This window comes from Lytechinus variegatus, chromosome 1, assembly GCF_018143015.1.
Source record: "Lytechinus variegatus isolate NC3 chromosome 1, Lvar_3.0, whole genome shotgun sequence".
NCBI lineage: Eukaryota > Metazoa > Echinodermata > Echinoidea > Temnopleuroida > Toxopneustidae > Lytechinus > Lytechinus variegatus.
In genome coordinates, this window is record NC_054740.1 from 13122101 (window position 1) to 13194189 (window position 72089).

General features: G+C 37.0%; 1 protein-coding gene across 2 annotated transcripts; it reads right to left on the reverse strand.

Annotated features, from left to right (window-relative positions):
• Positions 1–20348: 20348 nt before the first annotated feature.
• LOC121405665 (gamma-aminobutyric acid type B receptor subunit 2-like) lies at positions 20349–59351 on the reverse strand. 2 transcript variants are annotated; one of them, XM_041596597.1, is made up of 14 exons: positions 59217–59351; positions 57641–57811; positions 52398–52568; positions 45636–45827; positions 44370–44645; positions 42707–42767; positions 42508–42597; positions 33268–33418; positions 32604–32736; positions 30860–30976; positions 28663–28785; positions 23907–24245; positions 23339–23506; positions 20349–22878 (listed from the first exon to the last, which is right to left on the reverse strand). In XM_041596597.1, the coding sequence occupies exons 1-14, from the start codon at positions 59295–59297 to the stop codon at positions 22069–22071; spliced, it is 2883 nt and encodes a 960-aa protein (XP_041452531.1). In that variant the 5' UTR covers positions 59298–59351; the 3' UTR covers positions 20349–22068. The 2 variants fall into 2 exon arrangements, with proteins under 2 accessions (XP_041452531.1, XP_041452616.1); XM_041596682.1 differs by having other exon boundaries at positions 59213–59298.
• Between the last annotated feature and the right edge of the window lie 12738 nt (positions 59352–72089).

The window sequence follows — 72089 nt, forward strand, 5'->3', positions numbered from 1 at the left end:
GTTACATTGATAACGAATATTTAGTAGGAACTAAGCACGCATTTATATGTTTGAAGTGCAGTCGCTTAAATAACATCGTAGGTAAGAAATTTGTTTGAACTAAAATGTGGCTCCAAATAAGCATTCATAAAAACAAAACCCTAATTATAACAAGAACTAAAATAATGCCCCTATAGTGTGTTATGATATAGACATCATTTGCATCTTGAATGACGTTGAAAAAAACAAAACATCATTGACCTCACTTATGGAAAAAAATTGGAAAAAATTTGCATTATTATGAGAGAAATAAAACCTTCATATTCTTCTTGAATGATAATTTCTGTTACGAATTTGTATATATAAAAGTAATGAGTTCCAAATGTTAGGTCCAACATGCATTATGGCTGAGGCACTCCTCGGAGTGGACTAAAGGCCAGGGGAAGCAAATACATTCTTCAGAAGTGCATACACATCTTCACCTTCAGTTTGATCAACACCATAAAAAAGGAGATTTGATTATCTGTTTTGGATTTCGAGAGAGAAAATTTTGATTGCTAAGGACTTCACCATTTCCTGAGTAGAATCTATCACTACTGGTAGCTTCTTATGCTCTATTTCTCTTATTTTCCCAGCACTGAAGAGGTCACCCTTTCTATGTCAGAGAACCTTTGATTGAATGCAGCCAACTCGCAAGAGATTCTATTAAGCTTAGAAGAAACAAATGACTTAAACTCAGAGATGTTGTGATAGATGTCAGCGAGTGTGATCTGCTGAGGTGGATCACTTTTGATCTGTGGCACACTCATAAGCAAGCTTTCTGATTTCCTGTGGTGAGAGTCCAAAAATATTTGCTGCTGCTTCTTGTAGGTAGTTCACAAGCTCCTCCTATGAATCAGTGAAAACCTGATGGTGTTTAACATATCCTGATGAACTTAAAGGGGAAGTTCACCCTGACAAAAAGTCAATTGTAAAAATAGCAGAAAAAATAATAAAAAATATTGCCGAAGTTGAGAAAATTCATCAAATAATCAAAAAGTTATTAGAATTTCTATTATTTGATTTGTGACGTCATATGCGAGCAGCATTCCTACATAGCGAATGGTAAAAAATCAATGAAATGTCATTTTCTCAGAAAATTGAAAATGGTTTTCACTGTACCTTTTGTATATCAACAGACAAATCATTTCACACCCGATCATGAATAGAAAACAAAATTAAGTCATCAGGAACCATCCAAAATTTGAAATTTATGCATTTTATATTACATAACACATGGGGCAGCTGCTCGTTTATGACGTCACAAATCCAAAACTTTGAACTCTAATAACTTTCTTACTCTTTAACAGATTTTCCTCAAACCTTCACCAATATTTTTGACTATTTTTTCTGCTATTTTTACAACAAAGTTCTCTTCAGGGTGAACTTCCCCTTTAAGGCCTTCCTTGAAGGAAGGGCACGTCATCTAGTGGTTCTGACTCTTGCCTTTCAAACTGTCGTGGGTTTGAATCCTAGCCATGGCGTGTTTTCCTTCAGCTAGAAATTTATCCACACTGTGCTACACTCAACCCAGGTAAGGTGAATGGGTACCCGGCAGGATTAATTCCTTGAAAGCTTGAGCGCCTAGGCAGCCTAGCTAAAGTCGGGGTAATAATAGCAGGGCCTGCTGGGAGAACAGATTTCGGAACCTTGATATTCAAATGGGAACCTGGTTGCTTGTCTTGCAGAGCCATCATCCTCTTGACGAGTCGCTGTAGTCTCACATGGCAGAGTTCATACTCTTTTGCCACAGATATCACCGACCGTTCAGTAAGAACTGTCTCTGCTGCATGTCTGAGAAGTTCATTCTTTGATCCACGATCAGTTTTTCTCTGATAAGTTCTCATCTTGTATCTAAAAGTAATCAGAAAATAAATAATTTGATGTGTTTTTCTACATCTACTGTGGAAGAACCGAAATAGATGATAAATTACTATAAAGGATCACAATAATAGTTTATAGTTTTAAGTTCATTTTTCATATAAACTATATAACAAATATAATATGGCATATTTTATTGATTGCGATGTCAGGCGAGAGATGTGGTTCTTGAACCAGCTTATTATACTTGTCCAAAAAAGATTTTGACATCATGATATTACCTGTTTTGCATAGGCAATATATGTAGGGGAGATCTAATGCTTCTTTGGTTGTCCCCCTCTTGTGGAAGTTGTCTTTTGCTGATGTTACGCTGTTGACTTCTGTGGGGTCGTTTATAGACCACACATGTCCAATGATTTGATGAGTCAGGTTCTTCAGGAATTTTTATTTCTGTTCCATTCTTCGGGAAATTTTCGGGAGTGTCATCAATCTGTTGTATGAGGAGAAATTATCGCATGAAAAATATTCTTGTTGTGTTAATTTCTATAAATTAAAGGGATGATCCGGGCTGAGATCTAATGCTTCTTTGGTTGTCCCCCTCTTGTGGAAGTTGTCTTTTGCTGATGTTACGCTGTTGACTTCTGTGGGGTCGTTTATAGACCACACATATCCAATGATTTGATGAGTCAGGTTCTTCAGGAATTTTTGTTTCTGTTCCATTCTTCGGGAAATTTTCGGGAGTGTCATCTGTTGTATGAGGAGAAATTATCGCATGAAAAATATTATTCTTGTTGTGTTAATTTCTATAAATTAAAGGGATGATCCGGGCTGAGATCTAATGCTTCTTTGGTTGTCCCCCTCTTGTGGAAGTTGTCTTTTGCTGATGTTACGCTGTTGACTTCTGTGGGGTCGTTTATAGACCACACATATCCAATGATTTGATGAGTCAGGTTCTTCAGCAATTTTTGTTTCTGTTCCAATTTTCGGGAAATTTTCAGGAGTGTCATCAATCTGTTGTATGAGGAGAAATTATCGCATGAAAAATATTATTCTTGTTGTGTTGATTAATTTCTATAAATTAAAGGGATGATCCGGGCTGAGATCTAATGCTTCTTTGGTTGTCCCCCTCTTGTGGAAGTTGTCTTTTGCTGATGTTACGCTGTTGACTTCTGTGGGGTCGTTTATAGACCACACATATCCAATGATTTGATGAGTCAGGTTCTTCAGGAATTTTTGTTACTGTTCCATTCTTCGGGAAATTTTCGGGAGTGTCATCAATCTGTTGTATGAGGAGAAATTATCGCATGAAAAATATTATTCTTGTTGTGTTGATTAATTTCTATAAATTAAAGGGATGATCCGGGCTGAGATCTAATGCTTCTTTGGTTGTCCCCCTCTTGTGGAAGTTGTCTTTTGCTGATGTTACGCTGTTGACTTCTGTGGGGTCGTTTATAGACCACACATATCCAATGATTTGATGAGTCAGGTTCTTCAGGAATTTTTGTTTCTGTTCCATTCTTCGGGAAATTTTCGGGAGTGTCATCAATCTGTTGTATGAGGAGAAATTATCGCATGAAAAATATTATTCTTGTTGTGTTGATTAATTTCTATAAATTAAAGGGATGATCCGGGCTGAGATCTAATGCTTCTTTGGTTGTCCCCCTCTTGTGGAAGTTGTCTTTTGCTGATGTTACGCTGTTGACTTCTGTGGGGTCGTTTATAGACCACACATGTCCAATGATTTGATGAGTCAGGTTCTTCAGGAATTTTTATTTCTGTTCCATTCTTCGGGAAATTTTCGGGAGTGTCATCAATCTGTTGTATGAGGAGAAATTATCGCATGAAAAATATTATTCTTGTTGTGTTGATTAATTTCTATAAATTAAAGGGATGATCCGGGCTGAGATCTAATGCTTCTTTGGTTGTCCCCCTCTTGTGGAAGTTGTCTTTTGCTGATGTTACGCTGTTGACTTCTGTGGGGTCGTTTATAGACCACACATATCCAATGATTTGATGAGTCAGGTTCTTCAGGAATTTTTGTTTCTGTTCCATTCTTCGGGAAATTTTCGGGAGTGTCATCAATCTGTTGTATGAGGAGAAATTATCGCATGAAAAATATTATTCTTGTTGTGTTAATTTCTATAAATTAAAGGGATGATCCGGGCTGAGATCTAATGCTTCTTTGGTTGTCCCCCTCTTGTGGAAGTTGTCTTTTGCTGATGTTACGCTGTTGACTTCTGTGGGGTCGTTTATAGACCACACATATCCAATTATTTGATGAGTCAGGTTCTTCAGGAATTTTTGTTTCTGTTCCATTCTTCGGGAAATTTTCGGGAGTGTCATCAATCTGTTGTATGAGGAGAAATTATCGCATGAAAAATATTATTCTTGTTGTGTTAATTTCTATAAATTAAAGGGATGATCCGGGCTGAGATCTAATGCTTCTTTGGTTGTCCCCCTCTTGTGGAAGTTGTCTTTTGCTGATGTTACGCTGTTGACTTCTGTGGGGTCGTTTATAGACCACACATATCCAATGATTTGATGAGTCAGGTTCTTCAGGAATTTTTGTTTCTGTTCCATTCTTCGGGAAATTTTCGGGAGTGTCATCAATCTGTTGTATGAGGAGAAATTATCGCATGAAAAATATTATTCTTGTGTTGATTAATTTCTATAAATTGAAGGGATGATCCGGGCTGAGATCTAATGCTTCTTTGGTTGTCCCCCTCTTGTGGAAGTTGTCTTTTGCTGATGTTACGCTGTTGACTTCTGTGGGGTCGTTTATAGACCACACATATCCAATGATTTGATGAGTCAGGTTCTTCAGGAATTTTTGTTTCTGTTCCAATTTTCGGGAAATTTTCGGGAGTGTCATCAATCTGTTGTATGAGGAGAAATTATCGCATGAAAAATATTATTCTTGTTGTGTTGATTAATTTCTATAAATTAAAGGGATGATCCGGGCTGAGATCTAATGCTTCTTTGGTTGTCCCCCTCTTGTGGAAGTTGTCTTTTGCTGATGTTACGCTGTTGACTTCTGTGGGGTCGTGAAACAGATTGAGAAAAATCCGACAAACAAAACAATGAAAATTTTATCAAAAGCGGACAAGGAATAACAAAGTGATGGCATTTTATACATATAAATTATTTCGGTTCAACAGTTCTAGGCATGTCTTTATGAATATTCAATAATAATAATAATATAGGGTATTTATATTGCGTATATTACATATCCACCTTGGTAGATGCTCATAGCGCTCCTATATTACCCTGCTAAGCTAGGCGTTCATAGCGCACACAGCTTTTTAAGGAATTACTTCCTACTGGTACCCATTTACCTCACCTGGGTTGAGTGCAGCACACTGTCGATCAGTTTCTTGCTGAAGGAAATTACGCCATGACTGGAATTTGAACCCACGACCCTCTGTTTCAAAGTCTGAAGACTAATCCACTGGGCCACAATGCTCCACTCATGAGCAACTTGATGATATCACGTCCCCACTTTTACATGAAATTCCCTTTATTCAATTTTTTTGTCTACCAAGAATTGAAAAAAAATTGATTAATGACTGATTTAGTGCATAAGATATTCATTGCTGCAACTTATTTCATTATAAAGTAGACACATTGACGGGTTGTGTGGTCCAGTGCTGGTTAGAGCATTGCACTCATAATTGCAAGGTTGTGAGTTCGAATCCCAAGTCTGCCATTGTCTCCACTTTGATAAAAAGGCCCAAGAGTGATATCTGTCGTCTATTACATCAGCCACTATGACTGATTTTCACATGACAACCCATTATTACTTTATCATTGAAAAAAAAATTATTGCTCAAGCATTCAGCTAAGAGACATTTTTTTGCCGAAATGTCCTGTACGGCACATATGGAATCGCCTCATTATGACTGGCTGCCCTTTTTATTTTTACTTGTAGACTGGCAACCCTCTTACATGATTATGACTAGCGACCCTCATGTACTATGACAAGCCACCCTTATGAATAGTGACCCGTTTGAATATAACAACTAGTGATCTTTATGATTAGTGGTTTTACTGTTATTTTCTCGCAGTTACATCCTTTCAAAATGGATATTGTCAACTTTGAAATATGCAGCTTTAAGATGTGAAATGCTTTAATAAATAAGTGAAGGAACTTTGCTTTAATCTTGATGATTAATCATTTCTTGTCAGTGATTCATGAAGAAGATGTTGATATTTCAATTAAAAACAGTATATTGCCAAGCAATTATTTGAGCCTTCCTGTCTTTTAAAGTGTTTAATTTGCATTTTTCGTGTTATGATTAATCCACAAAATTTTGTGAAATTATAAAAGCTGAAGTCTCGATGTAGATAAGGAAGCAGAAAAATACAGAGTAATTTGTCAGTGAAGATTATTTTTTTAAACATTGAGGCAAGAAAGTTGTGATTTGTTAGTTATAATTTTTTGTATCAAGTTATTCAGAATCTTTTAATAGTTATCACACCATTTTCTCGATGAGTAGAAGATGAAACATGAAGCTTGGGATTTGCTGTCGGTCTTGATTCTCTTGTATAATTGTTTGCCTGGGATGGCTGTAAAGGCATGGTCACACCGCCCGAGCGTTGTTGGAGCGGTCGTGGAGCGGTAGGGAAAGAGGGCCGAATTTCGCTCACTAAATTGGGGAAAAAATCGAAAACATAAATCGAAAAAAAACAAACAATCGAAATCGAAAATGGTGAACGGTAGCTCCAACAACGCTCGGGCGGTGCGACCATGCCTTAACTAAGGTATAATAATGGGCTCTTTGTTCTTTAAAGGGAAGGTCCGGGCTGAAAGTATAACTTATTGAATAAAGTAGAATTCACTGAGCAAAATGCCGAAAAATTCATATCAGAATCGGATAACAAATAACAAAGTTATTGAATTTTTAAGTTTAGCAATATTTTGTGAAAACAGTCGTCATTGATATTCATTAGGTGGGCTGATGATGTCACATCTCCACTTGTTCTTTTGTATTTTATTATATGAAATTAGGTTTATTCAAATTTTTTCCTCGAAGAACTAGAAAAATTGGATTGACAACTGATTTAGTGCATTAGATATTCATTGCTACAACTTATTTCATTAGAAGGGAGACATACATGTATTATTCACACAAGTATGAAATAATGAAAAAAAATTGATTTTATGTCATAACATAAGAAAACAGAAAGAGGAGATGTGACATCGTCAGCCCACCTAATGAATATTCATGGCGACTGTTTTAACAAAATATTGCTAAACTTTAAACTTCAATAACTTTCTTTGTTATCCGACTTTGATGAATTTTTCGGCATTTTACTCAGTGAATTTCTACTCTATGTATTAAGATATAAATATTTTCAGCCAGGACCATCCCTTTAAGGAGGCATAATGATGATGATAGTGATGGTGGTAGTGGTGGTGGTAGTGATGGTGGTAGTGGTGGTGGTAGTGGTGATGGTAGTGGTGATGGTGGTAGTGGTGGTGGTAGTGGTGATGATATTAATGTTGGTAGTGATGACAATGGTAGTGGTGATGATGGTAGTGGTGATGGTGGTAGTTGTGATGGTGGTAGTGGTGATGGTGGTAGTGGTGATGATGGTAGTGGTGGTGTTGGTAATGATGGTGATAGTGGTGATGATGATAGCGGTGGTGGTAGTGATGTTGGTAGTGGTAATGATGGTGAAAGTGGTAATGGTGGTAGTGGTGATGAATGGTGGTGGTGATAGTGATGATGATGGTGGGGATGATGGAAGTGATGGCAGTAGTGTTGAATGGTAGTTGTGGTGATGGTAGTGGTGATGGTGATAGTGATGATAATGGTAGTGGTGATGGTGGTAGTGGTGATGAATGGTGGTGGTGATAGTGATGATGATGGTGGGGATGATGGAAGTGATGATAATGGTAGTGGTGATGATGGTAGTGGTGATGGTGGCAGTGTTGATGGTGGTAGTGGTGATGGTGGTAGTGGTAATGATGGTAGTGATGGTGAAAGTGGTAATGGTGGTAGTGGTGATGAATGGTGGTGGTGATGGTGGTAGTGGTGATGGTGGAAGTGGTGATGGTAGTGGTGATGGTGGTAGTGATGATAATGGTAGTGGTGATGGTGGAAGTGGTGATGGTGGTAGTGGTGATGGTGGTAGTGGTGATGGTGGTAGTGGTGATGGTGGTAATGGTGATGGTGGTAGTGGTGATAATGGTAGTGGTGATGGTGGTAGTGGTGATGGTGGTAGTGGTGATGGTGGTAGTGGTGATGGTGGTAGTGGTAATGATGGTAGTGATGGTGAAAGTGGTAATGGTGGTAGTGGTGATGAATGGTGGTGGTGATGGTGGTAGTGGTGATGGTGGAAGTGGTGATAATGGTAGTGGTGATGGTGGTAGTGGTGATGGTGGTAGTGGTGATAATGGTAGTGGTGATGGTGGTAGTGGTGATGGTGGTAGTGGTGATGGTGGTAGTGGTGATGGTGGTAGTGGTGATGAATGGTGGTGGTGATAGTGATGATGATGGTGGGGATGATGGAAGTGATGGCAGTAGTGTTGAATGGTAGTTGTGGTGATGGTAGTGGTGATGGTGGTAGTGATGATAATGGTAGTGGTGATGGTGGTAGTGGTGATGGTGGTAGTGGTGATGGTGGTAGTGGTGATGGTGGTAGTGGTGATGGTGGTAATGGTGATGGTGGTAGTGTTGATGGTGGTAGTGGTGATGGTGGTGGTAGTGATGTTGGTAGTGGTAATGATGGTAGTGATGGTGAAAGTGGTAATGGTGGTAGTGGTGATGAATGGTGGTGGTGATAGTGATGATGATGGTGGGGATGATGGAAGTGATGGCAGTAGTGTTGAATGGTAGTTGTGGTGATGGTAGTGGTGATGGTGATAGTGATGATAATGGTAGTGGTGATGGTGGTAGTGGTGATGAATGGTGGTGGTGATGATGATGGTGGGGATGATCGAAGTGGTGGCAGTAGTGTTGAATGGTAGTTGTGGTGATGGTAGTGGTGATGGTGGTAGTGATGATAATGGTAGTGGTGATGGTGGTAGTGGTGATGGTGGTAGTGGTGATGGTGGTAGTGGTGATGGTGGTAGTGGTGATGGTGGTAGTGATGATAATGGTAGTGGTGATGGTGGTAGTGGTGATGGTGGTAGTGGTGATGGTGGTAGTGGTGATGGTGGTAGTGGTGATGGTGGTAGTGGTGATGGTGGTAGTGATGGTGGTAGTGGTGATGGTGGTAGTGGTGATGGTGGTAGTGGTGATGATGGTAGTGGTGATGGTGGTAGTGGTGATGAATGGTGGTGGTGATAGTGATGATGATGGTGGGGATGATGGAAGTGATGGCAGTAGTGTTGAATGGTAGTGGTGGTGATGGTAGTGGTGATGGTGGAAGTGGTGATGATGATAGTGGTGGTGGTAGTGATGTTGGTAGTGGTAATGGTGGTAGTGATGGTGATAGTGGTAATGATATTAGTGATGGTAATAGTGGTGATGATGGTAATAATTGTGGTAATGATGAATGGTAAAGATAATGGTGAAGATGTTGATCATGATGATTGTGATCAATATAATGATGATGACGATGATGATAATGAACATGATGATGATGATAATCATGATGATCATGATGATTGTGATCAACAGAATGACACTGATGATGATAATGAAGTTGATGATCATGATGATTGTGTTCAATATAAAGATGGTGATTATGATGATGATGATGATGATGATGATGAAGTTGATGATCATGATAATTGTGATCAATATATTGATGATGAACATGATTATGATGATAAAGATGATTTGATGATGATCATGATGAAAGCAGTGATGATGAAGTTGGTGATCATATTAATGATCCTGATGAGGATGTTGGTGATGGTGGTAATGATAGCAATTATAAAAGCATGGTGATGGTGGTGATGATAAAAGTTGGCTTCAAATCCGTAGATTATGAGCCTTGAAATAAGATTGTATCAGTCTCTTTTCATTCTTTAGGTAATGAGCGGGTGGGGGCTGCGGCGACAAGGGGAGCCAAGTTTACTCTTGAGAATATTTTTTGAAATAATAAATCAAAGGTTCCCTTTCATTTTGACATTTTTTTATTTCTCTTTTTTTTCATTTCATACCCAATTAGGCTCATATTCTTTTTACAATCTTCTATATTTTTTTTCCTTCAACTTTTTCGTTCCATTTATCTCTCCTTACCAGAGGCCTAGTTTGAGTGCTGTTAAATATGCTTTGATTTAAGGGCTTCTGATTTCAGCCTGAGTTACTTTACCATTGCTATTCCTAAAATGATATATATCCAACTCCTCATTATATCCCACACTGAAATAAGGATACTCTTTTACCACAAAATTTACATTTTCATCCTAACATTTGCTTCCTTTATCAGATATTTTTTTCTTAATTTCCAATTATTAGTTTGATTATAATTAATTTCAAGTGACTTATGACTAATGAGAAAAACGCAGTAAAAGTGAGGAATAAACAAACAACAACGATAATAGTAATAATGCATGATGATGATGATGGTGATGATGAAATTTATAACAATAATGATAATTTGATATTATCATTGGTGATTTATATTGTCTAATGTGTATGGAAATATATTTAAACGTCATTGACAGAGGCAACCACAATGAATCCAACAAACGACGAATGGCGTCCACCCACAATAGGCTAGTGTTAATATCCACTCGGGCGAAACAAAGACAGGCGCACAATTTGGTGGGAAATTTGAAAAGCTGATGCAGCCATGAACACACAACGACATGCGTTTGAAGGTTGTGCTGTCCGAACAGAATTTAAACGGTGGATATGTGTCATCAAATAGCAACACCCTGATGTTCCTACTGCATACATCAGAGGAAGAATGGAAACCTTGCCGTGATTTCAAGCATTAGTTTGGTGATAACCAGGTGAAGTAAAGTGTTAAAACCCCGGGTTAAACTTAAGGACTCCTTTTTTTAATGCTCAAAGAAATAGACGTTTGCCAACGCTTACTACCTCGTCAAAAATTGATGTTGCCAAGATTATGTTAATACACTACAGGAAAATTTTACAAGATGAAAAACAACATTTCACTGAATTCACTATGGTACAGCCTCGCTTTCAAGACAACAAAGGAAAGGCACGAGTCCTGTCGGAAGAGTTATTTGTAAATATGAAGCTGATATTGTAAATTTACATAGGCCTATAGATGAAGAATTTTCGGCAATAAAAGTGTATTTCTTTATGCAAATGAAACTGCATTCATTTTCGGGGTCCCGTTTCATGTGTAGGATTACAATTATGGTAACTTATATGTTAGCTGTGTGATTTTTTTAATGACTGCTGAGCCATGTTACCATGCTCAGTAATTGTCATAATAGTAAGGTAATCTTGCTTACCTTGGTTGTTGAGAGACGAGATACATCACCGAAGACAATGCATCCAACGACGAAGTTCCTTGGCTTCAAGCTCACAATCTCTGGTATAATTAATCTCACTCTGGTATCTGGTCTCTGTATAGTGTCTGGTATAAAATGGTCTCTGCCGTGGCCCGGCGTGGCAGCTCTTTATATACGTGGCTGCCGGGCGTGGCTGCCGGGCCTAGGGTTGACTGGGCAGCAAGGGTTATTGATCGGGGGAATCAGGGGCAGGGTCTCCTGCCCTACAATGTAATCTTACCGATTACTATAATGGCAAAATTTTCATAATTGTAAGCCTTTATAAAACGAGGCCTTAGAAGAATTTAGAAATATTCTAGAAAGTAATTATAAAAAGTCCACAACGAAAAGTCGATATTAATAAGGAGAGAGAGAGAGAGAGCACGAGGGGGGGGGGGGGGAGGGGAGAGAATAATTTTTAAAATTCAATTGAAATCGTATGTATGAAAAGTAAGACAATTATGATATTCAAAGTTTTGTTTCATTTCACAAATAACGATATGCACATCCGAACCCGTTATTCGATCATTTTAAATGTTTCTAAATTAATTTACAGATTTTAAAGTTCATTTGTAGATTGATAGCTTGCTTAACACTGGCGTATAGGAGTGACCTGGGACCATGGCCCCAAAAAGTTTCAAGACCAAGAAAGAAAGGGGGAAATGAATTAAGAACAAAAATAGGAAAGAGTGAAATACATAACATATTACAAATAATAATAGTATGTCGAAATCTATCAGGTAATTAGATCTTATTTTAAAAAATGTCATTTTTTGCTCGCTGGCTTTGCTCATCGCATTCTTGAAAACTTTTGCTACATCCGCCATTACCCTCTCATTTTTGTTTTGTTTTTGCTCATTATGCCAATCGCTATACATATTTATTCTGTTTTTATTGTGGGGATCGATGTCACCCACTCACTATTTTGTATTTTATATGAGATTATTTCTTTATAATGAAATGTTGATTCCCCTAGAATATGTGGAATTTCCATTACTACATGTGAAAAGAGTTTATTCATTGTCAAATTTGCAAAATTTTTATACTTCATCTTTTAGAAATATGAAGAAATAATATGTGTAGTTTAACGTGATACCTGTTTAGAGGATTCAGGTGAAAGATTAGAAATATCATATATTTCATAATGTTCATCCGATTTTTGATGAAATTTTCAGCATTATGCTTTTTCTTTATATTTTATTTCTCTCGATTGCTGGAATGGACTTGAGCTTTAAATAAACCATAAGTCTGAGTGGGCTTTAGTTAAAGAAATATTTTCATTGTGTGAAAATAGGGTATTAGCTTGAAAATAGCTCGTGTGGCAAATGTAGAACTGGATCTAGAGTTATATAAATGAAGGTTGAAGGATTTTACTCAAAGAGTAAATCGAGAAAACTAGAAAAAAAAAGGAGTCGTGTACTTCAGAGAGGGGGTGGGGGATAGAATAGCGACGGCGCTATAGGGGACACTATACTCTGAGGCAGAAGACAATACGCGACAAAATGGGGAAAGGGGAAGGTAACTAAAGGTAAAGAAGGATGACAGGTTTTTTTCGCGCGCGAAGCGCAAATCACAACATTTGTGTAAATTTTCAACTAAATTTCTCAATTTTTATTTCGAGAAAAGGTTCAATGTTGCCCGATTTTTATTCCCCCCAAAATTAAAGCTTCATTCAAAGACACCCTTGATTTCGTATTCCTCACCAAAATGACCCCTATTTTTCTTTTTTCCTCCCTAAAAGGCCCCCCATTATTATTGAGTCTTTGACTGAAAGACCACCCAACATTAGGGATTATTTCTTTTTGTTTGGTGTATTTTTTCGATAAATGATTTTTTTTGTGGTCTTGATATAATGTAGCTCTACACACAGATCGGCACGTGAGACTCGCGCGAAGGCGATAGATATGAATATTCACGAGGAGGTATTGATGACATTTGGTCTCAAGGTGGCGCTCTTTATTTTCATGACAATTCTAATATATGCATCAAATGAAAGCTCACTCGGCAAAACTTCTCTTCTTTATATATTTTTTTAGAACAAAAACAGTTCTTTCTGACCAATGCAATACATTGTATGGACTCAGAACTTGTTTATGAATATTGTGAAAAGCGGAGAGTGAAATCTAAAAAAAAGTTTTGAAGTAAACAAATGTCACAATGTACCTTTAAACCAAAGTTTGAATGGTAATTAGGTATCATTTTCTTTTTACTTAAAACAATATTTCCTCTGCGTTACTCCCGTCATCACAATAATGATCACCATCATCATCGTCATCATCATCATTATCATCATCATCACCATCATCATCACCATCACCATCATCATCATCATCATCACCACCACCATCACCACCATCAACATAATTAACATCATCCCCCTTTTCACAAACATATTCCATTGATGAACATGTATTCCTGTAAATCTGTTTCATATTACATCCATTTAGCTTTTTGTGATAATACTGCCCTCGAGCATATATTATGACAGTCCTTCTTTTGCAGTTATTAATCGGACAATTTTTAAAAGAAATCTGACTATAAAGGACAGTCAGAAGTATTTCTGATTGTTCAGAGAAAGAATGGATAGGCCAAACACACATAAGACTGATTTTTTGAAAATATTTATTTAGGTGTTAGTGTATCAGCCAGATTTGCTGGGTTTATAATCGTATTATGAATGGCAATCGTCTTCTGTGGTATAATCATTATACTGATGATTAAAGATACTGTATTTGCTTAGAAAGCCCAAGCTTGAAAACCGTACCATTTTAGTGTGGTCAGTGCCATTATTGAAAGTAATATGTACACTGCAAAACACCGGTGTTATGTAACACCAGCCTGGTATCTATATCTGTCCACACCAGAGAGGTGTTAATCAAAGCTGGTTTGGCGTTAGGCTAACACCAATTCGGCATTAAAAAAACACCAAATTAGTGTTAAACCAATATCGGTTTGATTCTTAACTGGTGATGTTTGAACTCTCAGTCTCAGGTGTGGACGGATATAGATATACCAGGTTGGTGTTAGATTAACACCTACGTTTTTCAGTGTACCATTTATTCATAAACAAGCAAACACAGTAAGACAAGGTAGAAACAATGCCGTCTTTAGTGGAAGTATTTTATTATTGCAGTTCTCTGAAAAGGAGGAAATACAAGGATGGATACAGAATACTGTCATAATTCAGGTGCTCTTCAATTATGCCATTTATAATGAAGTGAGTACTAGTTTTATTTTCTGATTTGAAAGTACTTTACAGACATTAATCACTCTATTCGAATTCCAAGGATTAAAAATAAATCCAGATCGGCTGCAAATAGTGACCGGCCAAATTTTGAATTTATCTTAAATCTTAAGGATTAACTTTCAAATCTCAAAAGATTTAAATTTAAATCTTTAAAATTTTACTTAAATCAACAAGGTTTAAATCTAAATTAAATATTCGGCTGGTCACTATTCACAGCCTATCTGGATTTATTTTAAATCCTTGGAATTTAGAGTTTAAAGGACAAGTCCACCCCAACAAAAACTTTATTTGAATAAAAAGAGAACAATTCAACAAGCATAACACTGAAAATATCATCAAAATCGGATGTAAAATAAGACAATTATGACATTTTAAAGTTTCGCTTCATTTCACAAAACGGCGGTATGCACATCTCGGTCAGTATGCAAGTGAGATAACTGATGACATCACTCATTCACTATTTCTTTTGTATTTTATCATTTGAAATATGAAGTATTTTGATTTTCTCGTTATTGTCATGTGAAATGAAGTTTCATTCCTCCCTGAACACAAAGAATTCCATTATTTTAACATTTGGTGCTTATGGCAAGGAGGTCCTAATCGTCAAATTTGTAAAAATTGAAATATTGTATAATTCAAAAAAAAAATAAATAGTGAGTGAGTGACATCATCGACTCTCTGTTTGGATGTAACTGACTCGTTCATACAACTATTTTGTTAAAAATAAGCGAAACTTTGAAATGTCATAACTTTCTTATTTTACATCCGATTTCGATGAAATTTTCAGCATTGTGCTTGTCTGATTTTTCTCTATTAATTCAAATCAACATTTTTTCTGAGGTGGACTTGACTTTTAAGTTTCAAACGTATTTTGATTCATAATCATCACAAAGAATCAAGGAGAAAATCATGAAGAGAACGGGGATTACAGAAACACCACTATCAATGATGAGTGGATTCATACCAGGATACCTGCCGAGAGGGGTCGAGAGAAGCATTCGAGTTTTGGAGGAAGGTGCCGAAATGAAACATGACAAATAAGAGAACTATCTATGTCTTCGAAGCGGTTACATAACATTTGCTCCTGCGACAATTGCTTTGGGCTTAACTTCGTCTGTAAGATGTAGGTTAAGGGTTAGGGTTGCGACAGGGTTTATGTCAGGTTTATAGGGTAGTGTTAAGGATAGGGTATAGTGTTGGATCCATGGTTAAAATTGGCCATTGGGTGGAATTCAAAGTAATAAAATTGTAGCCGGAGCAAATGTCATGGAACCATTAAAAGTACACGTGAAGACGATGCGTGTAATAAGAATAGCCCAAGAGCCTCATAACACACAGTCATGTTTGTAATCGATCGCTAAATGATGATAATTGCCATTCATGAGCATAGGCGGCGGAAGCGGGGGGGGGGGGGGGGACGTGTCCCCCCTAAATTTGAGGAGGGGGGACGGTACCCCCCTAAAATTGTTGTTGAAGACCTTTCTTTTTTTTTTTTTTTTTGCTTGTCAATTTATTTTCCTACGTCCCCCAAAAATTTTTTGGGTTGAGAACCTTTTTTTTTTTTTTTTGGCTTGTCAATTTTTTTTTGATTTTTGGTTGTCCCCTCCTAAAATTTTTGGCTTCCGCCGCCAATGTTCATGAGCAATGCTGAATGCACGTGTTGTTTAGCATACCCATTTAATTTGCAACCAAACTTTATCGTATGAAACTGCGTTTGATCGGAACACCTTGGTACAGATTCCAGAGAGTGTCATTCAACAGAACAACACAGAACACGTTTTATGATATTTTTAAAAAGTGTTATCCAATAATTGAGAGCAAATTTGTGACAAGAACAAGAAATATGAGTCCGTTATGGCATCGCAACTCGACTTCATGAGACAATGTCCTGATTTGTTTACGAAATCATGGGCTGATGTAAACTATAAAATATTCATATTATATTCTGATCCTGATAAAAGAAATGAAAAATTGGGCATATGTAAATAATGTTTTCACAAATACATGAACAGAGATGAATGAGGACTGTGGGCGATCATTGCCCTCCCATTCTTATCTATACCTTATTTTTAGCATTGTCCTATAAGGGTTAACTCTATAATTTGGGTCATCACAAACCTGAAAACACAAAGGGACATTCATCCTGAGAAAATAAGAAAAATGAAATTTGACACGTTCGTAGCAAAAATACAAAAGTTATGTTAGATTCATTACAAATTGGATAAGATGACAAATTGACACATGGGAGTAATCATGAATCAAATAAATAATAGAAAATTAAGAATCTGAAACTATATTGGCAAATTGATGAGCAAACCAAAGAGAAGGGAGAAACTTATTATTTGAATGCTGTGCCCTCTAGCCCTGCATTGCTGCCGGATTCACGTTTTCAAGGTCGTCTTTCCAAACCTCTCATATCGATGATCCGTCCGTATGTCCGCGGTCGTCCATACGTCCTGTTTTTTTTTTGGTGTGTGTGTTCTAGCGACATACCAACTTTAAAATACTTGGTCCAAGTTCATTGTATTATATTGTATTGTACGATGCCAAATTTACCACAAAATGATGGTAACTTTTATGCAACGGGCCCCATTTTGGAAATAGAACGTCAAACTGCAGAGGTCACAGGTGATCTGAAATTTTATTTCAAGTTCTCGCGGTAACGTAAGAAATAGGAACCTACTTCAGACATGGAACTTATGCATTTTGAGGGACGATCTGGATTTTGGGGGTCACAATGCCGAAGGTCAGATTACTGTACATGTATATCTTGTGATAGTTAAACAACGTAACAACTTCTGATTATATCTTCGGTCATAGGTCAAAGAAATTGATTTTTGGCAAAGGAAATTGAGACTTTCTGCGTCGTATGTCACAATAATATTGGTCACAAAAGTATAATTGGAGACTGATGAATAACGCTCACTGATAAAGCCCCCCCCCCTATTAAACAAATAAAAAGTCTTCGTTTGGGATTCAATTTTATATTTTGATAAATCCAGATTAAAAAACAAGTCGTCGTCGATGGTAGGAGGCGTGTCGAATGGTCGTCATGGTCATGGTTGTGAGATTGGAAACAGTCAGTAAATTGTAATCTATTTCACACCTTCGTTCACTTCCCAGGTCGATTTAATCACTTTCATTTTGCATTCAGTTGGTTGCAAGGCACATTCGTTATTCGTTGATGAGTGAATGATTCATTTGGATTATTGGTCGGTCGGGTAGTTGTGTCAACTGCTTGTTTATTCAACTACTAGGATTTTCGGTTGTTTGGTTGGTCAGTTTGTAATGTATCCAGTCAGTCTTGTCGACATGTTATTTTGGTCAGACACGTCAGGTAGTTGGATATACTGTCAGTGAGTTCGGTTACAGTGGGTGTTGGTAGGTTAAAATTCAGTTCCGAGGTTAGTTGATTAGTCGGTTGGTAGGATAACTGGCTGCCGAGTTGGGTGGTAACCGGTTAAAATTTGAATCCGTTATCAGTCTTGTCAGTTGTTCAGTCGGTTGGAATATGCTTACTGAAAGGTATTAGTCGGTTAAAATTTGGATCCGATGTCGGTTGTTCAGATAGTTGGTGAGCTAACCGGCTGTCTAGTCAGAAGATCGGTAGATCGGGTTCCTGACTATCCGCAGATTGGGAAGCTATAGTCTGTTAAAATTTGGATCCGATGTCGGTTGTTCAGATAGTTGGTGAGCTAACCGGCTGTCTAGTCAGAAGATCGGTAGATCGGGTTCCTGACTATCCGCAGATTGGGAAGCTATAGTCTGTTAAAATTTGGATCCGATGTCGGTTGTTCAGATAGTTGGTGAGCTAACCGGCTGTCGAGTTGAGTCAGAAGTTCGGTAGATCGGGTTCCTGACTATCCGCACATTGGGAAGTTATAGTTTGTTGGTCAGTCATTCGTTAGCTTGTCAGATAAGTAGTCATTGGTCGGGTACTCGAGTAACCAAATTATCATTCGGTCAATCATCGGGTAGTTGAGTACTATGTAGGTTCTTCAGTTGAACCGTTGATTCTCCAAAGCATCTCACAAGCGTGTTGCTTGAATTCGTGTACCCAATCTGTATAATCATCCACAAATATAAATAACTCATTATCGTACAGGTCACTGTTTTGTCCACGTATCCTCCTTCTGCAGCTTTATTTTGATTCAATGAATATCCTTGTCCATGTTCTGTCTACTTAAACCCAGTGGTCAAATTAAAGAATTCAAAGGAGAACGGGTTTAATATTTCACTGTTTAGTATTTCCGTCCGTTTTAGTTTGCTATATCACGGTCGTCCATTTTTATCTCACTTACATTGTTACAGGCGACACAAGTTAACAATTATTGCTGATGATGGGATATTTCATCTGACACAAAATAGGCCCACCGTTTTAAAGTTTTGTGAATGCACGGACTTGCAGTGTTGGACTGTTTGCCTATTTTTCTCCATGGAAACACAAATTCTGTTCGCCAAAATTCAGTAGTCAACAGGGGAGCGTTTCATGAAAGGACTTGTCGGACGTTTTATCCGACAAGTCCTGTTTTATCCGACAGTTACTATAGCAACAGTGCTTCTCAACCAATCAGAATCCAGGAAAGTTGCCAGATCTGACGACTTGTCGGACGAAAATATTGATGAAACGCCCCCAGGTTTTGAATGCCAAAATGTAGACTGCCCTGGTACACAGATACACCGTGCTGACTGCGCTGTCAACTTTTAGTCACCAGTCGGGATGAAAAAAGTATTATCTTTGTTTCGTCAGTAAAAGAAGAATTTTCATAATTCAAGAAGGTTCTGAGAAATAAATGTGTCAACTATATTTATAGTAAAATGATGACTTATGTCAAGTGATGACTTATGTCAACTAGTTACATAGGTAAGTAAGTAGGTAGGTAAGGAAATAAGTAAGTAAATATGTAAGTTACGAAGTTAGAAAGTGATTGGTTAAGTGAGTATAGAAGGTAAGTGATTAAAATCGATTGAGTGAGCGAGTGAGTAATTAAGTAAGTAGGTCGTAAGTAGTAAGTAAAGTAACCATGTAAAGTACTTTCAGAGTATCATGGTAGCCTAGACTTGTCTTTAGTACTTGAGTAATTTGTAAGTACAAAATAAAAAAAAGTGAGTAAAAAAAATTGGGCAAGTACTTAGTACAACTTTAAGGAAAAACAATATGCCTTTATAGTCACGAAGTAAATCTATTACAAATAAATACTCTAGTGAGTAGGTGAGTAGGTTTGGAAATATGAATACATGTATATGTAAATGGATTTAGAAGTAAAGTCACAGTGGCTTGGTCAATCTTTGCTTTGAGGTTTCAATTAATTTTGTTTGTTTTTGTCTGTCTCCGTTGTTGGAGTAAGATTGCTATGCAATTCAATCGAGTAGGATGTCAGTTTTAATAGGTAATAAGACAAACCATCAGTAAAAAACGTTGTTTAAATTATTTTTGTTATAAAACGCTGTTTAATATATGAACTTGACAGTATGTTGTTTCTTTTTTTTGTACTCAATATTTAATAAACTAAGCAACATTGTTTAAAATTCTGAATACTTGTTTTAAATGTTGAATAATTACTGTCAAGTTCATAAAGAAAACAGTGTTGTATGAAAATTTCAAACATTTTTTTCGAGATAGTTCGTAGATATAAGGCATAATTATACAAAAGTAGATGCTAAAATAATGATTCTTGTTCAGGGTAAAAGTCTGGGCCCCGTCTTACAAATAGTTGCAATTGATCGAATCAACCACAACTATGGAAAGCGAGCAATGTCAACATCTAAAATGCTGTGTTTTTTCAAAATATTTTGAATATTTATTTTGTATATTCATACATGCATGGTTTTCTTGAAAATTCAGTGTGCTTCTCTTTGTTTACAAAGGACATTTTCAAATTTCTTGTAGAAAATAAAATGACAATGCTGTATTTCCATAGAATTGCAATTGGTCGGATCCATCGTAACGCTTTGTAAGAAGGGGCCCTGATTCCTTCAACGATCATAATAGGTAGAGTCATGTCATTGGTCAGTTGGTAGGGAAATTATGTCTTTATAATGATGATATTTATTTGGCAACGATCTTTGACTGGGGTGCTGATGTTAATATATATGTAAAATAAAAAAAAAAAAGAAGAAATTATTCACTCTAAAATTAAGGTCTTTTTCTTGCCGAGAAATTTGAAAGCAAAAAAAAAAGTTTACGTAGGTCATTTGGGTTACATTTCTTCATTTTTTAACATCTACCAGAATTCCTGGGGATGTTGTCTATGAAAAAATAATACACGCAGCACCTCCGCTTCCCAGGGCCATGTTCAGTTTCGAAGACAAGTTGATCCCTATAGTAAGTTCATTCTAATAAAGAGGTCGAGATTAGTGGTGTCTGGATGTGTACCGTTTAAATTCCATAGTACTGTAGCATTCAATTCGAAGGAATTGACCAGAATAGTTGTAGTGGTCGTTCAGTCCCTGGACAGCGTTACAAGGAAACATCACTCAAATAGCAGAAGTCTTGGAATTGATCATATTACAATATAAATTACAACATTAAGGTTTGAATCGTCACGATCAAAGGGCTTTACGTACAGTATAATAAAGTCTCAAAGAACCTTACAGTTTTATGAGTTCGTTTACTGTAGTCAACCTGACATGGTGCAAATGAATCTTGGAGTAAACAGATCCAGACAAAAGGACAGATCGCCATAAAATTTCAAAGTCTTGTTAAGTAGTCGAGTGGTAGTCAGAAAGGCGACCAGGGCATCATTTCAGAACGGCGATTAGCGCACCACTTCATGAAGCCTGTAGGCCGGGAAATGTCTAGTTGTCATCGTCAGGTCGGGTCAGGTCGTGTCAAGTAGTAAGGTATTTTTCGGTTCATGTCCACTTCCAAATCGTCGCTCGTCTATTATATATGGCATTTCATTTCGCTTCGCCTCCAGTGACTTGGTGAGAGAATGAATGAAGTGGGCTTTGCGGTTAGGGTATATAGAACAATTAGCAATACACAATTTGACGATGTAGAATACAACTTGCTTTCGAACACTTATGGACTGCTTGGATGACTGATCGATTGATTTGCAACTGAAAAGATGATCAAGAAAAGTGCGGCTGTTCTTTGAGAACGTTTGAGAAAACTAGTGCAATATCACAAGGTTTGTTAATAAAACAAAGTGCTCGAGTGATTTATATTAATTAATATAATATTATCGTGTCTACATCAGTTGAAGATTCAAAGTTTTGAGATTTTGAAATCAGTGTCATGATAGTCATATCAAGACATATTTCGATAAGACCAGTGGCAAAGGTAAGTGATAGTACATTATACATTCATGTGCCCATGTCATTCATAAATTGCAGTATAAAAAAGATATCCTCCTCGATTTCAGATTAAAAATGGCATCAAATGCCACTTTGTTTTTATAAAATGTAATATATTATAATATCAATATACATGTTTGCAAAATTTATGTCAACATATTGAAACATTGCAGTACAAAAACGAAGTAATATCACCGGTTCATAAAGGTGAAGTACTTTGACATTTAGAAGAAAGTCATTGCAAAAAAATCGCTGTACATCATACGTAGTATATCATGTTGGCTTTGCCATTTAATTGCAGTAGTCGAAGTTGAAGGTCTTGCATTTCGGTGATGAGTGTCCTTTCGTCAAAGTTCAGATCTTCCTTGTCCGCAGCTTCTGAAGTACTGGGGATATCTTTGTTGCTACCGCGGTTAGCCGCGCTGCTGGTGCGGCGAAACGCGAGAGCGGACGTTTCGTCCGCGTCCTCCTGATCGTTATTCTCGATCTCGGTCTCATCCTCCTCATCCATGTCGTTTGTTCTCATTCCTTTACTATCGGTTAGCAAACCAACACCGCCATCGCTAATCGCCCTGAGTTTAGAAGACAAACTTTCGCTGCTTCCTGCACTACTTGTCCCGCGCAAGGTACCGTAGCAGCGTTCTATAACCGTACTCTTCTCCGTATCCAAATCCGGACAGATATCCGAATTGGTTTCGTCGGTGTCAGTACTAAACTTCGCCATGAGGGGCGTATGTGTGAAACTGTTCTCTTTCCCCAGCGCTTTGAAAGGCAACACTGATGTCCTTCTCCGGGTTTCGGTTTTACCCGGTCTCTCTTCGCTCCGTCCACTACCACTAACCGATGTCAGATTTTGATTCACTATCCGTTTGTATTCCTGTTCGAATCGGTTAACCGCACACGATTCTTGGTTGTCGATAGGAGTCTCTGGTAAATGAAGCAGCATTTGTAATTCATGTTCCTTCCCTGACGGATCAAGGTCAAATTCACTAAGATGGCCTAGTCGGTATTGTTCCTCACGTTCGAGCATGCGTAGTATACCTTCCAGCTCGGCTATTTTGGAATCAAGCTGCAAATATTGAATATAAATAACGCACTTTTTATATATGAAATAAGTTTGTAATCTGTGTATACTAACAAATATAATGCACGAGAGACGTTGTTAAAAGCCTGACATGTAATTTCTGGGTTGAAGGGGGGGGGGGGGGGCAGATTCCATCTTCTAAAAATAAAAGTTTCTTTTGGTAGGGATCTATTTACTTTTATTAATAGCTTTCATGTAAATCGCATAAAACTTTGTGGAGGGTAACAACGTTCAACTTTCTAATTAAGCTCAAGCGTGGGGACTAAAGGGGGAGTTCGACACGTTAAGGATGCTTTCTGAAATTCTTAGAGTTGTCCATCACCAACAAAGTAATCGCGTTTCGTTATCTATTTATGTTTTTTTCAACATCGCATAATCGTCAATGGCATTTAATAAAATTGTCTACAAAGTAAAGTCGAATAATAATGTTGCTGCCATCACTTACCTTTCTCTTTTCTCTTCTGAATGCGCGTATATGAATTTCAGCTCGATAGATGCTTTCCTTTAGCTCTGTCGATTCGTCCATCACAAAGCGACGGGTTCGACCCTTGACTTCTAGCCCAACCGACCTGGTGACAGGGTCGCTGCTAACACTTATTCTTATTGCATGAAGCTACAAATGAGGAAAAACATTAAAATTGTATGGTAAGGATCAAATGAAAATGGTAATATTTTGCAAAGCCAGAAGACCACCCTTAAATCATCATGAACCATTCTCGACATTCTATGAAACATTTTGTTATTCTAAGTTTTTATTTTGCAATATCTTTCTTTACATTTTGTATAAAACATGCATGCCTAAAACTTTTCCTACATGCAATTTTCACTTACTCATAAAAACTCTTAACATGCCATAATATCATTTATGCGTATTTTGCGCTTAATTTGGTAACAATATCAACATTAGCGTGTTGAGAGTTAAAGGCATGCACGTAAAAATGACTTAACACTCCCTTAAATTAACATCACATCTATTTTCATCAAGGTCTCAACATTAATAAAACTAATATTACCTTTGGTACAAAAAGTAGACACAACGTGGCAGTGGTAGTAATACAGATACAGAGAGAAACAAGCATGAACGACATCGTCCGATGATTGCCCTGGATGACCCAGTTATTGACCACGACAGCGAGCACGCTCATGATGACGACGTTGTAAACACAGACAGCTATATAGTGCGAATCGTTGAGGGCGGGTATCTTAACCTTCCGAGTCTCCCAAGCGAGGAAGACGCCGAAGAGAAGTAAAAGCCCCTTGTAGGCGTAAAGAGCTACCAGCCATTTGCTCTGGTGAAACGACGTGCATTCTTCGATGACCGGTACATATGCCCGTGTGCCATCGTCAGAAACCTGTGAGATAAAAGTAGACGAGGTTTTTAACTCTATTTCATTTGTTACCTTTGATTGATGTGGGCGTTACACCCGGCTTTAATAATTTCATCACATGTTTTTTTTCCAAAACAGCCCGACATTCATGTTGATTATTAACTCGCGCATGTTCAACCCGGCCAGTGTCTGATCAGAGAAGGCGTGGCAACTCCGTCATGCATGGCTATCAAATACTCAACAGAACAGGAATAAAGTGAATGTTTATAGGCCTACACTGTAAGGGCATGAATCTGCTACTTAAAATTGATTGATACAATCTGATTTTTTTTCTAATCGTTCGCTAGACTTGTACCTAACTTACGTATTAAACATCCCCCACATCATTTTAAGACATATTTCTGGGTATACTCTTAATTCATTTTCAACTGACCGTTTATTTTTTTTTTTAAAGTGTAATGATTTCAAATCTTATTTATACTTGGGTGGTTGAGCTCTGCTCTAATGCTTCCAATGATATGTTCTTGCTGACCAAGATGGGTCTTGTTCTTTTTGTACATGTAATTTATATTGATATTGACTGCACATTTGCACCACAGACATACATGAACACCCGTTCAATCACTAGCAAACGCACCTACACCACAAGCACCCTTGCAGTTGACCCCTTTCTTAGTTTATGGTACTTTACATTTTATCAATTTTGATGGAGTCCCTCTCTTTTATTCTTGATAATTACATAGACAATTCACATGACAGCAAATACTATACACCTCAAGAATTTAATAATATGTTTGATAGTAATTCCGATCATATTTCCTTTTTACATGCAAATTTAAGAAGTCTCAATAGAAACTTCGAATATTTTGAAAATCTCTTACACACATTAAATAATTTCAAATTTTCTGTTATAGGTATTAGCGAGACATGGTTGCATGATAATTCCCCAAATTTGTTTAATTTACCAAATTATAAGTTGATAAGGGCAGACCGCAAAGGAAAAAGAGGCGGAGGCGTGGCCTTCTATATTATTGATAAACTAAAATTTAAGATCCGTTCCGATGTGAAACTCTTGCATGCAGAGTCTTTGTTCATTGAAATTGAAAACACAGGATTTAAAAATATCATCATAGGTTTGATTTATAGACCACCAGGCTCTAATCTTGATTTGTTTTGTGAGGAGCTAGAGCAATATTTATATGCAATAGGTAATGAAAATAAACATACTTTTATTTTTGGTGATTTTAATATCAATTTCCTACCCTCGGTCGACAGTAATCACTCAATCAATTTTATGAAACTAATGTACTCATTCGGCTTCCATTCATTCATCAATAAATCCACTAGAATCAACCCAAATTCATCTACTCAAATTGACAATATTTTTTCCAACGTACATAGCAACATGAATAATAAAATGATAGGAGGAATTCTATGCTCTGAAGTTTCAGACCACCTACCAATATTTTTAACTTGTGAAATGAAGTTACCGTGCCCCAAATCAATTAACCAACGCTCATATCGAAAAGAATCTAAACGTAATATTGAATTAATGAAGCAAGACTTATTACTTGAGGGGTGGGAGGATGTCTATAATGAAACTGACGCAAACACATCGTATAATCTCTTAAATAATAAATTACAACATTATTATGAAAAGAATATTCCCATAGGAAAAGTAAAAAATAATCGAAAAACACCCAAACAACCATGGATAACAAAAGGTTTATTAAAATCAATACAGACACGTAATTGCCTTTACAAGTCACATTTACGCAATCCTACTGAAGCCAATTTAAAAAAATACAAAGTATATCGCAACAAGTTAACAAAATTAATTCGTTTATCACGTAAAATGTATTATACTAATAGAATAAAAGATGCCAGTTCAAACACTTATACTACCTGGAAAATCATCAAAGAACTAATGGGAACAAGTGCAGATCCCCCACCTACTGATGACATGACTTTAAATGGTTCCAAAGTTGACTCTTCCCTTCATGCAAACTCATTCAATTCATTTTTCACAAATATCGGACCCGAACTTGCAAGCAAGATCAATAGCCAAAATGCGCATTTCACAGATTACCTCCCCGAACCTAATCCACATTCATTTTTCCTGAACCCGACGAACCCCACAGAAATTCTCAACATTACACGGTCTCTTAATAGCTCCAAATCTCATGGGCATGATAAAATTAGTATGTCTCTTTTAAAAGAAATAATTCACCCGCTTGCAAACCCTCTTAGTCATGTTTTTAATAAATCTCTATCACAAGGTATATTTCCTGACTTATTCAAAATCGCCAAAGTCAATCCAATTTTCAAAAAAGACAATCCTCATGAAATAAGCAATTATCGCCCTATATCTCTTCTCCCTAGTATATCCAAAATCCTCGAGAAAATAGTTTATAATAGACTTAATGAATTTATCAACAAAGACAATTTATTTATTTCTAATCAATATGGTTTTAGAAAAAATTACTCAACAAACTTGGCTTTAATCCAAATTTACGATAAAATAACAAACGCCATAGCCAACAAAGAGCATGTCATTGGTATATTTTGTGACCTCAGTAAGGCGTTCGATACACTTAATCATAATATTTTACTTTCAAAACTTAATTATTATGGTATTCGCGGTCAATCACTCCTTTGGTTTAAAAATTATTTAATAAACCGAAAACAATATGTCACATTTAATGGCAACGATTCTAGTTTACTTCCAGTTCAATGTGGTGTCCCTCAAGGTTCCATTCTAGGCCCGCTTTTATTTTTATTATATGTCAATGATATTATTAATACATCTTCCATTTTATCATTTGTATTATTTGCTGACGACACAAATATATTTTTTTCTCATAAAAATATAACTTCCTTAAACAACATCTTAAATATTGAATTAATTAAAGTCTCACAGTGGTTTAAAGCTAATGAACTATCCTTGAACTAAAAAAAGACCCACTTCATCCATTTTAAACATTCTCATATTACAGATTCTCCAATTCACTTACAGATTGACGGCACACCATTAGAGCGGAACACTCAATCTAGATTCTTAGGCGTCATCATAGATCAAGCTTTGTCTTGGAATGAACATCTGCACCATATCATTATATGTATCTCGAGAAATATTGGAATAATTTCCAAGTTGAAATTTATTTTACCACACAAAACTTTATTTCTATTGTATAATTCGTTAATACTCCCGTATATAACATATTGTAACGTTGTTTGGGCTAATTGTGGTTCTACAAAACTTACTTCTATTTCTAAATTACAAAAAAGAGCAATTCGCATTTGTACAGGATCACATTATTTGGCTCACACTGATCCTTTATTTTTTAAACTGAAAACATTAAAAATTGCTGACTTATATACTATTCAAATAACTATAATTATGTTTAAATATATTAACAATCTGCTCCCTTCGTCCTTTGATAACATGTTCAAATTTAATAGTTCTGTCCATACTTACCCAACGCGCATATCCGGAAACTTTCATCTCTCTAACCCCAGACTGTTAATTGCCTCTAAATCAATACGACACCATGGTCCTGACATTTGGAATGGTCTTCCAAACAATATTAAAACGTGTTCAACCATATACTCATTCAATCTTATCAACCCCACCCTCCAAATTAAAACATTCACTCAAATATTCACATTCGCTATTTAATATTCTGATTTTACTCAACTGCTATACACAGCACCAGCACCTGCACTTGCAATGCACCCACTTGGTCAGTAAATATCAATCTTAGTCACGAATCTTTTATGAGGCCGCCATCAATTCAAGCCTAACCGCTCACGATGGCGGTCTCCTGCGTTCATTTATTACATTATATGCATATGTTTACATTTATAAAAGATTAATTTATACTCACATCCTTATTTGTATTTATTATGTAATATGACCACATTGTTTATATTATGAATTATTTTGTATTTTGTAATTATAAATAATTTTGTATTGTGTTTTTGAACGCAGAAATAAATGCAAACAAACAAACAAAATAAAATTATAACTGTTCATGAGTTCCAAGGAAGTCCAATGTCCTAGAAGGTTATAATAGTTTTGTCTCGTCCTCTGCAGTCATACTTTAAAAATTGGCTGATGCCAATGAAATAATACACCAACCCAAAATTATTGAAAAGAAATTAGAGTGATCTTAGTAAAAAAAAGTAATGGGAAGGAGAAAGTATGTAAAGTAAAAACATAATTATTGGGGAGTAAACATAAATTGAAGATGTACAAAAATAAAAGTAAAAACTAAAGTCTAGGGGAGTAAAGAGTAAGTGAAGTAAGAAGTAAGTTATGGGAAATCAAAAAGTAAAAAAAATATTGGGAAGCAAAACCTAAGATTATCTGGGAAGTTAGTTTTATTCTATAATTAGTACATAACCAAAAACATGGATGAAGTTGGCCATTCATACTCACCTCGACATTTAAGCGTTTTTCTTGTCGATACATAGGGTCAAGTATTACCCATAATGCAATGAGAATGACGTCAAGTAATAGAAGAACCCCTATCATGAGAAATAAAGTTGATTCGTGCAGCATCTGAAATAACAGCCATAACATAAACAGTTAACGTTGGCGTTGAAATATTTGCACAAGTGAATTCATTTCTATAATGTCAAAATCAAGCGAGATCGTTTAGCATTGATCACACGACTGAAATGAAAATGCCGTTTTAATGAAAAGTATTCTAAAGTAGCATGAATGTAGTTGCATTTTGTTAATCAACATGCAAAAATAAAGTGGAAATTTTGCATTTAATGTGGCACATCTTAGTTTAGCTAATCAAGAGAACTTCTGTACCAAGGGTGGATCTACACATGTCAGAATTATCCTTACGATGGATGGTGCTATCAATAACCACAGTAACATGTAATTCACGCGTAATCACTATTTGCAACAGGCTACAAGTTTACACCCGTCGATGGTGACGTTCGCCAATCGTAACGTCCGTGATGTATAGGACCTAAAAGTGACAATTTAGATAATAACGCACCACGCTAAGCGCGATCTAGCTTATCCGAGTTATAACCAGTGGTGATCAGTATCATTCAAAAGTTGTCATGACTTGGATAATAAAAAAATGTCATCTATGACTGCTGATTTCACATTGTTGCTTTGGACATTATACGTTAATCGATATCGAGGTCTTACAATAACTGACTGTGTCCCGTTTCCGATGTCCATGTAGGTCATATCATACATCAATGAAATCAAAATTGATGCTCTAGATTAGCCCAATTACTACCCAGACAGAGTTATCTAGTCCCTGTATCTCTGGCGGTAATTAATGTGTCCTAATTTAATGTGAGATTGCCATCCAGTGGGAGGATTATAATAATGGGTACATCGTCAGGAAGGAAAAAAAAACATTTGAATGAGCACAGTGGGATTGAGGTCTTGGTATATTATTTGCGTTTACATTTTTGTGGCAATCAGTGATCCATTTATGTTTTTTACTCCAGTAGTTTCGATTTATAGTCCAATATCATTCCAGATATCATTCAAAAGTAAGAAAAAATACATCAACATTGTTTAAGAGCGGTAGTTTATTTTCACAGCTTGGAAGGGGAGAGGTGTTAAACTAATTCTTTATGGGCTGGTGAGTCACTGCAAGTCACCCTGAAAAAAAATGAAGTGAAAATAATTAAACGCCACTTCAGGAGTTTTTTTGTGACCAAGCTGGACAATTTTAAAGAGGGGAAGTTGGCATCTTGATTATGTAACACGGTGCCATGGACAAGTTTTCTTTCAGGCGATCAGCTGCAGGGATTCAATAGCCAATGAAAGAAATCAGTACAACGCACTGACATGGGTTTTTTTCTTTTTCTTTTTTTAAATATCTCCAGTTTGTTGTTCTCAGGAAGGCAATGACATAATTTTGTTAGTGTGATACAATTATTTGAAAAAAAACCCCGATTATCCCTATCTGTGATTAGGGCGAATAATATACAACAAGAAATATTATGATCTATATACGGACTAGTAAGGGAAAGAACCCAAGGGTCAATGAGGCAAAAAATAAAAGAAAAAAGGTGGATTATAATTCAGTTTTCTTTACCATGGGCCTACGGTGATAGGCGATCCTTGGCCCCGTTTTATAACGCATAAACATGTGTTATCAAACTAATACGGGATTTATGGGATGTTGGCGATCCTACATACTGGAAGGGTGATTTATGTGTTTTTCACAAGTGTACTTTGTTTTTTCTATCTGTTTGAAAATTAGGTGCCGTCTCCATTGGAAATAAGCCATCTCGGCTTTCACGGGCTATGGACCTCTGGGGAGAACTGAGCCATGATATAAATGGCTTTGAATAGAGTATTTTCATCTGTATGTTTTCGTTTAGAATTCTGTCAAGGAACTCTGATACTTTTGTATTTGTTAGGTCATTGTTTGCAAATAAAAGTAATAAATCGATCGATCGATCAATAAATCAAACAATAAACCATCATGATCGTCATTCATTCATTCACTCATTCATTCAGTCAGTCAGTCAACCAACCAATCAATAAAACGTCATGGTCGTGAATCAAATGCTATTTGCTCTGGTGGTCTATCGGGCCCATTAGGAAGTGACGTCGGAGTTTTTACACTATATAGAATACTACTCACTTTTCTTTTGATGACTCTACTAGTAGCATGTGTAATGATGTGATAAACTCGATATGTTTTGACAAACATCGATCCAAACGCCATGGAGAATCCCACTGCTAAAAACGATGTACGAATCTAGAAAACATAGAAGAGAAAGTAAATGATAAACATTTTCATTTAAAAAAGTTACATTTGATATGAGCAAAATCATTATATGGATTCAAAGACATTGCAACGACAAAAAGCGAGCAATGTAACGGAACAGAGTAGAAAAGATACAAAACAAAGTGTTCAGATTTAGGTTGATCAAATGTGCTTCCACATTAAGATGTTTACATGGTCAAACGAAGTAATTTCGTCAACTATTGGCTGATTGGGGTAAAAAACAAATTGCTTACGCCTACAGTCCTTGTATAACCAGAATAGCATGATCAATATTCTTTGTTTCTGATATAACTTTTCTTTTCGATTTTCTTTCTTGGATCAAATCAGTAAAAAATGACCAAATCAGTCAAAAATGACTTGTTAACAGGGTCAGCTGAGTATTATTATAGTCATATTTGATTATTTTCTATTTTACTAGAACAGCGTTATTTCTGACTAGAATATGTCAGAAATTTGATAATCATTAATCAGTGATTGTCATATCAGTTGTAGGAGGCATACTTCTCGATGTTCTACAAAATGATATTTTGCAATAAAAACAAAGACAAAAGGCAAAAACAAAACAATATTTCCAAAATCCTGGAGAGCATTAATTTTTATCGATATTTTTTTTATAACAATGTTATTTTTAATGTAGACGCAAGTGTTCTAACATGATGTACGAGGATATCTTTAATCCGAATAATTCTTTTTGGTAAAGTGCTTTTGTAAGACTCAGTTTAATGCACAAAGCTATAATTTTTATATCATTAGATCAGTGATAGGCATATATTAAGAACATTGTTATCTTTTTAAATTTTTATCAAATGTTTATCTTTTTTGTCAACAGTAATTATGTATTTCATTTGTCTTTATGAATAATAAGAGCACTATCATCTCGGCAAAGTATTCGGAAAATTACATTTGTATTTTATATAACGTATATGGTATCATATTCTGTATTTCCAGAGAGTGAAAGTGGGAGATGGAAAATATACTGTTAAAAAATATGAAAACTGGTTTGTATTTTACTGAAAGCGAAACGTTCAGAGCAAGAAGTATCCCCTTCCCACACCCGTACCGTCCAGAGTCCAAACCAGGCAATTTAGGCTACGTATTCAGACCACTTTCTTTGAGTGAAGGCCCTGCACAATAACCTTGCGTAGAATTTTCCCGGGCTAGCTTCCTATTCAATGACGCACTATATATTATCCCAGCTGTAACTCCAGCTGCTAAAGGCACTTGGTGCATTCAATGAATTAATACCCATTCACCTCATCTGGGTTGAGTGCAGCACAATGTGGATAAGTTTGTGGCTGAATGGAAAACACTGAGATTTGAACCCATGTTCCTCTCATTGAAAGATGAGTCGTGACCACTAGACCATGACAACCCTGCTTGAACTAAAACTACATCTTGAGTGAGGACTAGACTCCAAACTCTCTGGTCTGTGTCAAATAATTAGAAAGTATAGCCAGCCACAGTACATAGTGAATCTAGTCTCACTACTTCAGACTCTGCATTATGTACTATGCAAATTGTGACAACCAAGGGGTCTGTGCCTGCAGACTACCAATCTTGTGTGCACCCCGAATGTGGACAGCGCCACTGTACTTACCGTGCAGAGTGGAGCGAAGACAACATCAGATACTTTATCGCCATCCAATCCCATCATCAGTATGGCTGAGTAGACCGCTATACAACCAACTACAAGGATGTTATTCAGGTTGGGACTTGAGAGTTTGATGTACCTGGGGTGATGCGTCAAGAAAAGAACAACAAAATTGAGATGAATCTATGATTGGTTGAAATCAATTCAGGGTGCGTCAAACATAAAAATGAATAAAACACAAGTCATGTATATGCAGTCAAAATTATTATTATCAATATTATTATTGTTGTTATTATTATTACTATTATCATAATTATTATGACTATTACCATTATTATTATTATTATCATCATTATTACTATTGATATTGATCTTATTGTTATCATTTACACATTTTTGTAGTCAATTTATCTAATCAGTCGTTCATTAATTTATCTAATCATATATTTATTCAATTAAATTCAACTCATTTATTAATTTCAAACTTAACACTATAAAATGTATAATGTTATAAATTAACTCATTCATTCATTCATCTAAATATTTATTTCATTATAAATGAATTCATTTAGAATCATCACTATTTCGAGGGGGGTGGTTCTTGTGGCAAATAATCCAGAGTATATCTACAATATTTCAATAATTGACGCTGAAAACCGAATATACTTACTTTGTTTTTCTGTATTTCACATTGAATGCTAAGAAGAGAAGGGCGAGGATGATTCCCAGCACAGTTAGGACGGACATCGATAGGAAAGCTGCTGAATCAATCCTAATCGGTTTATCGAGAACGATCAGATGATCAACAGGTATAAATCCCCCTGGAAAAAAAGAGAAATAAGAATTAGAATCAATGGTCAATAAGAGTGGAAAAAAATACTGATCACGCCGCTATTTTGACCTCCGCGTTTAACTTGTCACAGTCACAAATTAAGACTCCATCCTCGTACACGAAAAAAAGTTTGCCTATAGCCCTACATGCTACATGTATACTTCTTTTTCGACAAGTTTGTCTACTAACCAGTTGGCCTTATTGTCATTCAATCCATTCACCTATGCATTTCGTCTTATTTCCAGTAAGGTTATACACATTTCCTAGTGGTGTAATGAGGAAAAAATGAGGGGAACAAACATGGCGTATCGGGCAAAACTTGTAAAAAGTTGCAAACGAGCAAAGTGAGGGAGCAAAATATGTTGACATCTTTCAAAACAAAAATGACATTTTGCGATAGAATTTTAAACAATACTCTGAATAAAAAATCTACGCCATGGCTGGGATCTGCACTTTCCCCCCTTTTCTCAATTTTTCTTGAAAAATAGGGAGGGGGGGATGTCTGTACACCGATTCTATTTCCTCTGATATCCAATTGGTTCACAACTAATTATTTTAGATTAATATTTGTGAATCAAATTTGTATGTAAAATGTGTAGTGATTAGTAGACAACAGAAGAGGAAACTAAACCATCTGACCATAAGACTTATTGATGATATTTATACTAAGTGGATACTATACCAAGTGTAGAGTAGACCAAATGGTACCTAGACCAAATTGGAAGTAGACCAAATGGGTTTGGTCGTTGAGGTTTTAACCGGGCATGGTGGCTCAGTGGTAGAGCGTCTACCTCATGAACGGGAGGTCGTGGGTTCGATCCTCGGCCGAGTCATACCAAAGAATTATAAGAATGGGACCTTCTGCCTTCTTGCTAGGCGCTCAGCATTTAGATTGGAGAAGGGTAATGATAACATATTATAATATGCATGGCCCGCTGGTAGAGCAGTTTCCTAACTGAAGTGGCTACCCTCGGTAAATAAAACGTTAGTATTATTAATTTTACTATCTGGAAAGAAGACTAACTGCTTGCACCAAGTGAAATATTCATCTGACCAGCGTTACAATCTCTCATGATTCACACATGCACTGCTATCTACAGAAGATATGAAGTCACTTTTTATCTTTTTATTTCTAAATTTGACCTCATTTACGAATCAATTTTACCGGGAATATACGTCACATGGCTTGACAAGACTCATTCTATTCCTCAGCACCAAGCCAAAAAAGTTGACAAAGTGTAATATAATTAGAAGATAACGGAAATTTGAATTATACCATCTTGGCATGAGATTTGATGACTAAATTGTATAATTAGATTAAATTGAGTGTAGAAAAAATGGGTTTAGCCAATGAAGTTTAAGAATATGTGGAAAGAAGACCAACTGCTTCCAGACCAAGTGAAATATTTATCTGATCAGGATTATAATCTCCCATGATTCACATATCTTCAGAAGATATGAAGTTATTAACTTATCAGTATTTGATCTTATTCACAAAATCAATTTTCCCGGAAAAAAAGGGGCGGGACAAGATTACATAATTATTATTCCTTAACACTATTTCAACGAAAATGCTTTCTTGATCAATTGGACAAATTGCGAAATGATTAGGAGATAACGGACGTGGAAAGTAGAAAATTTTGACATAAAATTTGGGAAGTAAATGGTATAATTTAACTAAAGGACCAACATTTGCTTAGCTGATGTGGACTATAGACTATCTTGGAAGTATATTAACTACTTGTAGGCCAAGTAAATGTTCCTCTGATCAGCACATGATCTTCCCAGATGCGTGCTTTTACACTTGGCTATCTTCAGAAGATATGAAGTTACTTTTTTTCATTTACGAATCAAATAGTCACAAGGCTTAATAAGATATTTATTTCTCAACACTAATTCAACAAGTTCAAGAAATCTTTCTACATGCTTAGAATACTTGTGAATCAAATTTTAATTTGACAAAGTGAAAAGATGACGGAAATGTAAATTATACCATCTTGGCATAAGATTCAACAACTAAATTTAATAGTAGACCAATTGGGGATTGCCCAAGTGGTATTAGACTCTCTGGGAAATAGAAAACTGTTTGAAGATCAAGTTCAAATTCACCTGATCAGCGTTATAATCTCCCATGATGAATTGTGTTACATACTGCTGTCTACAGAAGATATGAAATCACTTTTCATTTGTCATTATTTTGCTCTTATTCACATTTAAATTTCCTGTGAAAATAAATTACAGTGCCAGATAAGATTTAAGATTAATTCTTTGGTGATTTAACCAAGACTTCTTATACGCAACTTATCTATCTTTCTATGAGAGTGATGCATGTAGCACCTTGAGCACTCCATAGTACGAACGAATTATAAGTCTTATAATTATTATTATCATTGCTATTATTATCATCATTATTATATTATAGTTATCATTATTATTAAAATTATTATTATTATTGTTATTATTATTAGAATCATTATTATCATTGTTATTATCATTTCATTACAATTATTATCATTATTATAATACTACTTTCTATCTTTTATCATCACCACTATCATTTTATTTTTTTTCATTAATTCCTCTTCTTATTGTTATTTTGGTCTTATATCTCTCAAAAAGAGAATAAATCAAAAGTGAAGGATACTGTTGTCTTCTACTTCATCACCTCTTTCTCTAAACAATTTAATATTTGTCAGAGATTTAACAGTGGTCAAAATGACGTATAACAATTGCTAACCTTTTGCCCCATTGTCAAGAAAAAAAATATATATCATGACATTCAATTTGAAACACCAGGTTTTTACCAAGCTTGATGTACCATGAAACAAATCTGATTCGAACAGATAGAGTAATCCCACACACCTATCGACATTGACCTTTTGACTCAAAATAACATCGATCATAATAAGAACGTAGTTAATACAGATTGACCAGGTCCACATACACAATTTCCCTAGGAAGCATGCACGGGTGGACACGTATTCATTCTAGAGGGTGAAAGGGGGGGGGTGTAGAGGGGCTTAGGGAAATAGAAGTCACAATACGACTTTTTCTGGGCGACCTTGGGAGCGTTTCATCAATATTTTCATCCGACAAGTTGTCAGATCTGACATCTTTCCATGATTTTGATTGGCTGAGAGGCACTGTTCCTATAGTAACTGTCAGATAAAATGGGACTTGTCGGATAAAACGTCCGACAAGTCCTTTCATGAAACGCCCTCCTTATCTTTCGATCTCTATATAATATGAAGAAGTGATATAGAATGTAGATGGTATTTAGTGGAGTGTTGTGGCCCAGTGGATTAGTCTCCGGACTTTGAAACAGAGGGTCGTGGGTTCAAATCCTAGCCATGGCGTAGTTTTCTTCAGCAAGAAATTTATCCACATTTTGCTGCACTCAACCCAGGTGAGGTGAATGGGTACCTGGCAGGAATTTATTCCTTGAAATGCCACCGCGCTGTAAAAGGCTGCGGGACTAAAGTTAGGGTAAAAATATCTTAGTCCTTTGGAAGCGCATAGAGACGTTATTCATGTGTTATGCGCTATACAAAAAACTGAATATTATTATCATTATTCAGTAAGCGGTGGTTTATGGAATGGGGTAAGGGCAGAAAGGTCCTTTTTAATAATTAAAAATGTTTCCAAATGTAGGACACAAAATTTGAGAAAAAAGCAAGAGGAAAGAAAGAATTTGGAAATTAGATGAGTTCGTCGTGTAACTCTATAAATCCTCTCATGTCATTATGTTTAAAGATCGTAACGATTTTTAAAGATCGAACTTTTTGAGGGTCATTTTGTTCCCTCCCACGCAATATAAAGGCTTTTTTACGAGAGCAATTTCTGTTCTCAAGTTATGTTGAAGTTGAAAATAAATACTTAGGGTAATGCTGAATAGTCCATACTCCCATTTTGATAAACTGTATAGCGGATTCGAACAATCATCATGCCGATAAAACGCAAACATCGGGAAGGCATGTAAGGGGTGCTTGCAGCCCTTATACCCCCCTTGGTCACCGCGACAAAATCACTCCACCTTTCCCTAACAACCCGAAATATTTCACCCATTCAAGACATGCCAAAATAAATGATAGATGTTGAGTTTGTTTCCTCTTTCCCCCTCTAATCAATTTCCGAAATCGCCATTTGACTACGATCGCGGCGTCGTTAGATGTGTGCGCTGCGACCTGGGCCAGGATTTGGGTGTTATTTGATACACCCGCTACGTGAATGAGCACAAATTGCTCCATTTGTCAATCGGTCTCCACACAAATAATACCATGGAGGCAGCAGTTTCATCGTTGATGCGAGCTCGACCAGCGAGTGAACACTAAGGTATCTCCTTACGGTCTGCGGCCGGGGCACATTCGCCTCCTCTGAGCTCTCTTAATCGGCTATAAATTGAAAAAAAATGTTTAAGGACGTGTGAGGGAAGGGGTAAATACCGTTCATGATGTTTATTACAGATCTTGAATCGGGCTTTTCTAAACCTTAAAAAGTTTTGAATCTGTGATAGCAATGAAGACACTATTAGGCTATCTCACGATTAGATTTGAGCAATTTGTAGAAAGAAAATAATAGCATGAATCTATGAATTTAGAACAATTACAGATTCATGTTCATCCGCAAAAGAGAAAAACAAATAGGCCTACCAATCTTAAATCTTACGAAAAAAATGAAAGTGAAAATTTTTGACAGCGTGAAAGGTTTTGAATCAACATTAAGGAATAAGCAATTAGTATAGAAAAATACTAACAGGAATATATGAAGATAAAATTTCCAAGATCCAATGAATCTGAATATTTCGAGAGCTCAATAAATTGTTTGCAATTCGCACGAGAAAATAAAACAATAACGACGATAGCAAATGTTGCTGACAACATTTTATTTGCGGACTATACAACAATTCAGACTGACTAACTTTAAATAAAGAACCAAAGAAGGATAAATAATGAAGATTTTGATTTCAACAACGATCCGTGTCTTAGATTCATGATTTTGGTATTAACCCTTCAAGATTTTTCATCATTTTGTATTCTTTCCCAAGAATATTGTTATACACTTTTTTCGAGATATCATTACTCAATAATGCAATATATGAAGCTCTGAGTGGAATCGAACATAAAACTAAAAAAACACCCATGTAACTCGACGAAGATGAAAGATCATTATGATGGATAAGATTGCCAAAAGGAGCGAAAATTGATTAAAATTGAGTAAAGCTGCAGGTAATTGGTTGAGTGTTGTAAAAAAATATCAGAATGTTGAGAATTATCTTTTCAAAACGGTATTTGTGAAATGCTAATTCAGTATAGTTCCTGACAACAATGCGTTGGCGTAAAGATGGGGGGGGGGGCTTGGTGGTGTCCCTGAATTTTTCACAACAAAGATTTTTAAAAAGAGAGAAAATGAAAGATAATTTTTTTTATTCTTATAAATTTTGCCTGATAAGCCATATCCAGCCCGATCAAACTTGTTGGCTCATTACGCCACTGCAACAATGCATATATAGAAACATGATTGATGACGCAATCTGTAGAAATGGTTTTACAATCAAAATATTTTCTAGACCCTATGAAATAAAAATTCTTGGTTTAACGATGTAAAAACAAGAGGGTTAATTAGGTTAGAAAGACTTATTCATATTTGACTGGAAAGATGTTATTGTCTTCGAAACTTGTGTCGTCAAGAAAACTTTCTTAGAGTTATATTGTGTCTCCTCTACAAGTCAAACCATAATGATAATAGTCATCATAATTACGACATGAAATAATTATATAAAACTATACAAATATTTCTATATTTTATAAACCTACACCATACTGATGCACTTATTTTGTTATAATCCTCTCTCCCTTTCTAATGATCCGGGGCCCGTCTTACAAAGTTAATTTGAGATAATTTAGCTTGTTAATGTGTTTAAATAGCCTTGAACTTATTGTCAGCCTATATTGTTTGTTACTGTTATTTTATGAAAACCAATAAAAACAGAAAAAAAAGAATTGCGATTAATCTGATCAATCACAACTGTGGAAGACCAGCAAAATTAAAATCTAGCATACATGTTTGTTCAAAATATTTTCTATAAATTACGTATATTCATACATTCAATGTTTTCTTGAAAATACAGCATGCTTTTTTTTTGTTTGTTTCCAAATGACATTGAGCAAATTTCCTACAAAAAAAATATGACAGTGATGAATTTCCATATACTTGAGATTGATCGGATCAATCGTCACTCTTTATAAGACATGGCCCTGGTCAATTGTATAAAGTCCCATGAAAACGCTGGATTCAACACGCTTGTTATCTAATACTTGAAGTGTAATGCAATGTTGCGGCGAAGTGTAAACCTATCATTGCGATTTCCGATTTTCACTATTCATTATAAATATAGACCCTCTTCTTTCAAACTCGATCACTTCTGCAAGACTCCACCATGACGAAAAAAAAGTGCAAGTCATCCCAGGAGATCCGGGTTAAAAAAGGACAAAGAAAGTGGAAATAAAATCATACTCAAACATATTCTCTGGCGGCGTGTTTCATTACTGTAATAGAATGCCACATGTACTTTTATTCTCGTCCGGTATACGAGCTGAAATAAGGACCTGGAAGTGGATGCGATCAAGAGAGATAGATAGGAAGAAGAGCGATTGGAATTACGTCCATCAGCAAAATGTCAGATGAGACGGAGAAACGCGATCTAATGAGCCGCATCATGTGGTATTGTTTCTCAGAAACGATACTTGTTTATTTGATACCGAACGGCAATCTTCAATCCCTTTCTTGTTGATCGCAATTACATCCTTGCCTAAGGTACCTCTTACGAATCAACCAAAAGCCCTTTTCATTTCCATTTGCCCGGGCAAGCAATGTCAAAGGGGTTTGGTTTAGTCGGCTGAAAACGATACATGAAACATTCGGCTGCGCGAACAATACCGAAAGAGTATGCGAACAGGAACACATCTCCTAAAAACGCTTTATCATGGGCAACGCACGCTTCGTGTAATAAAGTCCCAGCCTGTCATTTGGTTCATAGACTAATCGATTTTGTCACTCCATTATCATGCTACGGACCCTCTCATTTGTCATCGTTTTTCAAACTGTCCAACCCAGTTTGTTTCGAAAAGGTAATTTTTATGAGATATAATACGAGGTAATCCAAGCACAGTCAATCCTTCTTGATTAAAGTATTGAGCGCGTGTAATGATTGTAGGAAGCAGACTGATGATATTTTGGAGTGATATTACTATGTCTTCATTAAATTCGTCCAGGCTTATTGTCTCCATGTATCTACTTCTATTACAACAGGCATGCAGAATAAAACCACAGCAGAGATCTGGTAGTGTGTCTTCTTTACCGTTCGCTTGTAATTACATACTGATGATACTCTTTTTTCCCGCTGAAGTAGAAATAGAAATAGGCCTATCTTATGATTTTTTATTTCCGGAAAATGATGGTTGATTACAAAGTATCAAACTGAGCTATTGCATGGCAGATGTACACAATGGTCGGTATTCTCAAAGTAGTGGTTCAGTTTACCCAAGGTTAACCAAGACGATATTTATGGGGTGCCACTAGCTACCCTAATTCACCAAAAACGAATCATTTTATTCATGCGGTAAAAAAATGCGCAATATAAAATTGCTCCATTGGAAAATCTGAACAAATAAAGCGAAACATAAACTTTGATTTCCAAAACTAAATAAACCCAAATCCTAATATTTACATTATTCTAAACCAAACATTCTATTACAATCTTAACTCTAATCCTATGCCTCCTGGGGTATTACGACTTTAGCAATGGTTGCAGGAGCAAAATATCGTGTCACCTGAACGGTTATCCTAGTTTTGGCTAGAATTCTTGTTTAGTCTGGGGTTAAACCTAGGTTGAGTTTACCAGAATACCAGCCAATGAATGGATCCATTCCAAGGAATTTTCGGAAAGCTAAGTAATGGGGTTAAGGACAGTTTGCAGGAGTATGTGAATTGTGCCAAATATCTTTTTTTTTTGGGGGGGGTGAGGGGGAGTAGGGATAGACGGCCAGTCTTGAGAAGACAAAAGAGAGAGATGACCTTAAGGATTCCCCGCCCACCTATGGTGAAGTTTGTTGAAAATTGCAATTGTAATAAGTTTTGGATAATTTCTATCCCACCGCATACGAATCAGTGACAACATGTATAAATGAAGGAGGGTACGCGTGGGTGCCCATTATCCAATCATAACTTAAAAGAACAATATTAAAAGGTTATTTAATAATTTGTACTGCCTGTCGTTCAAAGGCTTCCACAGCCCTTTTCATAATAGAAATGTATATATTACAAATAGCAATCTCGTTTGCTACATTCGAAATAAAAACAGCATTTACTGCCCAAGTTCCAGTCTGCAGTAAATGTTCCTCCATTGTATTGATAATGTTCAATACAATATAGGCAAATCGCGGCGGTTGGCTGTAGTAATAATGAAACAAATGTGACGTGGAGGATACTATTTATTGGATTGCAGGGGGTGAGTGACTTCTAACCCTCGCTTGCTAGTGAACGTATATCTATTTCAATGCAATTTGGAGCAGACCCATGTTGGTCCTACTCCACATGAAAAACGAGGCCACTTGTCTGGTTCCCCTTCAAATGCAATGAACACGATGAAGAGAAATGGCTCTTGTTGAGAGGAATAGAAAAGGTTACATTTGAAATATTAGGTGTTACAATCTACCATCGATTCTCTGTCTGACTGAAGCGGCTGTTTTTCCACCCAGGTCGTTGACCGTCAACAGTTCTCAGTGTCTCAGAGATCCACATGATAAATTCGGTTTAGTTTTCAAGCAAGGTATAGCTATTTTGGGAGTGATGCATATCTCGCTCTATTTCTGTCGGCGCACATCAAATCCTACGCAATTCTGTAACTGGAACATTCACTACATTTCCTCGGACATGACTGGATTTATAAGTATGATTTATAACATCCATGTACATCCTATTTCATTCTTCATGTTTATCTACATTTATATATATAGATTACAACATTTTTGTGACCTTTCTGATACCCAATACGAAATACTGAAGAATGATTTCCCTTACCTGCCCAGTGGATAGGAACTGTTCCCTCTGTTTCAAAGTCTAGGAGTTCACTCTCAGGAAAATATAAGGCAACACGTTTCAATTCACCATCTAAGGAGAAATGAAGAGTAAAATGAATTGAAATAATACCACAAGAAAATAGGATGTCCATCATAAAAGTATATGTTGGGTAAGGATAGGTCAAATTAAAGCAAGTTACCTTGATTTTGTCTGAAAGTGGTGATTCCAAAGCGATCTGGGCCCACAAATGAAACCGGTCCCTGAAGATCATGAATGAAAATAAAACAAAGTATTAGAATATTGAACTGCCCTCATATATTCAATATTTTCTAAATTCTTAATGATTTTTTTTCGGAGTTATTGTAGTCCTAATCACAGTTCCACTTTTTCTTCTACTACTGCTGCCTTTTCTACAACAACAACAACATCAACAACAACTACTACTACTACTACTTTTAGTACTATTAATACTTACTACTATTATACTACTACACTAATACTACTGCTTCTACTACTACTCTACTACTATACTACTACTCTACTACTATTCTACTACTTCTACTTCTACTACTACTACTACTACTTCTACTACTACTACTACTACTACTACTACAACTACTACTACTACTACTACTACTACTACTACTACTACTACTACTTTTAGTACTATTAATACTTACTACTACTACTACTACTTCTACTACTACTACTACTACTTCTACTACTACTACTCCCACTACTACTACTACAACTACTACTCAGTGGTGTACCTGTGATTTTCCACAGGGGGAGGGGGCAAAACCGGTCGTAAAATTTGACAAGCAAAAAAATAGAAAAATAAAAATATAAAAAGGTCTTCAATCGTACCCGAAAAAATTTGACAAGCAAAAAAAAAAGAGTCTTCAAGCTCGTCAGGAGGGGGGGGGGCAGGGATGTGTCTTTTGTATGGGTTGTGACTCGTCAGGGGGGGGGGCAGACTGCCCCCTCTGCCCCCCCGTAGGCTAGTGCTCCTACTACTACTACTACTACTACTACTTTTAGTACTATTAATACTTACTACTACTACTACTACTACCTACTTCATTACTTTTTCTCCATAATTATGGTGATCACTAGAAACATTTCATTTAGACATGGATGTACATTGCATCTGGCATGTAATGTGGTTTATATCAGAACTGCCTTGATGTTTTAATGGATCCATAATACTGACAATCCTTTTTACACGCTACATGTATACTAAATTGTTCCTTTCTTAACGAAAAAGTCATAAATACGTATTATCTCTTTAATCTAATGTTGGTCAAATTGTTCTCATCAACATCGAAAATTTGAAAAATTGGAAGGACCAGAAGGATGCGGAAGTTGGAGTAGAAAACGAGCGAGGAGCAAGGGGAGTATGGGGATGCTGCACGGGATCAGGATGCTAAGGTGCGAAGCTATTGAAAGATTGCGTGTCTGCGATTAAGTCTTTTATCTCAGGTCAAAAGGATGTCGAATGGACACGTTATCTCCATGTCCCTGGGAAGCGGGGGTGCATGAGGTGCTAAAGCACCCCCAGGATTTTCCTGGGGGTGCTGCGTGTATTATTTCCAATAGACAGCACCCCCTGGAATTCTGGTAGGTGTGTCAAATTGGTGAAATGTATTGAAAATTGCAACCATTTTGTGTTGAACCCCCCCCCCCTTTTTTTTTGCTTGTCAAATTTCTTGGGACCAAAACGATTCATTTATGTGAAAACTTTTTTTCTTTTTTTGTTGCTTGTCAAATTTACTTTAGCACCCCCAGCAAAAAAAATCGTTCCCAGGGCCCTGGTTATCTCAGGTCTGGAAGCCATACAAAGGTCAAAATATCAGACTCACTGAAACACCGGTGAATTTGACGTCAGACATGATATTGATAAGCGCATCTTTCATGCCTTCATCAGTATACGAAAACTCTGTCGGTCCGACGTCGCTCATCACTGGTTTCGTCGTCGTCATCGGAATCGACGCGTTGCTTGGCGTCGGATCAACCTTCCGCATAGCCTCCTTGAGAGCGAGTGTGATGGTCCAGACTGCATCGTAGGTCTGGGCAGCGTGGGTGGAGAGGTGTTCGATACCGCGTTCCTTCATCTCCTCTCGGAACTCGGATGATGTCTAGAGTACATTACGTACAAGTTAAGGAAACAAAGTGGCTAACGGTATTTCAACGGTAAATTGCCAACTCGTCCACTCATCATACGGTCTAAACTTCATTTAGTCTAATGCCATTCCATCCATCAAAATTTCGTCTAACAACCATTTGGTGCAATGAACATTTATTCCCATCATCACTTAGTCTAACCACCAGTTCGTCTATTACCATTTCGTCTTATGACCAGTTGGTCTAATACTTATTCAATTTTCATTTGTTTTGAAAAATAACACTTAGTTTAATAAGACCAAACAGTATATGGACTAAATGGCTATTGGACCAACTGGTTATTTGGCCAGAACAATTAGACCATGTGGATAGCGGACGAACTGATGGTAGACCAAATGGCAGCAGACGAGTTTGCAATAGCACGAATTGGCATTACACCAATTGAAAATAAACTATTACAACAAGGTGGAACCTGCATCATTTGTAAGTAGTGAGTCAATACAAAATATTCAGCAAAACAAGTAGATATGACGAGTCTTTCTGACCTCCGGTTGTGGTTATGGGAAAAACAATTTAGAAGTTGCAATGTTTTCGCAAAAATGACTCAAGATGTCACTATACATTGAGAGGTCAGTGTTGATTCATCACAAGGTCAAAGACAACATATACAGACCTGAAGGTAGTGCCGTCATGTGAATTACTTTTCACTTTTTAAGAACTCGTAATGTACTACTAGATTTTTACAAGAAACAAACGTTTTTTTTATGCAAATGCTAAATATTAACGATGTTAATTCAAAGGCCATGCAATCTTATTGGGAATTCCAAAAAGTCCGAATTCAGCCAAAAGGAACAACGTTCAAAGTTTGTTAACCCTTTGGTCAGTTGTTAGTTGGAAGCAGAAATGCCTCGCTCAGAGACAGAAAGGGCCAGGATAATGATAGATGGAGCAAAAATAGTATCAGAACGGAGGATAGATCAAAAGAACTGTTGCCAGGAACTCACCAGACCCGAGACTGACATCCGGTCATCGATGTTGGTATCCATGCTGTCTACAGCGAAGTAGCCTTCGACAGCCTCAGTGAGTTCCTCGGGTGTACAGTCTATCCGATCGTCTTCAACGAGCCACCAGTCCCGCATGTACCACCCCACCAGGAGCCAGACGTACTTTGCCCCGTACATGCCCCGCTTGTAAGCCTAAGGCCAGGGATACAAGATGACATAAATAAATGAAAAGCGACACATACATGCAATAACTTTTCTGACTGCACACTTTCAACCCAAGAAAGATCGCCTTCCCAATCGTGGTTTCAATTTTACATATTAAAAGCGAAGTCAGCTGAATGTATCAATGTTGCTCTTTTCGCTTCTAGACATATCAGCACATTAATAATTTTAAGGGCAGTAACAAGGATATAAGGATAATAAATCTTAAAAACTTTTGAGAAGAGCAACAAGCATCATACACCTGTACCAGCCAGGGATATGTCATAAACAGTCAGATGGTAGGCAATATAACAGTATGGTTTATACAAAATTGACCAAGTCTTCGGTGATATTGGAAAGCTTTTGCGCATGGACAGGGGGGAGGTGGGGGTCTTCTTTACTTTTTTTTCTCTGGTGAGTGGAACCAATGGAGTTCAGCAGAACAACCAATGTAATAGAGACCGAAGCGTTTGGTCTAGGTTGTGATTTGCAGTCACCCGCCAATTATGTGGCGCCTCGCGATGGATTACGAATCATGTGATGTAAGTAAGCACTATTAGCTCTCGTTTATTTGTACACGGATGATTTGGTACTGTCTAGAATGACTCAATGATGATCACATTGTCATTCTATCCGGATTACTTTCATGAAAGGTATGAGGCGTCTTGGATCAACACTAGACGATTTCCGCAACAAATTACAAAGTTTTGTTGTGCATCGTGACCAGATTTCTTGCAATGGGTGACTCTTCGGTGTATTAAAGAACGATTGATTTACAAACCCGAAGTAATTTCCCGCTCTTTCACATAGTAAAGAAAATCGGAATTTGAATGATTCCAGTGAAAAATAAGGCTAATGACGAATATTTAGCACGTGTAAGACCAAACCGAAACATGATTAGAATCACGAACGCTAATCACAGTCACAATTACAATAGCAATCATCATTATACAACGATGATTTAAGATTCACGTGTGAAAAGGCCCTTTGCCTCACAATAGGCTGCCAACTAAAAGAGGCGTTAAATGTTTACGTATAGTTGCACTCAATAGCGTGAAATAGGATAGGACATCATACACGACTTCATGAATTAGACCTAGGCCTACTTCCTATAGTATTATATAGTCTGGTATACAAATTGTATGAATTTATGCTTCCCTTCAAAACACAACAATAACAACCAAAATTGCATTCAAATTCAAAATTTATTTTTACATCTGATTAAGAAACACAAGTACAAAAGCATATGAAGATATATAAAGCATAATTAATTCAAAATCATAATGTGGTATAATTTGACAAAGGCCAAAGACCTATAGAAAAAAACTTTTATATATTCTGTCACGATATAAATTATTATAGGAGACTGCGATCAGAAAAAAGGTCATATTCAATCAAAATTGATATTCCCTTTAACCCACAATCTGTATTAACATGTATATAGCCAAAAAAATCTATTCTTTTCAGTTTCGTCATCAGGTATTAAGGAGAGCCATGTACGCAACTCGTGTAAGGTTATTTGAGTCCATTAGTAAATATATCCTTTGAAATCTAATCTTCATGCTATCCAATGACAAACAGAATTAATGAAAAGGACAGCAATGCATATTGATACCATATCCTCCAGAAAATGAGCAAATGGATGCCTGACTTTTTTTATCCATATGAAAGATTGAAACTGTCCTTGATCTTGTCATTTAATCACTAATGAGATTCTTCCTCTATCAGTCATTCAGAAAACCCCGATTCAATCACGCAATGCATAATCCAAACCACCACTTCAACAGATTTATTTCTATTCCTGGCTTTGTCCCGCGCAGGTCGTAATCACTTCGTGCTTTCTGTTAACCAATCAATCAATTCAGGGGTATTGTCGTAGAATAATTATTGTCAGTTCGCAAAATCGTCCCGAGGTCACGCACGAGGTCATGTCCGTTTTCCGCTTAGTCATATTTTTTTTTTGTCCGTATATTACTGTATACAGTGCAGTCGTCGTCCGAATGAAATCCGCCATGAAGATTTAATGCTAATTTGTGCAGCCATGTAGATGATGACCAGGCAAACATATAATCCCTCGAGCATCTTGTTTGTTTGGTGTCTAGCATGGATTCCCTAAGGCTTAAACGACCTCTTGAGCATTCTAGTTCATCGTCACCTATCAGTAATGGGGGGGGGGGGGGGGTGGATTCGCCCCGCGAAGCAGAACGCTTTCAATAATACTGAAAATGTATTGTCAAATACCCTTTAAGGGGAAGAGCAATCAAGAAGGTTTTTGTCGAAAACTGGTGAATCAAAACAGCAGTTTAGTCCCGGTGGGTGTTTCATAAAGCTGTTCGTAAGTTAAGAGCGACTTTAAGAACGACTGGTTATCCTGTCTTGTTGTAAATGGTATATTCATAGGCGATGGTTTAGCGCGTAAGAAAGGATCACCAGTCGTTCTTAAAGTCGCTCTTAACTTACGAACAGCTTTATGAAACGGCCCCCAGGATTCTGAACAAACGATATATCTGCAATTTTTACCTTAGCTCTGAAACTGCTGTTCCGGTGTACCAATTTTCGACAAAGACCTCCTAGATGTACTTTGTTATTTGAAGGGCATTTTCAATAGATTTACTGCGCTCTAAAATCTGTTCTGCGTCATGATGCGAAAACTCACCTATGTTTATAGTTCTCTTGCTAAAGATCGCTATCCTTATCCTACCTTTCCATGTATCCAATCCAATACACATGTACTAAAGCGCCTTTTCCTTTCGATTAGGAAAAGGCTTATATAAAGCTTAATTGCGATTCTGAGTTAATCAAATCACTATCCTGTGGATTAATGCTCCTTAATTTCTGGGCATTTCAATCATAAATCAGATAATATCTATTTCTGTAATAACAATAAAAGAAATCTGATGAATGTTACCTATACGGTAATGCCATTCAAGGATCTGTAAGAAATGACAAACATATGTTATACGACAGTGGCAGACTTGGTATCCACAGTCGAAATTATCATATTTTCAAAACGGTTGGTCTTGAAGTACAGTTGGGCATACTCTCTTTCAAAAGCATCATAGTAACGTATACTGTTAAAGGTAAGAAAGGGCAAACAAAATTACGTCAGATTTATATTACATGTAAAATATATGAATATTTGGCCGCTATTCTTTTGGTCTCACCTGCATGGCAGAGAGACTATAGGTGCCGCTTTTCCGGCGGCGGCGGCGTCAACAGCAAATCTTAACCGAAGGTCAAGTTTTTTAATTGACAGCATAACTTGAAAAGTATATAGACCTAGTTCATGAAACTTAACCATAAGGTTAATCAAGTGTAACCCAACGTCGTGTCTGAGTTTCGAACTACAGGACTAAGGTCAAAGGTCATTTAGGGTCAATTAACTTTTGCCAAATTGAGTGTATCTGTTGAATTACCACCATAACTTTAGAAGTTTATAGATCTGATTCATGAAACTTAGACATAAGAGTAATCAAGTATTACTGAACATCCTGTGCAAGTTTCAGTTCACATGACTAAGGTCAAGGGTCATTTAAGGTCAATGAACTTTGGCCATGTTGTTTTTTGGTTGAATTACCATCGTAACTCTGTAAGTGTATTGGTCTTGTTCATAAAACTTGGATATGAAGGAATCAAGTATCACTGAACATCCTGTGCGAGTCTCAGGACACATGACCAAGGTCAAATGCCAATGGACTTTGGGCACGTAGGGGGTATTTGTTGAATAACCATCATAACCCTGAAAGTATATGAATCTTGTATATTAAATTGGAAACAAGAGTAATCAAGTATCATTGAACATCTCGTACGAGTTTCAGGTCACATTACCAAAGTCAAAGGTCATTTAAGGTCATTGACTTTAGCCATTTTGGAGATAATTATTAGATTGCTGTCATAACTTACAAATTTATAGATATAGTTTATAAAATGTGGATATAAGGGTAATCAAGTATCACTGACAAGTCTTAGGTCGCATGATCAAGGTCAAATGTCATTTATTGTCGATGAACATACTATTGCATCATTATATGAATGGTGATTCTTTAATAATTATTTCATAGTAGTTTTCAAAGTCAGCACTGCTGCTGTATTGAATCGCGCGATGCAGGTGAGACTGCCAGAGGCGCTCCACTTGTTTTTAATTGTCAGATCTGTAAAGCTAATAATGTCTCAAGCTAAATACCTCTGATCCGTTAAGTGAACCCTGAATAAGTTGTACTTAAAGTGCCTGATCAACAACTCGCAAAATTTCGTCAAATATCTTTATATTCAAATTCGTATCCATATCCATACAATGTTATGTATTGTCCGATGATATCACTGCTGGGTACCTTTTACTTAAGTTACAAATATATGGCCTCCACCTTTAAAGTAGAGTTTCGAGCACGGTAATGACAAACATCATGTATGATAACTACCAAATGATGAAACAAAACTGATTCAAAGTAATTCTACTTGCGATTGAGGGAGGTACGTTTGTGATTATAACTAAAACAGGGGCCAAGTATGATCAGAATTGCTTCAAGCATTTTTTTTAGGTCAAAAAATCTCAGAATTCAACGTCTGTTAACATGGAATTAATTATTACCGTCACTTATTCTTTCAAATTATTCTGCAACATCAAATTGTGATGCCAAATTTTGATATTTAGCACCAAGACCAACAACTTTCAAACTGAAATGCTTCAAATCAATAAAGTTCTGTTCAGCATGATACGCAAAATCAAACTAAGGATGACTAAATAAGAAACTATGCAAGAAAACAATTACTCATTTCAACAAAATAAGAAACATGAAAACACTCTTATGAACCCAACTACGATCCCAATGCTTCCTATATAAGGGTCAACACAATGACACAGAAAACGAGGACGACCGCAGCTCTCTGGCATCGGAAAATCGGCGTACATCAATTTTCAAAGTGACGACTCGTATCTAAAGAAACCGAAAGGCCATTTGCACCAGGTAATTGGGGATAAATGAATTCTCCAGCCGTCACTGATTTTCACGCATCCTTTGACTCCAATCTCTCCAGGGTGAATCAAGAATTAAAGGTAATTTGTGTGACGTATCTTGGGAATTATCTCCAAGTGCTTTGATTATTTTAGAGGAGTTTCTAATTGTTTGTTTATGCCGTGACACCTGACAGGATATTTCAGAGGTCATCACCGAATGCAGTTTTGTCAACATTTTCAAGGCAGTGATCTCGGATCGATTTCATGATACATCCTGCCGTCTTGTCTCTGTATGGAATGTAGCACCTTGGATTTTTGAAGCAATTGGGATCATTTCCGCCAGGTGAATTGAGCTTTGATAAACCAGAAATGGGTTCCTGTCTCCGTATGACATCAATTACATTAACCTTGTGGGTCTGACTCCCGCCTTTTAAACAGAGGGTCGTGGGTTCGAATCATTGGCTTGCCATGGCGTGTTTTTCTTCACCAAGAAAATAATCCACACGGTTCTGCACTCGACCTAAGTGAGGTGATCGAATGGGTACCCGGCAGGATTAATTTCTTGAATGCTCTGAGCGCCGGTGATGGTAGCTCGAGCTAAATCCGGGGTAATATATCAGTGCTTTGTATCCTCAGACAAAAAGAACTTTATAAATCCAATTAATAATGTTAATATTATTATCATTATTATTGTGAATATAATGATGATGAGCCTAAAACTATATCTTCTGACGTCACGGTGAAAACTTGGGAAGTAGGTTAATGCGGACAAAGAGTCTGTGTTGCTACAGTACATCGGGGGGGGGGGGGGCATCAACAGTCTGTCCAACTATCTGGCAAAACTTCTCGATATTGATCGGTCGAAACGCACTCTTACTATGACAACTTTCGGATAAAATCGCCCACCCCCCTGGTCTTCTATGCTGGCTTTCCTTTATCTCGCTGGCAAAATGTAGCATATTCTTGATATTTTCACACAATATCGACTTTCACTATGACAAACCATTTGAATCATTTTCATTGATGTCATTCTTAACCGGCCTTCCTGACCATGTTGACACCAATCTGCTACCCAATATGCGGAAAGGTGATGTACATCAAGTTTTGCATGTGTTATGAATGATCTATTGTCAGCCATTATGGCTTCGAATTTTGAAAAAAAAAGTGAATGCCTTGCCGATATGTAATTGGGTAAAATATATTTTTTGTCATGGTAAACAGATAAAATAATTCGACATCAATATTTGCATCATGTATTTCTAAACGTAAAGATAACGTCGGGAAAGAACATATTTTGAATTGATTCATGTTCTGGGCCCTTAATTTCAGTCATCATGACTGTTATTCTTGACTGAAAGAAAAATATGATGATTATCGAACGACCGATGGTCTTCCAAAGCTGGGTTTTCTACTTTCAAACTTTTTATAAAAATCCTGTGACCCGTTGCAGAAAGAGTTGCGATTAAACGCAAAAAAATTAAGCGCAAGTCTCTAGTACGCGTATTTCATCGGTTGAAAGTCAAGTTTCATTTGATTTTCGGAGGTGTGTTTGATCGCAACTGTTTGTGCAACGGACCCCTGATGACATCTTTGGTGGAGGCACTCACCTCGCAGAAGACAGCCCTGGCAGCGTCCTCTTGAAAACTTCCGATGATGATACGGGCATCTTTCTCTTCTAATTGCTGTATCTGCGGCCCGGGGTCATCGACGAAACTTAATACAGCCGAGAAAGTGATGTTCGTATCGCTCTCGAAGTACTTGCTCATCGTGGTCTGGGCCTAAAGGGAAAGGGGAAGTAAAGATAGGAGAGGAAATAAAATACTTCATATCATAAGGGTGTGTCTGAAAGATGTTGTCAGACTGCTGATCACCATACGGTCATGTTTGTCAATACTTTTGCTGCACCTTTAACATGTTTAAGTTATAGGCCGATGACTAATCGCCTTATTTTACTCTTGACAAATTACGTAACAATATGCTATGACACGACAAAAAACACAATTTTTATAAAACAAAAACGGATTGGTCTTTAAATATTTTTAGCAACACCTCTAGTTCTCCAAAGCCATCGGAAGAGAGTATATTAATGATTTTTGTTCGGTGTTTCCTGGTGGTCATAGATTTGGCTATGCCGGCTGATAAACGAACGAAAGTGAGATCACGGCCAAGATGAGAGTTTTACTTCTGAATATGGAGTAGCTCGACATAAGGTGGGGTAGAAAACTGAATGAGGTAGGGTAGAAAGAGAAAGAGAAGGGGGGGGGGCTGGGGCACGAGGAGATTGTGGAATGGGTGTTAATTGGAGGAAAAGTGACAGAAGAGGAGAAAGAACATTCACATCTACAGTAGACAGCGGTACAAGACGACAAAGGATATAGGCTTTCAGATACAAAAAAGTGGCACTGGCATGATTTGGGTGCCGTTGTGGTTAGATTAAAGGAAAATCCGACAGGTGACAGATAGAAATCGATTACCAGAGCTACTGTTTGCTGATCACATTATACCACGTGATCAAATGTGACGTACCGGCCTATAGACAAATTGGGACCTCTGTCAGACAACGTGGACACTAGCATGTAATCATTTTCGAAAGGGGAGACTGGAGGCTTTTGGTTTATCGTAGTGTGGATAGTCATGATCGTAGATGCTGGAAAATTTGAAGCAGTTCTATCAAAATCGATGGATCAATGACTTAATTGATTAATTGAATTCATGATTGAGTGAGTGACTGATTAAAAATATGTTCCCTTGCACGATTAGGTCACAATGCCGAACGCTATAATTTCAATCGGTGCTCCTTTTTTAATTTGCCATTTTACTTCTCATAAACTGATAAATATTTCCATTATTCATGTTATCGCAATCACACGGCTATATCATTTATTTCACCAATATTTTACTTTTTAATGATAAGAAACTAAACAAATGATTTAGTACACGATCGAATTCATTTAATAAAATCATTTTGTTTAATGTATGATGATTTGGTAAACTGTCGATTCATCCACTGCCAACTCTTCCACTAACCACATGGTCTGCCTACATTTAGTCTAATGCCATTCCATCCATCAACATTTCTAACAACAATTGGTGCAATAACCATTTGGTCTAATCATCACTTCGTCTAATCATCAGTTCGTCAATTAACTTTTTGACTCACAACCAGTTGGTCTAATATTTTCGCTTTATTTTTCATTCATTTTGCCCAATTAACTTTCAATCTATTTAGACCAAATGGTGTATAGACTAAATGGCTATTGGACTAACTGGTTATTAGACGGAATGGTGAGTGGACGAAATGGCAATTAGACCATTGGATGTTGGACGAACTGATGGTAAACCAAATTATAGTAGACGAGTTGGCAATTGGACGAACTGGCATTGGACAACATGAAAATAAACCAACCGAATTTTCGGAATGATTGCATTATGGTGTGTAAGAAGGCCATATCATATACACTGCACAACTGCAGAAACTGTATACTATCGACGTGATAGGAAAACAGAAGGACCATTAATCAGCAAATAATAAAAGGACGATGATTCCCATAAAGGTAATTGCCAATGATATAGAGCTACATGTATGTATACCTCTCAACCCCACAATCGTAAAGAAAAAAAATCTCATTGATTTTCATTTATCATTATGTCCTTGCCGATATCGACGCGAAGCTGGTCGGGGAATGATATCATTTTGCTGTAGTTGATCCAAGGATAGGGATAATTTTGTTCTCATTTGCTCGATAATAAAGGCTACGATGTTTAAAGATCAACGTGATTGGATAGAACGAGACAGGTGCAGATCTATACTCTCATTTAAAGTCAACCATTTTGTTTTGTTTACGGTTATTCATTGTTCTGTTTATCTCGATTACAATGTAATGATTCGCTAGAAACTTAACTGATCGGAATATACATGTATAAATTCAAGTTTACAGTTCAATCCTCGTAAACATACTCTTTAAGAAATAATTGAACTTGTTCATTTGCCTTTTTCATTCCCCTATAGTGACGTCAATGACCATTAAATTTGGACTGAATTTCGAGAGAGCATACAAAGTGTTTCAAACAAAGTCCACTTGATATAATAAGCGGAGTATAACCGGAATTACCGGAGTAGTCAATTATTTACGCCTTTTTTTAGGAGTAAAATAATCACGAATAGTTTTTGATAATTTATTACCTTAAAATGGAGAAAAACCTGAAAAAATGAAAAATCATACCGTCAATTAATAAACATACAAAAAGACATGCAAACTGTTACAGTATACAGAAGAAGGCTTTGGCATTAGAATATCATAAAGTGTAAACAGATTGTCAATTTGAAAAATGGTAGTCGAAGTGCTTTTATAAGCATAGAGATCGATTTGATTTAACACAACAGACTTATTCTACTTTACAATAGAATTACTTATTCAATAAAAACATGACTGTAGTATTTATGTAATAGAGTCCCTGTGTCTACATAGCTATATGTACACATACGGACCTGTATCCCTTTTTTCTATATTTTTTTTTACATTTTTGTCCATGAGCTACGTAAATTATATATATATATAATTATCCCTGATGTGAAATCAATTTACTTGGATCTATAACACATCGAACTGCAATCGAAATTGGATAAACAAATTGGCCTGAATAAGAAAACTTACGGCAATTCATATTTTGTGTATTATGTAATGAAAACATGAAAATATTCCATATTGTATATACACATGGAATATATTAAAAAAAGGCTTTGGTATAAAAAAAATTAATTAATAACAGAGGATTTGTATAGCGCATGTATCCACCTTGCTAGGTGCTCAAGGCGCTCCTGTATTATTACCCCGGCTAAGCTAATCTACCAATTCTGGTGCGCACAGCTTTTTTAGGAATTAATTCCTGCCGGTAACCATTTACTACACCCGGGGTCGGATGAAGCACAGAGTGGATGAATTTCTTGCTGAAGGAAAACACGTCATTGTTAGGATTCGAAACCACGACCCTCTGTTTGAAAGGCGAGAGTCAGAACCACTAGACCACGACGCGCCCAAAAATATACTTAATTGGTTTTACAACCCAATGGGCCGATGACGACACTAATGGGTACCTTTAAGTTTGAAGTAGGCCAATAGATACACCGTAAAATGGAGTTCGGAGCACCTTCTCCATTCTCCGACATTTAATTCATCATCTGTCATTCCCACATGGCCTACCACTTCAAAATTCACATTCATGTGGTTTCCTGACACAAGCCACTAATAGGTAGTTTCTTGATTTTATTGTAGCATACGGTGCATGAAAAGTATCCTAAACTAGTTCTTGTTCGAGACACTGTAGCGGATTTGCATATAAACGTTAAACCGGTTTCCGCGTGGGCGCGGTAGAGGTGTGTGAGGGTACAATGGCACTTTGAGTATTACCAATAGGATTTTTTTTTACAACATACGGCATTTAAATTTCAAAATAATGCGCTCATCAAATAATGGCAATGGGCAATGACCAATAAAATTGAATAGAAGTCATTAAAAAATTCAGAGGGAGTGAAAAGAAATAGAACCATGAAAATAGTCACGAAGATAATAATTAAACAAATATTGGACCAGATACAGAGATTTAACAGGTGTTACATTATCAGGAGGTAAATTTCGCGGATGTTATATACGTTTCATCGAACACCCCTCCTCTTAACGTCGACTTTCCATCCTTCCATGGATCGAAGACTACCGGGATGGACCGCGTGGGAGATGGGGGGAAAGGTGGAACATGGAAAATGAGTCTTAAATCTTCAATTTAAGGAAGGCATTATCGCCATGTTTACCAGAAGGCTTTTAGGAAAATGAACTCACTGATTACTAGTTGTCAGTTCCACTTTCCCGCTGAGAAATGAATGGTGCACGGGTCACTGAACTAATGCAGGAGCACAAAGTATCCATGAAAGCGGAGTGACAGCGCAGTTAAGTGTTTACTGGTGGGATGCGTGTGTGTCGAAAGCGTATTTTAGCAATTACTAAGCAGACGCTTTCTACAACGCACAAATTCCTTTGCAAATGCAAGTCACAATGGACAGCTGAGAGTTTTTTTGCAGAAAGTTGGTGGGCTGTATGGGACAGCAAATAATCCAAAAATTCTGCCCCGATTAAAAACTGCAAATATGTCGTTTGTCCAGAGTCCACGACGGAACTGCTGTTTTGATCCACAAATTTTTGACAAAGACTCTTTTTTCATTGAAGGGCTTTCGAGAAAAGATTATCTGCGTTATAAAAAGCCTGCGTAGTTATTGCGAAAACTCCCCATACGAACGTTGTAACGGTGTGTGTGTACGGGGGGAGGGGTGCGTGCATGTGTGTGATTGAGTTTTGTTATGTTCTCTCATCAAGCCGTTATCAAGGGATGTTACAAACCATGAGCTCAAAGTTTTCATTGATATTTTTAAAATCAAACTCATGGAAAGGGTTTTGATCCAATCCAATAGTCATTTGATATAGCGCTTTTCCCCTTCAGTAACAGCGCGGCACAGAGCTGCATAGGTATACTTCACGTTAAAAAGTACAATAAAAGTTAATATTCGAAAAAAAAATCTCTCTGACGTCGAGTTGATGTTTGTTGTCAAAGCAAAATAGTGAGGAATATATTAAAAGGTTTGACGGAAATCCACCAAAGAATGAGTTTGGCCTTTACGATACGTGCGAGGAACTGCCTCGTTTTCATATAACCTGATCTACTATATATTCCTATTTGTTTTAATTGTTTATAGCGATTCAATATTAAGCGAGAAAATAAGACTGAAAATATGTTTGATTTTACGGATAAATGATTTTCAAAGCTTTAAAGGCTAATTTCATTGATCAACATTCGAACTCACCAGCGAAAACAGCTCTTGCTCCTGGCTTAGACTGGCCACCATGTTCCATTTGAAGTGCTCAATAAACGAAGCTCGCGCTGCATTGTGGGAAGAATCCGGGGTCACTGTCCGGAAGAAGGTCGGGTAATATTCCTGGGAGGTCAGAGCCACTGAAGTAGAACCGTACGAAACCTGTTAACAAAGAGGACACATCGGAGATTGCATTTATAAGTTTTAGAAGGAAATAATATATAATAGAATATCAAATATACTTTCATACTAGTAATTATGGGCCAAAAGGATCAACTTTTTTGTACGTCTAACCCCCACTTTTCTCAAGTCTTACTTTACCTTATAAACTGACGAAGTCAGTGACTCCTTTGAGACCATTACAGACTTTAATAATAACAAAAATAAGAGTGAGAAAATTTCATGAAGGTCCCACATTTAGGGGATCGGACGTACAAATTTTATGGAATTGCCCATATCATAATAATATAATGTTAATACAACGGATTGAATGGAATATAAACAAGTTGATATAAAGCAAAACTAGGAAAATTTGAAGAAAAACAAAGAATAATGATCTGATACGTGGCTCATTACGTTACAGTGAAGACCAACTGAGCCTTGCCTGACCTGACATGCTATATTCATTACATTGAGAAATCTGAGAATGGTAAGGCGCAATAATGAAAATCATTAAGAAATCATTTAGGAAAAGGATGACATCTTTTTTTATCAACGTTTTATTAATGATAAAACAAAACACGTTTTAGTTAGAGGCCTAGACAAAAAAAAAACAACAAACACTAAACACAGGTAGATATATCGGTTACACTTCGTAATTCCGAAGGTTCTCTATTCCGAGGGTTCGTAATTCCGAAACACGTAAATTGCCAATGCCTCGATGTTCGTTAATCCGAAAACGAAAAAGGGTTCGTTAATCCGAACATTTGTGGCGTAATTCCGAAGGTTCGTTAATCCGAAAAGGAAATGAGAGTCGTAATTCCGAAGGTTCGTTTGTCCGAAAACGAAATGAACAACGAACCTCATTTCGTTTTCGGATAAACAAACCTTCGGAACAACGAACCTAGTTTCGTTTTCGGATTAACGAACCTTCGGAACAACGAACCTCAATTCGTTTTCGGATTGTCGAACCTTCGGAACAACGAACCTTATTTCGCTTTCGGATTAACAAACCTTCGGAATATCTGAACCTACGGAATAACGAAGCTTCGGAATCACAAATGTATGTGGATATCTCTTTAATATTAAATATACTTTTATTGAACATTTATCGATGATTTTTTTCATTGTAATGTATATACATATTAAAAGGCTATATCAATGCCATATGGGTATAGATTGTATATCCTGAAATCGTCGTCGCATTTTCTTCTTAGGAAATGGTACTATTGAAAAGAAATGGTCTATAAAGAGGTTTGTTAGATTCAAGCTCCAATGCTAACTCCTGAGGGCGTGGTCTTTCTTTAACACAACCGGTCAGTGGTGTACTTTCTTCCACCTTATGTTGTCAAGATTCAGGTCTCCCCGTGTTAATAATCTAGAAAGGTTTGGACGAGCCCTTACCTACCATGACCACGTTCCAATACGGCAGGATCTGACCAACTCTCTTCGAGACATCGGAACAGGAGCATCCCAGAAGCATGGACATGGTTGGTTTCCTGTACAGCTGGTCGTAGAGGGCGTCTACTCCGACTCCAGTATCGCACTGCATGTGAAAGTAAAGATGATATGAATTTATTAATATCATATATCTATACGAATAATAAAATGGATAGGAATTCGATTCCATTCATATGAAAAAAATACCTACGGTTTTCACGAGGACAATTTGTGTGAAATGAAAAAAATCGAAAAATAGAGGACAGTGGCGTCAATAAAAAAAAGCTAATTCATTCCATTAATTTTCAATCTGAATCAGGAATGAGAGAGCTGGATGTATCTATTTGAATACATTTAGTTCAGTAAATACTTCAATTACAATAACATAGATTACAATTTATTCAGTTTATGTACGTATACGAATAAAATGTGTTGTACTAATTTAAGTGCAGGTCTTGAAACAGCCCAATCTTTAATTATTTTTAAGGAATCTCATGGATATAACACTGATTTCTTGTGCCTTAAAGATGTAACACATAGGCCCTATCTAATTTAGTTCGACTGTGATAGGGGTTTTCCGAATTTAAAAGGATTAAGGTTATACGTGCCCATTCAAAATGTCTCTCAACTTATTTTGGGATTCATTCCATGTGGGATCTGATAACTAAAACGACACAAGAGGCCTGAATATCTTTGGAAGATCTGGACACAAACATAATATACTTCATAATCTTCTAATTTGCATAGCATCCAAACCTCACATTCTTTTCCTTCATACATTTACACACACATTTTTTTTCACACACAATCCTGACCCAGTCAGATGTTTGTCATTGTTATCACATGTTGGTTGAGAGTGTGGTGTGCAACCAAGTTGAAGAGGCCCAATACACAGGGTTCCGTACGTCTATGAAAGAATTAAAGCGCTAGGAAACCAATGCGTCACTATGTGAACACCCCTTTCCTCTTTTCATGTCCTTTCGCAAATTTAGTGCGAACGTCGTCCCGCGAGGCTTTGCCAGCTGCCGTAAATTTGTCGGTAAATTCCCGCCGGGCAAAAGTTTGTACATGTCCAGAAATGTTAGTCTGTTGCTGCAGACTGTAATGAAACACAAGTCCTCGAACCAGCCGCAAACCAGCTCTTGTAGTGTGTTACATGATGCTCATCTTTGCTTATGGAGACCCCCGTCGGGCCATGTCCTTGTCCAGTTTTGTTTGTCTTTTTGTTAAAAAAGTGAACAGTGCGAAAGTAATTCTGTAAGGATAGAACCCTGATATATCCACTAGAAAGTCATCATCAAATACTATAAAAATAAAGCATATTAATAAGATATGATTATTGAACGAAATTGGAAGACGAGATTTTCCTCGAAGACTGCAACGTGTTTTAAAATGCGCGCAATAGGGCGAATATGCTCAGTCATTGACAATGTATTGTACACTACGAACAAATATGAATATAAATTAATATAAAAGAATTACGCCACATTTAGGACGTACTACTGGTGCCAGCCTCGCTGCATTGAATTTACCATCATATACCGTTTAACGCTTTTAAAAAGAGTATTAAAAACGTGTACGTTTTCCTCTCGTTTAATGAACAACTTATGAATTTTAAAACAACCGTTTAGGCAGTGAATCAGCACGAAATATACATGGTATAGTGAAGGAATCAATTTAAAATCTTGCCCAAATCTGCACGGATACAATACAAACGATACATAAGGAAAACTAAATGAATAGACAAAGGAAACAAGGAACGCTTTGATTACATACTCGAATGCTTATAACTGTATAATGGCATTTGGAGTATATTTGAACACTTGTGGTACGGGTATGTGAAGGCTAAAGCATGGATCGATAAACGTAACAAGTGGAATGCCTCTGGCCGTCTCACCTGCATCTCGCGGTTCAATATAGCAGCAGTGCTGACTTTGAATACTACTCTAACTCGCACAAGATGTTCAGTGATACATGGTTACTCTTATGTCCACTTTTTATGAACTAGACCAATAAACTTACAGAGATATGATGGTTATTCAACAACAAGTGGAATGCCTCTGGCCGTCTCACCTGCATCACGCGGTTTAATATAGCAGCAGTGCTGACTTTGAATACTACTCTAACTCACACAAGATGTTCAGTGATACATGGTTACTCTTATGTCCACTTTTTATGAACTAGACCAATAAACTTACAGAGATATGATGGTTATTCAACAAAAAACCCCAACATGGCCAAAGTTCATTGACCTTACATGACCTTTGACCTTGATCATGTGACCTGAAACTCGAACAGGATGTTCAGTGATACTTGATTACTCTTATGTACAAGTTTCATGAATCAGATCCATTAACTTTCAAAGTTATGATGGTAATTCAACAGATACACCCAATTCGGCCAAAGTTCATTGACCTTTGACCTTGGTCATGTGAACTGAAACGCGCACAGGATGTTCAGTGATACTTGATTACTCTAATGTCCAAGTTTAATGAACTAGACCGATAAACTTTCAAAGTTATGATGGTAATTCAACAGATACCCCCGATTCGGCAAAAGTTCATTGACCCTGAATGACCTTTGACCTTTATCATGAGACCTGAAACTTGCACAAAATTTTCAGTGATGCTTGATTACTATTGTGTCCAAGTTTCATGAATCAGATCCATAAACTTTCAAAGATATGATGGGAATTCAACAGATATCCCCAATTCGGCCAAAGTTCATTGACCCTAAATGACCTTTGACCTTGGTCATGTGACGTGAAACTCATGTAGGATGTTCAGTGATACTTGATTAACCTAATGTCCAAGTTTCATGAACTAGGTCCATATATTTTATAAGTTATGATGACATTTCAAAAACTTAACCTCAGGTTAAGATTTCGATGTTGATTCCTCCAACATGGTCTAAGTTCATTGACCCTAAATGACCTTTGACCTTGGTCATGTGACATGAAACTCTAATAGGATGTTCAGTAATACTTGATTAACCTTATGGCCAAGTTTTATTAACTAGGTCCATATACTTTCTAAGTTATGACGTCATTTCAAAAACTTAACCTCAGGTTAAGATTTGATGTTGACGCCGCCGCCGCCGCCGCCGCCGCCACCGCCGCCGTCGCCGCCGCCGTCGCCGTCGCCGTCGGAAAAGCGGCGCCTATAGTCTCACTTTGCTTCGCAGGTGAGACAAAATCAATATATTTAGGATTGAGACCACAAGACTGAATATTAGCCGGGGAATATCGAATCTGACTTATCAAGAGGATCATTGTGCAGACATTTGAAGATACCATGGCATTCTGAAGTTGCATCTACCTCACGGATACAAACCAAAGCGAGAATACTAATAAATTATGCGTCTTTAAACAGGAAACCACACATTGGAAAATATAGTTCCATATTGAAGAGGAGTTAGGTTATACGTGGTCATTCAGTAAGAGTACCTTATTTATTCTGGGTGAAAGCCTTGTGGGAGTAATAAAACGAACCAAGGAGTATTGGATATGAGTAATGAATTATGGAATAATCATATAGGAATTAGAGGAGATCTTGGCATTGGGGATTCACATTTTCTTCATGGTTACAAATTAATCAAAGTAAGGAAATGAATAAATTGTGCGTTTTAAAACAGGATAACGCATACCTAGTTATAATTGGAGAAGGGATATCCAGAATTTAAGACGATTAAGGTTATACGTGCATGCGCATTCGGTATATCTTGTTTATTTTCGGGTTAATTCCTTGTGGGATTTGATATATGAAACGAACCAAGAAGTGTTGAATCTGAATGATATTAGCGGTGTTATCATATATAGAAAAAGAGAATGTTGTGGCATCGAGAATTTAGACTTTCTCTTACGGATACAAATCGGTAAAAGTAAGAAAATGGATGAATCGTGTTTATTACAGCAGGTATCATAGCAAAAACTATGGACAAAATGCATGGGTCTGGAAAAAAGGCGAAATGTGGAAGATGTTTTTTTTTTTCAATGTATTTTGAGACATGTTTGAAATATATTAGATCAGAGGCCTTTAATTTACACATACACTTCCGGAACATTGCAGATTGTCCTATTCAGCATGTTCATTGTAAACCAGTTCAAGAAAAGTAGTGCTTGTACCCGTTCCGTACTGACGCTCGAGGGCTCGAGGTGGCATTGGAAATTCAATTGACCCCAATTTCATTTTTTCAGATCGGAACTGGGATTTTTCTAGATCGGTAAGTGTGGGTAAGTTGGGTGTTATACAATGAATGTTATTCATGTTGATGGTTAATTGCCAATTCGTCTACTGCCACTCACCACATTGTCTAATTTTACTTAGTCTAATGCCATTCCGTCCATCAACATTTCGTCTAACAACCATTTGGGCCAATAACCAATTGATCCAATGATCGATTCGTCTAATCACCAATCCGTCCATGACCTTATCGTCTAATAACCATTTATTTGATCTTATATTCATTTCATTTTCATTCATTATGCACAATTAACACTTAGGCCAATTAGACCAAACGGTATGTGGACTAAATGGCCATTGGATCGACTGGTTATTAGACGAAATAGTGAGTGGACAAATTGGCAATTAGTCCATGTTGATAGTGGACGAAGTGATGGTATACCAAATGATAGTAGATAAGCTAGCAATTGGACGAATTGGCATTCGACGAATTGGAAATGTTAGACGTTAGAGGGGAGTGGGGGGGGGGTGACACAACATCTACTCCTGTGACAATTGCTCCGGTCTTAATTTCGTCTAAGATGCATTGTTAGGGTTATGGTTGCAATTGGGTTTATGTTTTAGGTTTAGGATTAGGTTTGAGGGTATATTGATATAGTGTTAAACGCCGTTCGATCAGTGCATGGAATTTAAAGTGGAGCAATCGTCGCCGGAGCAAATGTCATGGAACCGAGCAGGGAGAGCTGTGGAATGTCACTGTAATCCGTCTTGTTACACTCTAAAAAATGAAGTGCTAATTTAGCTCTTAAAGAGCGTGTATAGTGACTGCACTTCGGAGTGCTGATTTGTCTAGTTCAAATTTTAACTAGACAAATCAGCACTCCGAAGTGCAGTCACTATACACGCTCTTTAAGAGCTAAATTAGCACTTCATTTTTTAGAGTGTACGCATATCATAGGGCCAAAATGCCATTATATACTGATCTTTAAACTAAGAATAAACATTTAAACAAGTTCTTTGCTTTTAAATCTTGTATCATGATAATACCTCCTGCATGTCCCTATTATAGGTAACAATAATCTTACTCTGTATATGGTAACCAAATTACCCGTTACAGTACTTAGATCAACTAAATAATGGAATCGCACGACAGGAAACATACGAAAGCCCTAGTAATCAATGGCTGCGATTTCTTGGAACCGATTTCGCCATGATCCACGACCTCGTATTTGCGCCCTCGTTTTTATGATTCCTGATCCTCAGAGGTTTGTAGGCGTGCCTCTTTTCCCCTTTGGGAGCAGCGAAATCAGGTTCCCATTCATGTGGTGTCTCGCCACTCTGTCCCTTTCTCTCTATCAAGTTACGACTTTAACGAGAAACTTCCCACTACCCACTTGTTGAATGACAGCCGACAATGACACTTGTTTTAAATTTTAACATCTTAGGGGCCTACAATACCTACCCTCGACAAACCACGACGCCAAAACTGCTATTAAGTACTAGAAGAACACGATCCTAATAATTAATTCAACAAAATAGACTAGTATTGGTTACAAAACTTATACTCATTTCGAAGACAAAATAATATGTTTTCATAAAAACACATCGCGTAATTTGGAAGATAATCCGGCAATGTGACAAACATTCTGCGATCCCTTCTCCAATATTTTGGTGTACCCATTCACGTCAAAACTTGAGTTAGGTTGACAGATCACGGATTATTTTTGATATCGTCTCTACATTTTGCACGCTTGGTGCGGCAATTTTATATGGGTAATGTTGCAATACTGTTTAGTTCGTGTATGTGCATGCATCATAGGCGATCGGATTCAGAGGAATTTTCCAATTGGTAAAAGCTTTTCTGAAAACTATCAGTCACTTATAACTAGTCATGATTTGTGATAAAACTTATAAAAACTAACAAAAGCAACAACAACAACAACGGAAGTCATGCATGGTACTTGCGAGTCTGAGAGAACTTTTTTTAGTTGAAACGAAACAAAACTGCATAAACTAGGTTAACCCATTGATCATTGAATCCTGCAATTAACCTAGGCATTGTACACGAACTTCCAACTTTCAGAAGGCAATGGTTAGGTAGAAATAACACACGCCAGTTGGCGCCTAGGCAACCACCAATAAATGTCAGCAGTGTGAACACCCGTAGCTAATGGATTAGATCACTTAGTCGTCAATAAAGACATGGATATGCACCTTCATCCCCCACCCACTCATGGCTGCCAATCCCATGCATATAGACAAACCCCGTATGACACGGCTTCACCGCCCATTACATTGCTGACATATTTGCCCATTTTATGAAGCGGAGGGGAGATGATGGGCTAAAATACCGATTGAAACTCGATTTGACGGTGTCATTTGGCAATTCATCAGCTATTAATGAAGGTATGTTGCGTTGATGTCACAGTGGTACGGTATGCCAATTAATGCCAAATACTTTGTGCAACATGGAAGCTCGTGCTTTGACATTCGACATGAGTAACGAGGTATAATGGGTTATGAATAAATGCCACTTGTTTGCATTTTACACCTTTCTCCGATTAAACGTTTGAATCTCGTTCTATCCTTCAAACATATCTAAGTTTGTCTCAAATTTCAAAAATCAAAATATAAATAATCAGTTTATAATGAACTCCTAGTTATTCATAAAATTGGTAAAAGAATTAGTAATAGAAACCAGGGGCCCTTAAAAATCAATATAAAAGAAGATACCTTTGGGGAATAATACAGAAGGACAAGATTGTTATACAAAACACAATTTTAAAATTTATTTCCTCATCCCCACAAGCAATCAACAAAAATAACATTTCTAGAGACGGTTGCATTTCTGGGTAAACCGCCATTAGTTTATTTACAGAGAGTACATGAATGCAACCTTGATGGTGGCGAGGGCTGTTATGTATGTATACAAGTTCACGATTATAGTCCCCATAAACCATGTAAACCTTTTCTTGAACGACCACCAAGCAGCGAATCGGCCATTACGTGTCATAGTTTACGGCCCCATTACAGATGTCGTCTGTCGCAACAACTCGTCATAAACCTCAGATAGGTAGGATCTAGAATGGACAACATCCATTGGAGAACCCTTAAACTGTCTCAGAAAATGTCGTAAAATGATTCTGAACGGTGCCATAAAAGCTTCTGATGGGTGCGGGGGGATGGGTAGCACGCGTATGAAATCGCTTCTAATCTAAAGTAGATCTGAATGTGTTGCACAGGGTAGCCTCCTTAACGACGTTTACGTGCCACTCAAAATAGACATGATATTTCGTCCTTGTCCCCCTACAGTCGTCCTCTGCATGGGAGATCTGACAATATTATTATTTAAGACGCTTACAATTTTGCTCTGATCTGAAAATGCGGATCGACTGTATAGGCCTAGCATGCCTAATAAGTACGATAATATTATCATTGATTGTGTCCTTTTCATGAACTTTTGCAAGATGGTAATTGTGCCTTTTCCTAAACTTTAGTAAAATTGTTATTTTCTTTACTCTTTAGCGCAGGTTCCAGCTTGAAAAAAAACGAAAACATTATCTCATACAGTCTCTTTATCAATTATTTAATGAAACGTTCGACGTCAAAGTTTCATTACATCTTAACCATGTTAAAACAATATAAATATTGGAACTATTAAAGCATGTTTGAAAGAAAATGGCTGTCTATCATTAATTGCTTTTAACAGTCATACGGTTGAATAATAATATGACGTAGAAGTTAAAATAGACGGTAAGACAAACACGCACCGTGATTATATCTTGGGGATATGCCTCGAGATCAGAAAGGATATTGCATTCAATATGTTTTATGTTTATTCGTGGACACATGATCATTAACGATTAACATCCGACCTCAAGTCAGAATCCAAGAAACAGGGGATATCTACCGTCCCATTGCAATGTACGCAGACGAATCTGATCCCTGATATATGTGCATTGTGGAAAAATGAAAAGAAACTAGTGATACTGGAACTTTCGGTCCCTTTTGAAACCAATACAGAAAAAAACACATGAATATAAAGAAAGAAAATACGCCCCACTAATTTATGACATTGAATCCAACAGCTACTCAGTAAAATACTTTCCAATTGAGGTGGGATCAAGAGGCTACATTACCCCGGATAACACAAAACGACTTAAAATGCTTTTAAATGAATTTGGCAAACCAACCCCTTACAAAATTTTCAGAGACAACCTTTCTAAATTGGCAGTGACATCATCTTTCGTAATATATTACTCAAAAAATAACGTCCAATGGGAAAATCAGATTCCTCTGCGTACATAGTGTAAAGTTGTACACATCAATTCACAGTGTAATTCATGCTAATGCATGAGTCCACATACGTCATGGTCTTTTTTTCTCAATGTTTGATTTTTATCAAAAATGATTTTATCTACAGGCCTATAATTACTTTAATTACAAATTAATTTGATGATTAACAGTTTATTATACTTTCACCGAATGTTCCATCTTATTTGGTAGTTTAACTATATATAACTGTAACATTATATTAATCTGCCCTGCTTGCGTCAGTAAAGTGACCATGTCCTGGGCTCTCTTTTATTCTGTAAATGTATATGTATTGTTGTCATTCTTACACTGTTCTTTTATTGCTTTTCGCACAATAAAGTGATGCAAAACAACAACTTTGATCAAAATCAAAACCGATTGCTGTGGGTGTTCAGCGGGGGCACATACCTCCGAAAAACAATCAGTTTATCGAAAAAATAAAAAAAGGGAGAAAGACAGAATTCACGTTGTCGGGTAATCTGTTCAAGATGCTCATTTGAGTTGCATTTTAAGGGTTGTCAAGTAAAGTCGATCAATCTATCAATATTGAGCTATACAAGGTTTTCAGGTTAAGAAACATTTATTATCACATAATTCGAGAGTTGGACAAGCCTAAAATCTTAGATATGAATATTGTCATAAAAAAGCTTCCAAAATCAAGCACATATTTTGCTCTGAGAAATGGGAACGTACTTTTGATTGGATGCCAATATTGCTCAGCCCCCATTCCGTAATCACTCCAAGGGGGTCACTGAGAGACAGCAAGTGTCATCCGACCTTGATCGAGCTTCTGATCAATCCATGGGGAAGTCTGTCAGCCCCAATACAAGCAGTTCATCCCAAACATCCCCCTGCATGCATGTTAAATGTAGGACATGAGCAGCATTTCACGAAAGGAACTAGTCAGTGATTGTCACTGACAACTGTTATAAGCTACTGAAATCCTTGCATCTGATTGGCTTAAGATGAGTTAGTCAGGGATAAAGCAATGATAAGGTGGTTCGTGATTTGCTGCCATGATCTTGGGGGTGGGGTGGTACTTGGAGGAGCGTTCCTGCGCAATGAAGGTTGATGAGAGTTAGAAATGAACGATGGAGCGTTCGGTGATGACTGCCCGTGATTTGCTGGGAAGTTCTGAATGGTTTTGATTTCGGAGGTAAGATGAGAGTCAATAGCATGCAGCGCATAACAAATTCTCTAAGACCCTTGCACATGATAATGACGACTGACAGAAATGGTGAAGCATACAAATACATTTTATACACTTATAACCTTTATAGGCGAGTCTAAAATCATGAGAATATGATGAAAACATTTTTAGAGAATATTCTAAGAATCAGTCTCATTTTGCTAAATGATTATGAATTCCTAAGAATAAAGATATCTTTCTTTGTAACTACAAATTATATAGGATAACTTGTTATCCACGGAATTTTATTCTGTCTCAGTTTATACTTAGACAATATACCAGTTTTCAATGTATACAAATACCCTTATCTTTATAAATCCTCAATTTCCTCTGATCGAGTCAATTAGATTTCAAAATTCAGAGGATTGGATTACACGAACACATTAAGATGCAAAGAAAGGCTAAAATTAGAAAGATAATTACTCATTGCCCTGCGTTAAAAGCACGAATGTCATCTCTCTTACAGACATCACTATAAAGATTATTAAGATAATCATTAAGTCGGGTAAATATATTCGTGACAAACGAATCTTGTCAACATCGAGTTTGAGGCAAAGTCGTTGATATTCTTTTTAATCCAGCAAAATGTAATCTCTTTTATGCTGATTGAGGAGAAACAAAAAAGCAGAGAATGAGAAAAGTGAATAACAGTCATGTTTAACCTTAGGCAAGTAACAACAATCATTTTTTTTTAATCGGAAAGTGAACATAACAACCTCCCACCTGACCTCCTACACAGTAATTTAGATTATTACACTCCAGTTTGATATAAGCGCGATGCATCAACTGTCTTTACGAGATCCCAATCGGTGAGGCAAATACTTGTTGATTAATGGATCAAACAAGAACATTATAGTCTTTTCCTTAAAACAGTATGGTCTAATTTCGTATGATCGATGGTGTTTTGTTGAAACTCTAATGACGATTTAACCTGAAATAGACTCACTTTCGTTCCTTTACATGTAATGGGTCGTTCATGAGCTTGCACAATTCAATACATTTGCGAATGAACGATTGGCCAATCCCGAGATTTATCAATGGGATCTACAGTATGTATGGTATGGTGTAACACTTTCTCGGGTCCGCGTCCGGTTTGGATCCGGCGCTTGTCTAACATGCCTTTTTATCATTCTGTTTCTGTTTATGGCAACTCCGGGAGGAACTCGACATGACAGCTTTTTGCTGGTAAACGACAAGCTGCTATATAACAATTAACGTCTAGGTCATCAGTCATAGTGGTTGACGTTATCAACGACAGGTGTTACTCTCGGGTCTTTTTATCAAAATGGAGACAATGGCAGAGTGGAGATTCGAACTCACTACCTCGCGATTATGAGTCCAATGCTGTAACTTCTAGACCACACGACCCGTTCAAGAGGAACTTCGGGAGCTTACGTGTACGTAAGATTTTTTTGCAGGGTTAGCGCCAAGTCTGGTCGTAACCTTTTGGTAACAGGTAGGTTCTTGAACGTAAACCTAGCGTGGATAAGCAGGGGATCGGTGATTTATTAAAATTGTACACAATACTTCATCATTCAAAGATGAGATTTCCATATCACCTTTTACAAAATTGCATATATTACACCAGTAGCGGACCGTGACCCGGCGGAGACAAAGCATGGGGGGCACAACATTGTTTGTGAACAATGCTGTGTGCCCCCCCCCAATGCTTTGTCTCCTGCGGGTCACGGTCCGCCACTGTATTACACCTATAAGCTTATTACCAATGCAATCATCACCAAATGTAAGAATAATGGAATAAAACTAAAAAAAATTATTATTTTTTTAAATCAGGTTGATGTGTAACCATGGGAAAATTTTGAACTAATTAGCCTTTTGCGCCTCCATTTTTACATAAACTATCATCGGCGTGATCGTTTTCTGTCAATCCTAAATCTAAGTTGACAAAATACTTCCGGCTTTTTAGCAAACACAATTGGCCCGTTTCATGCATGTCATATGGCTTGATTAATTGGGACTGTCTTGGGATGGTTATGTGTGTCTTCAATTGACAGAGATCTGGTTTGCCCATTAAAATGCTAGGCGACAGACAACAAGAAGTGGGCGAAGGCAAATAACTTGAAATCAAAAGCGTTAACGAGAGGAGATTGGGAAAAGAAAAGAATAAGAAGTAGGTTATATGAGCTGGGAGAGAGAAAAAAAAGAGAGGAAAAGAAATGAGATAGTGGGTGAAAAATCAGAGAAAATCGGAGAAAGGGAATAAAATATAGAAATATAGATGCAGAGGAAGACAGAGAGAGGGAAAGGAAGGGTGGCTTCGAGAGCAGAATACAAAGAAGATATGGAGGGATGGAATCTTGGCCAAGGAGGAATCCTCTAAGGCAGATCAAAGTCGTATCATTTATCTTTATGTTCAGATATACTATAATCACTATCATCAAGATTAAGAATAATCATAACGAAGATGTATGATTATGCTAAATGGTAATCATGATCTAGATAAAACTGTCATGACGAATCCGAATTCACAACGCTTACTTATATCGACATTAACTGGTTGGCTTCCATGGGAGAACATAACTACTTCAGATGGGTTATGCAATGAGCAGGGTAAGTTGCTATGTCAGTATAAATATAATTATTATTGAAGCCCCCGTTATAATAATTACCATAAAACACAGCACCCAAACCGCATTAGTATATACTTAAGTACCTATTATTTTGTTATACGTATAGGCCAATCTCATTTCACCCCATCCCTTTTCATCCCTGCTCTCTTCCACAAACTGACACTGCTACCAATATCACCATCCTGGCGCCATATGCCTCTTAATTGATACGACCAAAGTCCAAAGAAGTATGCACATCTTTTAATTAGGGGCTGCGTCCTCATTTTTATACAGGCCAATTAAACAAAAGCGACGGGTGGTGGGAGTCACTCACCCACCGATTCGGTCTCTATACTGTAGAACTGTAGAGTGGAGATGTCAACTTGGTGATCGAGAGACAGGTTCAACGGATACGAAGGTTCTTGAACCCTCTAACCTTTATCCATCCTAGATGTAACCGTCTGCCATCTGTCCTTATTTTGGATAATAAAAAAAGAGTGACCGTTTCCTCTGTAAGGCGTGCATGGGTGGTTTTCTAGTTCGTGTGGCGTTAACTGATTTTTCACACCAAACCTGACAACTGAAAA

Bases quoted from the DNA above. Each gene is read 5' to 3' on its own strand.
- LOC121405665 (XM_041596597.1), bottom strand. From the start codon at position 59,297: ATGTCCATGCTTCTGGGATGCTCCTGTTCCGATGTCTCGAAGAGAGTT. The intron at 52,569-57,640 runs GTGAGTTCGAAT...CTTTCCCTTTAG, and splicing joins AGCAAGAGCTGTTTTCGCTG to GCCCAGACCACGATGAGCAA. The intron at 45,828-52,397 runs GTGAGTGCCTCC...CCCTGGCCTTAG, and splicing joins CCAGGGCTGTCTTCTGCGAG to GCTTACAAGCGGGGCATGTA.